This window comes from Mytilus edulis, chromosome 5 (assembly GCF_963676685.1).
Source record: "Mytilus edulis chromosome 5, xbMytEdul2.2, whole genome shotgun sequence".
Taxonomy (NCBI): Eukaryota; Metazoa; Mollusca; class Bivalvia; order Mytilida; family Mytilidae; genus Mytilus; species Mytilus edulis.
This window is the reverse complement of record NC_092348.1, coordinates 8,883,731-8,946,574: the sequence shown is the minus strand read 5'-3', so window position 1 is coordinate 8,946,574 and position 62,844 is coordinate 8,883,731. Positions and strand designations below refer to the sequence as shown.

Sequence of the window (62,844 nt, the reverse complement as noted above, 5' to 3'; positions counted from 1 at the left end):
CTGTAAACGACCTACGTTCAAATGTCAATCTATTACTTGTTTTGATGTTTTCCCAATAGTTTGATATTAGTCATTAACAGCAAATGAATCAGGATCATTTAGAAAGAAACAGGTAGAACTTTAAGTTACTCAGGTGCTAAATGAAGTAATTTATAAAACGCAAACTCAGTATCTATTAATCGATTTCATACAATTCCAACATGAAACGTACATCTGAAATAAGTTTACAGGAAGTTACGTTTTATACAGCTATATTTTTATTTCCTTTCAACTTTAGTTGGCCACCAGCCGAGTTTCGTCATGTTCTGAGTCAAAGAAAATATTCAGTGGGGAAAATGTTTACTAGAATCTTATTTTATGCAAGTTTGGTAAAAATAGTTTAGGAAAGTGTAAATGTACGAGTATTCTACTGGTATTCAGAACGCTGGTTTTGGAACACCTGACCAAAAGGATAGTGTTACCTGTTCTTGTATTATCTCTCCAAGTCATATGACCGGTAAAAACTTTCTTTTGATAAAACTGTATATCGTTCAAAACTTGAACTCAGAAACGGCTGTTCTAATTGGTAATAAATTGTGTTAGTATCAATATTCTTCAATGGGTTTGCTTAAAGGCGCATTAGTCACAATAAAGACAAAATCATAATATACAAAAAAGTAAAATAACAAAAATACCGAACTCCGAGGAAATGTAAAAAGGTGAACTAACCGGATACATTCATTTATTATCTTCTTTTTTACCAGTGATTTTTCCTTACTTACTTCCATGGACACCCTTACTCGAACAAATACATCTTAACTATCCAATGATATCGGTTTCAAATTTCCTATCTGTCGAACAGACCAGAGGATAGTAATCAACAGTTTATATATTGCTCACATGTCTCTCTCTTTTTTTTTTATTCTTAGATGAAATAGTCGTTGACACTAGCCACAAAACCAGGTTCAACCCACCATTTATTTTCTAAAAATTTCCTGTACCAAGTCAGGAAAATGGCAATTATTATCTTATAGTTCGTTCCTGGGTGTTGCATTGTCGTTTCGTTTTTTTGTGGCTTTTTAGTGTTTCTGTTGTTTCGTTGTTTTACTCTTATATTTAATGTGTTTCTCTCAGTTTTAGTTTTTAAACCGGATTTATTTTCTCTCAATCGAATTATGACTTTCGAACAGCGGTATACTACTGTTGCCTTTATTTGCTTTAATTTAAGAAAAGAAGCATTCGCAACTCTGAAAAATTACTTAGATAATATTCATATTTTGCAAAGCCCAATGATATTTTGTATCAAAACAAATATAGATACTGTAAATTATGGGTGCATCTGAAACACCCAGATTGAATATATATCATGGTAATTTTTGTGATTTAACATCATTATTCCAATTTATTTTCTGTTGTTGAATGTTACGTATTCTTACGCTGCGTTTCGTTTGTTTACGTGCCGTATATGCGTTCGATTTATCTCCCTTATCCATTTAAAAAGAACATCGTTTATATGTAATGCAATGGAGATGTTAAAAACCATCGGCGCGTCTGGTTTGTATTTCATTGATTGAATATATCCTTTATCAAACGCTAATCTCGTCGTCAAATGCATGGAATCCTTGCCATTAAACGTTAAGTGGCAAGTATTCCATGCATTTGACGACTAGATAAGCGTTTGATAAAGGAAATAAAAGTGATAGAGATGACACAAGTTTAGTATTCTTCATTTATTATATCGACACATCCTTTATAAATATGGAACCACGAACAAAGGAGGAGTGTTCTGGTAAATACTGTCCTAGAATAAAGCATCCAACGGGAAAGTCTAAAGGTGCACTAGGGACAAGTAGTCCGATTTGCTGTTACGCATGAGCGTCATTTAATACGTGTTCGAGAGCTTTTTGGTTTATATGTCGTGAACACCGCTATTTATTTTTTTAAAAGAAAATTATTTATGGGGTATACATAAATATAAAGGTGCACTAGATCAATAGTAAAGTAAAAGAGTTCTGTGTATTCTTGTTGAACGTATGAGTGCTACAGCACCAACAAAACTGCTAGTTACATAGTTTTTAAAAGGTACATTTACTTAAATTCAAATTAAAAGAATAAATCAGAAAAATAATAACGGAAGAAAACATAAACCGCATGCCTTAAAAACTCCACAAACACAAGAAAAAAAATAGATATTTACTAAACATGTGTCATATATTAACAAATACGCAAAAAGAATTAGAACGGCACTGAAAAAAATCTAAATACATTACAGAAAATCTTTTTTAAAGTTTTAACTGGGGTTTTTTTTGGTGTTTTTTTCTTATCTATTAGTTATCTTCTTGAGTTTACCAGTTAAGCTAGAATATAAATCAATAATTATTATAATCATTTAAAGTGAAGAAGTGATCATTTGGATTTCAGATTTGGGTCAACGAAGTTACCCCGGATCCGAGAATGTTTTTTTTCAAATTTGAAACTAGAGGCATTCACGCCTAGATTTGTTTAAATCATGTTTGCGCAAGATCTTCTACCATTGATCTGATCCTTGATAAGGTTCAAACAGATTTCTATTCACCCTTGTTTGCATATATGAACTACGAAATGATGTTAATTGTCATGTTTAACAATTATATCTCTTATACGATTGCTGTCCTTGGTCTAAATATTTAATATTCTTCGCCATTATTTTTCAATCAATTTGGTTTTCTATTGTGTTGATTGAACCGTAAATTGTATATTATATACTATATATATCAAGTCAATATCATATATCTACGACTCAAAGTGCTCTTAAAAATCCAGCATGTGTTGATTGAACCGTAAATTGTATATTATATACTATATATATCAAGTCAATATCATATATCTACGACTCAAAGTGCTCTTAAAAATCCAGCATGTATAATATATTCAAAGTGTAGAAAAGCACAGCCGATAGTCAAATATTCTTATATAAACTAAAGCTCCCTCTTTTCTCATTACGGCAAGTTACGTGAAGTAAGGGCAATTTTCATTCGTTCGTAAGATGTTGAGAAACCTCTAATTACATATTAATTCATATGGTTAATACAAAACATGTCACACATAACGCAGTTTTGACAAATTGAATGTACTTATATTCTGTTAGAGATTTGCATAAAAACAACTTTGTATATTTCAGAATCATATTTATTCAGTAATATGTTTTGCATTTTTGTGAGATGAAATTAATTTTGTTCAAAGATTGAACTGGAATATGTGCTAAATGGCTACTTATTAATCAAAACGTAACAAAAGAAATGAATATTAGTGCATTTTTGTCTTTTTATGAACGAAGTCTCTATTTGTAGTTTATCTTGTAATTCCACTGTCCTTTCTCACAATTCATACCAAGTAGCACTCACTTGTAAAAAGATACAATGGCGGAGACTTCATAACTATTTTATCAAACTTAAGACCGTCTTTAAAACAAGACATTCGTAAACGTGGTGTCATACTCATAGTACATTTGTGCATAGTTTGCGCCCATCTATTACTAGTAGTTCAAGATTGTTATAATAATATATTTATTCTTAAGTGTTCTTTATAAATCATCGAAGCTATTGTTTTATTACCTTGTTCCCTTATATGGACTGGAGATAAGTTCACTATTGTTATTTCTGCTATTTTGTTCTCCAATCAAAGACTAAGTTTAACCCCATTATCTTGTATCCAAAATGATTGCAATGTGCATAGGCTTGTCCATCTATGATACTGAGCACTCGACAAAAACCGCAGAAAAAATGAACAATTCAAGTACACTTCAATTATGTCCGATATAAACATTGAAAACAAGAATCCTAGTTCATGGAACTGATAACCCAAGGTTTTTATCTTCTGATTCATTTGGCCATACCATGACTTTGTCCAAAACCGACATGTAGTGCATTTTCTATACAAACTATTGGCCACCTTCTGAAATGAAATGAATACTTATCTTTAGTTAAATTGAAATGAATGCATCTTCTAATCACCACAGGGTTTCCACTTGTTAACCTCCTATATGTTCGAAAATGCTACGCAATTATAATTTCCAGCTAGAATTCCACATCAGAAAGTATTGGATATCATTACATTTAATCGTAGTTAAAACAATGACATAATAGACAAAATGTCTTTACTCTAAATTTTACGTTGTATCAGCGTTTTGTTACGTCACAAATATCATGCATTACAAATTCCCACCAATAGACCACTTTCGAGTTCATCCGTCACCGGAAAAAACTCGTCAATTATACGCGCCTTTATCACCGTCATTTGTGCGTTTAGGGGCGTCGTCACTTCCTTCCAATGTTGAGCGAGTGGTTGGAAAACTATAATTCTATATTGTACGAATTATTCGGCAAATTGAATTCTCAAAATTGACAATCAACACTGCTGTCATTAGGGAATTGTCAGTAAGTACCTACAGAGCAACCATTATTTCTAGTTTATCCTGCACAAAGACGCTCACTAAGACGCTTGATGAACGTAATTAGTGCAGGGATACAGGCGAGCCCCTCTATCTGGTAAATGACGCCATAAAGGCGTGCATAATTGACGAGTTTTTGCCTGTGACGGATGAACTCGAAAGTGGTCTATTCAATAAAACAGGTTAATATATGTCGAATGTGTCGAGAATTGGATTAACATTATAAGATATCTGTGTCGCATATGACTATAGACAAGCTACACTTTTCATAATCATAATTTCGTCTTTTTGTCCTCAAGTGTGACATTTTCGAAAACGAGTAATCGACGAGTTTAACTTGCAAGAGGAACATAACAGGTGCCACATGTGCAGCAAGAACTACTTACCTATCAAATGCACTCGCGTCTACTGCCTGATTTTTTATAGGGTTCGTGTAGATTAATCTTTTATTTTCTTTGGAGTGTTTTGTTATTAGCGTTTTTGTCGTTATTAATTTTACTTTGGTATTGCATGTTTTTATTTGAATTAATTACTTTGTTGGTATCCTCTCTCGCTCTCCCTTTGATATTTAAATTGCTCTCAATATTTTTTTAAAAATTATAACAAGTTAGATCACTTTCCTTGACTAGTGTATTTTTTTTATCTGTTATGTCATGTCAATGCTCGTCAACTTCGTACTTTATTTGGCTTTTTTAACATGTTTTGATTCGAGCGTCACTGATGAGTCTTTTGTGGACGACAGGCGCGTCTGGCGCGAAAACAATTTCAATCCTGAAATTTATTTCCGTTGACTCTTTATTATGGACTTTCAATAATTTTGTTGGTTTGATATGCACCTTATTGAACGCATGTAATGCATCCATCGTTTTTGGTCAAGTTGGTCTCTTTTATCAATTTAAGTTATTCTATTCCATTACTGAAATTTTTTTTGAAAAGAGTAAATGATATTATAAATTGGTAAAAAAAATAACTTAAGTTTACGGGAAAATGCACAGTGAATGAAAAAGTCTGGTTTGATTTGCTGTTTTTTTTAAATAGCGCTGCATGTTTTTAAAACAAAATTTCAATTTTATTTCATTTATAACGAATGCATTATATGAATTGGCCTTTAAATATAATTTTTGGCTAAATAAAGTTTTTATATAAATATTATATCTTTACTTTATCTTAAACAGTATGTATGGTTTTCATTTTTGTTTTTTTGGGGGGTTTCTTTTGGCTTTTTTTTTTATATCACAGGATTCTATGCTTTAACTTATCTTTTGTCTGAAAACCCGCAATAAACCTCCCCTGCTGTTTCCTATCTTTTTTCTTTTTGTATCTTAATGCATCTTTCAGTTTAGAAATGTGCAAAATAATGTTGGACAATTACAGTGTCGGATCTACCGATGCTGCGCATGAGCTGCAACATAGACTATATTTCCGATGATAGTGACTGTACTGTAACTAGGCCTTATCAAGATACAATGCAATTACATACATTGAGCGTTTTCAGTTAATTCTACATAAGATTCTCTGTCTTTTTTATTTTCGGAAGTTCAAAGCTCAGTGAATAAACTCATCACAAATACAACCATTATGAATTTTAGGCACAACAACGTTTGTCCCATACTGGATATATCAGATTGCTTGCATTAACTTCTGAACAATGCCACTCATTCCCCAATAGTACCATTTGTTGTCCATTTCGGAATAGTTGATCAGTAGTCAGCACTTCGGTGTTGACATGACTATCAATGATAAATTTCCTGTTACAAAACTTTGATTTTTTCGAAAAACTTAGGATTTTCTTATCCCATGAATAGATTACCATAGCCGTATTTGGCACAACTTTTTGGAATATTTGGTCCTCAATGTTCGTCACCTTTGTACATGTTTGGCCTTTATTTTGATATGAGCATCACTGATGAGTCTTATGTAGACGAAACGTGCGTCTGGCGTATTAAATTATAATCCTGGTACCTTTGATAACTTTTCATGTAAATCTTGTTTGGCTTTTAAGCTATTTTGATCTGAGCGTCACTAATGATTCTTATGTAGACGAAATGCGCGTGTGGCGTAAGAAGTTATAAGCGTGGTATCTTTGATAACTATATACTATCATATTCTGTAGGAGTTAGAATGGGACAAAATAATAATGCCTTGAGTTGGATTGTATCGGATCTTGTAATTGTTATGAATTTCCGTCATTGTCATTATAGTTTCTCTCATTACACAGTCAATTTGGTATCTTTATAGCACACTAACTATTTGGCGACATGACAAATGGACCAACTGGAGACGATTATAAAAGTCAGTCATGTTGAACATTTTGTTTCAAAACAATATTCGTGTTAATAAAAATAAAATAGCAATTTAACAAGCTGCTTTGCAATTCAGTTGTCATACTTTTCTTTTAATTGATATATAGTATGTACTTTATCTTCTGACTGTTTTACAAATACGGAATATATTTGATTCTTTTCTGAAATCTTTAAACTTATCTGTATACGGGAGGAAAACTTAGATAATTCAATGTTTAAAAGGAATGCACAGAAGTTGTGAAAGCAAGGCACAAAGCACATTGAATCATTGTAGAAATACTCGGTGATTTATACTTTGTATCAAATATTCGATAAAAAACACGATATAAATTTTATTTTCGGAATGTATGAGTATGTTGTATATGCTGTGTTACAAGTTATCATTTTCTACCAATTATAATTTGTATTTTAACTTTGTAAAAATGTAATTTGTACAAAATTTGACTAAAATTCACCTAAAACTTGTACAATAATTTAAAGTATGAATTTTGTTATAAAAAAATCTATTGATACATACTATAGAACGTTTCATCAATGAGCACACAATAAACCTTATTTACAAAATACAAATATAGTTTTGTATCATTTGTTTGAGCATGTGAGTGAGTTATGGCATCAGGAATTGCAGAACATATTTTGCTTTTTACATTTACATACAGAAGTGGTGCACCCCCTTTTAATTTTCATGAAACTTTCTTCTGACCTCAAGTTTTTTCAAAAGCTTTTTAACTGATTGACGTAGCGAAAGTTGAAGTTCAGGGACTGTTTCTTCAATTAAAAATGTGTCTTTAAGGGTACAACCATTTTACTTCAAAAAGGGGGTATGCTTGTTTTTTTATCTGAATCAGAAAATAATTTTCGTGCATATTTTTTTTTTATGTTTTTCGACGCTATCAATCAAATTACTCTTTTCAAAATTTAACACTATAAGATACGAGTTAAATCTGGATTCAGAATTTTTTGTTAGACATATGCGTGACCACACTATTTTTCGTCAAATAGGAATATTTTCTTAAGAAAAAAACATAACTTCCATACACCCCTCCTCCTTGAAGTTAAATGGTGGTTGCTTAACAGTTTCAATTTGATTTCTCGCCAAATATCCTGTTAAAATTCCTGCAGATGTTCATGCAGTACCCAAATTCTCCAGATTCAATAATTACACCTAAGATATTTCGCGGATCAGTTAGGGCTTGATCATTTTGAGGTTGGTGTAATTATCTTATCCCCCACAGCAAGTTCTCATAATTTCAATTTCGTTTTCATGGTTAGATATTCGGCTTATATCTGTCAGCCAGACAGCGCACCTTCCTGGAACGTATGATTGGTGATTGGTGTTTCATTGTCAATGTTATCCTGGTTGTCACTCGGAGCCGATTATTTTAAAACTAATATAGTATCTGAATTTTCGGGCAGATTTATATTACAATCAGAATTGTCACTGGAGTCTATATGTGTTATTCTATCAGAATTGTCAGAAGGGCCGATTTCTATTGTTCTATCAGAATTAACTTACATGCATGTGTCATTACGTTTCCTGTCCCCATCTGGGTGTTTTTGTATTTTGTAAATAAAGTTTATTATGGGTTCATGGAAAAAATGTCTACTGTGTATCTATGCTATTTCATAACAAAATCCATACTATAATTATTGTACAAGTTATTAGTGAATTTTAGACAAATTCTGTAGAAATTGTAATTTTTATAAAAGTGCCTGTGTAATTTGTACAATTTTGTTGACAACTTGTACACAACATATATATCCCATTCATATATACAACATATTGATGTCCACACATTGTTGTCCATTCCTTTTATGTGGTTGACCTTTTTTTTTGCTATTTGACTTTCCAATTTGAAATTTCTCGGAGTTCAGTATTTTTGTGATTTTACTTTATATTACAATGCGGTACACTATATTAATAATTCATGTCTGTTAAGTCTGGGTTGATGTTAATGGTATACGTTTAGGCACAGCTACAATGAGTGGAACGGTGTCATTATTTATATTTAATGCGTTTCCCTCAGTTTTAGTTTGTAACCCGGATTTGTTTTATTTCTATCGATTTATGAGTTTCGAACAGCGGTATACTATTGTTGCCTTTATTATTCAAAAAGTAGTATAATCGGAGACATGATTCGTGAGATCCTGAGCACTGTGTTCACGTCATCGTTGTTTAAATATGGCATATGATTACTTCCAAGTCCGTCATGTACAAGTTTAGGTGGCCTGTAAACTATCAGAGATCAAATTCTCCTGATAATGCTTTAATGCTGTAAATAATAATAAGAACCATTACTGGACAGCTAGCATTTTGTAAGCTGTTAAAAAAGATGTCATACATGGGGCACATCATATTTTTTATTAATCTTGGTTATGTCATTTGTATAGTTGTTTATTGTGACAAGTGGTTTTGTCTGATGAAAACTTATTTGGTTTGTAGTTTGTTATTGTGTAAGTTAATAATTATTATTGCTTGTGTAATAGTTTTTTCGTTAATCATCTAGTTGCATTTCCTGTTTGGTCACTTTTATCCTTGATGTACCTGTTTATCTATTTGTTATATCCATGTGGTTGTGTTGCATATAGTATTCAGATATGAATTACAATTTGTTTTTCTTAAACTATTATTTTCGATTCCATGGTGTATGTGTGTACTCTAATTGTATTGATTTCAACGCGATATGGATGTATGCTTATTTTCAATCATAAGATTGCTTCTTGTCATAAATTCAGTACAGTATTTGTTTTTGTGTGCAAGAACACGTCATTTTGACTAAACTCGGTCATTTCTCAGCCTGTAAGTATATTTTTTCGGGCAAATATTGAATTTTGTATACACTCATGCAAACAACAGCAGGAGCCGTTGCATCATTCTCGGCTTGATTGCATGTAACACAGCCATAAATATCCTGGAACCGTTTAATGTTGTGAGGAAAACGATGAAGTCATCAGTTTGCAAAAAAACATGACCTTGACAAATATAAAAATACAGCCGGGCTCGAATGAAAACAGTGATGTCATAAAGCGTCAAGCAGGTAAAAATTGTGAAATCAAGCGTTGTCACTACAGGAATTTGTCACGCTATTCAAGTAATATTTTATCTCGGATGCTATCTAATGCAAATAAAATTGCTTTTCGTAGTAACTTTTGATAGGAATTTTATTAACTTCACAAGAAAAAAGTTATTTGTTGTTCCGTATTCGAACGGTAAATTATAAATTGTAGAAATAATTAAATAATAATTTCGCAAGGAAGGACTAAATGTCAACTGTAAACATGTCTCTGAAGTTAATTGGATATTTACCTATAAATTTATCATCAATAAGTTATCAGTAATGAGGTTTTATCAGGTGAACTCACTGAGAAACAAATAAATAAGGAAAGGTCAACATATATGTAGTCCGATAAATGAATGTGTGTGTCCCTGACGAAATACTGATAACAATCTGAATCATTCATGTCACCAAGTTCAATTGGTATAATGGTCAGGAAATCCTAAAACTGACAAATAAGAAAATATGAAATATTGAGGATATGAGGATACAAAGTTAAAAATAAAGGCAACATTAGTATACCGGTGTTCAAAAGTCTTAAATCGATAGGGGAAAACAAATCCGAGTTACAAATCAAATCCAAGGGAAAGACATCAAATAGCCATAGACGAACTGATCCCAAGTCCAAAAGAAGAAAACAACGAACTATAGCTACAAACAGAACAATATAAACCCCGCTTAAATTCCTTGTGAAATCTGGTAGCCCGAAAAGTATCCATTCTTATTAATCCCTTGTATTCTATTAATGTGCATGTCAATTTGCTATGAGTCCTGACCAATAACATATATCAATACAAAAAGCATAATTCTTCAAATGAATTGAAAACAATTCAGTCTCTTTTATATTTTGACGGATTGAAATTTCCAATCAATTTTGAAATAAATGATAGAGTTAAGTTTTACTCATATCTGGACTTATACCTAGAAATTGACAATGCTGGTCTGATGAGAACAGCCTCGTTATTTTAATTGCTTACTTGTTAGCAGCAACCGTATATCAAGGAAGTTATGAAATACAATGCCATATCAACTATGAAATTTGTATAGTTCATATACAGGCGCTGCTAGATTCTTGCTACTTAAGTAATTGAGAAGCTGAATTCCCTTTCTATGTCGAAAAGGGTTGTTTTCAACCGACCCTGATTTTCATTTCGACATGAATATTTGAGGCAGACTTAATTGTTTCTTTTGAATCCTGGATATAAAGTTAAATTTTGTAGATGCCTCCGACATAGTAATCACTTATTTATGCCCCGTGAAAGTTGCAAAATACATCCTCTAAATATAACATCTTTGTTGCCAATCAAGAAATTAATCAATTGATAGCGTCAGTTTCAAAACAGAGAATGGATACGTTGAATGTGTCAATATTACAACAACCGGACCAAAAGAACAGAAAACAGCCCGAGGCCACCAATGGGTCTTCAACGCACCGTGAACTAAATTTTCAGATGCATTGTCAATACCTTAATCCTTTATCAAGCAGTAACTGTGAACCTACAATCACAATATATTATTTACATAACACCTGTACCAAAGAACTTTGCTAATGGTTCCCAACGGGTACAGTTAGTTCGTGGACAGAATTGAATGAAGAAGAAAAAACGTAAGAAGTCTACACATGTTCGTTGATTATTCTTATTAGAAACCAATTATACATAAAGGTTTGGAGGCTGAATACATGAAACGTTTCGGAATTTAAAAACCAAAACATTCAAAATGGTCTTGGGAAAAATTTGCCTACAGAAGATGTGAACTTAGATTTCATAATTAACAGGATGGAAACACATTAAAGTTTAAATTAATAGAATGAAGATGTCTACGAGAACATGTCTTTAGTGAGCAGTGAGCTAAGCAACAGACACATCATATCTATAGAACGTCACAGCTGTCTTATGGGGAACTTTGATATTACGTTATGTTGTTTTACTATTACTTCATTATATTTTGTCTTTACTTAATATGGTTTTGACATTACGTAATGATGTTTTGATATAACTCAATATTGAATAGTAATTACTTAGTAATATTTCGAAATTCCACGATATGATTTCGTGTTGACTTGATATAGTCCTGTCATTACTCAATATATGTTTGTCATTACTCGATGTAGTTTCACCATTATTTAATGTGGTTGTGTCATTAGTGAATGTGGCTGTAACATTACTTGATGTGAATGTGACTTAACTTTATGTAGTTGTTTCATAACATATAGTGCGTATAATGTGAACAATCACGATTCTAGAGCATTTAATGAGATATGTAAACCAATATGATTTGAGTATAAGCTCAGACATGAAATAATCACGTGAATCATTGACTCTAGTTTGACGTACGTATTTCTACTACTACAATATACTGTTACTTCTATTGTTAGTCCATAAATTACAAGAATAGCGGCATAGAATACATCGTTTAAAATTAGAAAATACAGAAGACAGGACAGAAATAAACCAATTCTAAATTCAAAATTTTAATGTTTGAAATTTGTACAGACTTATTAGAAACATAACAATGGTATCACGATGTTTTACTGGTATTCACGATTGAATTGAATATTGAATTTTGTTGATTTTAAATAAATATCTGTTACAAACGTTGGAAATATTCCACTTCCATAATGAAGCATAAAAACCTACGGAAATAAACAAAATACCACGGAAATTACAAACTTTCCAATAAGACATAATCTTTCATTTCAAAAGGAGATACTAGCGGTAAACTACAACTGAAAGGAAACAAGAAGGACAGCTTCACTTTATTTTACATTTAAATTTGCATCGCTATCAAAGCAATGTAAAAGATGAAATTTCACCCATGACAATAATATAGCCAACAATATAATTATTCGGGTATTTTTTCAACTCTTAGAACTTGAGATTCAAATTTTTACGTTGAAAGCATTCAGACGGAAATTGTGAAGATATTATGATATCATAGGAAAGAACCATAATAGTAATGACCGACAAAACCATAACAAGATGAAAATCACCCGGATAAATCGTTTAATTGTATGATTAACCACATACCTAATAGCTTATGAAGCTTATTACCTTGATAGTCAGGTCGTGCGGAAATATAAGACATATTTGAATACCTTGTGGTTAATACATTCAAACGATAATGCCACCAAAAGACATGTGTTTGTCTATTGGTTGACACTGGTGGATGTACTGAAACATTGGCAGTTAAAAAAATCATCCATTTTAAAATCCAGTCCCCATATATCTTACAACCTTAGAAGTTTCTGATAAACTTAATTATTTTTTGTATACTGTGTATTTATCTAATTGTATGCAGCAACGTTCTAGATCTACAATTTTAATGTTTGAAATTTGTCGCGGGTCTTTAGTTACAATAGACAGTCGGTATTCTATCGGGTGCTAATTTTACACCTCTACTGACCTACTTGTTTATTTTGCATATGTAGTATATATCTCCCAGTCGATGCCACTGCTGGTGGAGATTTATTTCCCCGAGGGTATCACCAGCCCAGTAGTCAGCACTTTCTGTGCTGACATGAATTGTCATTGATATGGTTATATTTATAAAAGAGGGACGAAAGATACCAAAGGGACAGTCAAACTCATAAATCTAAAACAAACTGACAACGCCATGGCTAAAAATGAAAAAGACAAACAGAAAAACAATAGTACACATGACACAACATAGAAAACTAAAGAATAAACAACACGAACCCCACCAAAAACTCGGGGTGATCTCAGGTGCTCCGGAAGGGTAAGCAGATCCTGCTCCACATGTGGCACCCGTCGTGTTGCTTATGTGATTACAAATCCGGTAAATAGTCTAATTCGGTAGGTCACATTCATGAAAGGGAAGGGGATTGTAGTTACGACGTAAGGAACATATCCGATATCATTTGTGAAACGGTTATTCCATAACGGTCAACCAACTCGTGATGAAATCATGGCGTCCGTAAAATTTACGAAGGGATGATTTCAACTTCACCATTTGGAACTCTTGGTTTAATAGCTTCCTTGTGAGCAGTAACCCTATATCAAGAAAATCATGATAGGAAATGCAAACACGGGAATATCGTATCAATTGGGAGATATATACCCCGTATGCTGGTGCTGCTGGAATGTTGCTACTTAGAAATGGAAAGTTCACAATTGGACAGCTGAAATCATCTCTTTTGTCGTAAAGTTTTGTTTTCAACCGACCCTCATTGTCCCTCATTCAATATTTCAATATAAATTAACTGTTGAATTTTTGAAATACTAAGGCTTTTCTACCTCAGGCATAGACTACCTTAGCTGGATTTGGCAAAACTTTTAGGAATTTTGGTCTTCAATGCTCTTCAACTCCGTACTTTATTTGGCCTTTTTTTAACTTTTTTGGATTCGAGCGTCACTGATGAGTCTTTTGTAGACGAAACGCGCGTCTGGCGTATTAAAAAAAATGAGTCCTGGTATATATAATGAATTGATTGATACTATATTCAAGACTTTGCATTCCTTATTAGAAGGTTTCTGCTTACAATGAAGCTTTTAAATCAAGAGTTTCATGTGGAGAAATTGAAACGATCCCTTCAACATTTTGACGAACGCTATCACTCGTTGGTTGACCGATATAGAATATCGTAAAGCAATCCCGTCCTATTTTCCTCCAGTGTGACCTACAAAATGAGACTTATCAAAGATCTGTACATGCATGAGCAACACAACAGGTATTACTACTGAAGAAGAATCTGCTTACCATTTCGGATATCACCAATGGTTTAAAGTTTGGTTCGTGTTGCCTAGTTTTGTATGTTGTACTGTGCGTATTGTTTTCTGTCTTTTTGTCGTTTTTCGGGTTTTTTTATGGCATTGTCAATTTGTTTTTTTTCCTTGTGAGTTTAAATATCCCATGGTATTTTTCGTCTCCCTGCTCTTATTGAAATGATGAATAGTTGAAAAGAATAAAATTAAGATGACACAGCATTGTCAACGCCTTATAACAATAAGTAGTGCTAATATTTATAAACTATCTTTAAATGTGTGCAATTACTATGATAATTCGATTAATAGGTTAAATAAATTGCAGACTAATTTATATCATTTTTTTGCAAAATTAGATATACGACTCCAAATAATAATGATTGCAGTATAATTTTTCTTGTAAATCTTATTAGAAAGTACAAAACTACGACTTGTAAGTATATAATCGATGTGTTACTGATAATAGTTCAATGTCCAATGAAATAAAATCAAGATAAAAACTTGTGACAACAATAGAGATAATATCCATATAAAAAGAAATACGAAAATATGAAAAAGATATAATTTCATAAATACCTTTTAGGGTTATCTCATCCATGAAAATTGATTTATAAAAAGACATAACACCTGGAATTAAAGAGATTAAATCTTTAAATGGGTTGTACAAATAATGAAGGACATTTACTTCTCTAAAAGGAAATTAACGATAATTTACCCTGTAGTTTGCTTTTTAAAGAACCGCGACAGTGTGCGTGTTTAAATCAAATTACATATGTAAAATTAATTTGCGGATGAATTTAAGTGTCAATAGTTTAGACTAAGTAAGATTTATCAGTGAAACAGTTTAATCTGACATGTTATGGGTCTTTGATTTTGTTTGTAAACATTTGAAGGATTGTCTTAAACGTCTATTGACTTGCTTTTACTGAAATTGCAGTACATACATGTATTTTTTCTCAGATTCAGTAAAAGGATTTTAAAATTCGTTTCTAAAAATAATCAAACATATTGTTAAAGAATAGGCGTGTCAATGAACGGAAAGGTTTTTTAGTTTTACTACGTAAACACAATATAATGTCGTAAGTGTGTCAATTTCTCCTAAATGCAGTATTTATGCTTAAAATTATAGTAATTTAAAATACATTTACCTATCTTATAACAATATGATTGCAAAACATATAATTACATGCGTGTAACAAATGTAAAAATATCTCTAATACGTCATGTATATCCATTTATATATATGGATATATTTACTATTTATATATAGCCTTTTTTCCTATGAAATATGTACCACCTAACATAATCGATATGACAGCACCACATGATTGTCAACATGATGGTGAGAAAAAAATCATTCAGGACTAACATAAAGCTTAATTAACAATTATTAAATATTCTTATAAAAGCTTTTATTTAAAAAACATACTATATGTCCTATATGGCCATCACTGGGATTGTGAGACGCTTGTTTCAATTTCCTGACTGAAGTTCGATGACTCTCTTAGGGCAGTACGTAGTTCATCTATCAATAAAACATGATATTGTAAAGTGGTTCATTGATATAGGAGCTAAATTTCAATTAATCAATCATTTATAATATGTATAATTGTAACAAATTTTATATCTAAATATCACATAATTACAATTTCCTTTTACGTGAAGCTTAAAATACTAGCAGTGTCGATTTGGTCACGATGATGTCCAACTGTAACTCCTACCTACATCCCATTATTGTTATATTAAGAAGACGTGAAAACATCTTTCCTTTCCAATAGGATGTTAACACAGAGTTTCTGTGGGAAAGTGTTAACTTTACGTTTTCCTTTAATAAATGATTTTGTAACCGATACAAGTACATTATATAATATTATTCCTACATGCTTTTTATTAAACTTTCCTGTCGCAGAATAACTTGTGAATATAGGTGTAAGTGTCAACATCCACCCATATCTGATATATATGAGGTATAACCCGCGTTTGTTTTCGAAAAATGGCTTTACCAAATCAGGAATATGACAGCTGTTGTCCATTTGTTATGTTGGTTGATATAGTCTTCCGTTTGATTTTGTGAGTTTTTTGTGCACTTCAGTTTCTTGTTGTTTCTTTGTTTTCCTCTTATATTAGATGTGTTTTCCTCTGTTTTAATTTGTAACTCTGATCTATTTATGACTTTTGAACACCGTTATACTACTGTTGCCTTTTTTCATGGACTTCCCCTTTTTGCATGGAGTGCGGTATTTTTGTTGATACTTTTTCTCTGCAAGTGCTTGCCCATATATGCAGTCTTTTGTGTGGTTTTTGGTTGTCGTTAGTCGTAATTGTTTATTTTATTTTGTATTGTTTATTATTGTATTGTTTATCGTGTATTGTTTATTTGTATTCACGGGATTTGTATAGCTTACTTTGCTTTATGCTCGTTGGTAGAAGCTGCACAGTGACATACAGATGTTTATATCGACGCAATTGGTCTTTGAAGGCGATTTTCTTCATTATCAATTATATACTACATCTTATTTTCATTTAGTCACTCTATTACATTATGTTGGCCCTACAAGGAGGCTTGACCTACACCACACCGATTGATGGGACATTACAGTTTATAAATGACAAACTGCAACTGGTGCAAGGTGATTAAGTAAATGCATATTATATGCCCTTGTATGATAATCTAAAGTCAATAATGTCAAAATACTTTGTCTATCCAATGAAACTCAGTATTCTGAATCAAAAGATGTACGTGCAAAATCTCAGTTTTTAACACATCTATTATTATTCGGTGTAAAGCGTAGAACTGAGTACAATTAGAATTTTATTAATAATATTACTAACCAAACGATGGAAATATTCTGTTGACATTAGTTTGTTGCTTTACGTCATCGCTAGAAATACCCAAATACCCCCTAAAAACTTCATAATTGTTCAGCATAGAAAGATCTAACCACACAATCAGTAAAGGCGACAATAATTTAAAAGTGTTCGAATCTGTAAATCGATTCAGGAAAGACTGATTAAGGTAATGTAAAACGAAAAACTGAGGGAGTTTCATGAACTCTAAACTGCGAGACAGTGTGAAACGACACGGCCCGTCACGTGACGGAAAGCAACTCCTGTTATGCACATATTACCCGCCATGTGATACGACACAATCGGTGAATTCACAGAGGGCTGTTATACTTAAATACGGCTTTCAATGACTTTGATATTCAGTTTCGTCATTGTTTTTTTTTTAGGTTAAACTCGCAAAAATTAAGATGATTAACTGTTGACGTCTTTCAGTGTAATATAAAAACAGTAAAATGGATTAAAAATTAGAAATAGGTTATTTGTTATAGGAAACCTGTCATTATAGTATATCATGTGATTACACATATAATTGAATAACACTTTCCACAGTAAATCTACCAACAACCCTGTTTATTTGAATGTATGGAAATAACGTGGATTGACTATTCTGTAAAATACAATTTTCACACCATAACTGTCCACTTATGTTTAAACTTACTTGAAAACTCTCTTGTCTGAAACATCTTGTATTCAATTATATTCAATTGTCTGTCTACTTAAAATGTTACACGCAAATCAAGACATGAAGATGCTGAGATAAATGTAGTGAATTCTATTATTGTTTAAAAATATTTCCGTCAATAACATTCTAGAAAATTAGAGGAAACAGTACATTTATATCCCCGCACAATGCTCATACATAGCATTCGTGAACAAATAATCTGCAAGTTTCTTTCTTTCATTTGTTCCCCTAGTTCTTGCTTAATTTTGACTTATTTCTCTTGGTAAAGTCCCTGGTAAAGTGTATCATTAAACCAGTATGCCTGCATCAATTACATCACTGGCTTTCAGATATTCGGCTTTGAGCGTTCTTTATGAAGGTAATTCTAGGAAAGCAACGCATACAATTTACAACGTGATGTTCTCTTTTTTTCAGCACTGCATGGGTCGATAAATTGGCTGGTGGACTATCAGTCTCCGATGGTTGTATCAGCTCCGTAGTCAATAATTCGGTACTGACATGATAAATAGCAGTCAAGTATTAGCCTTTAGGACATTTTTTGATTCGGACGTCAATGATGAGTCTTTTGTTGACGAAACGCGCGTCTGGTGTAAGTGTAAAATTTTAGTACTGGTATCTATGATGAGTTTATTTACAACCACTAGGGCGATGCCACTACTGGTAGAGATTTATTTCCCCGAGGGTATCACCAGCCCGGTAGTCAGCACTTCTGTGTTGATTTGAGTTATCATAGATATGTTCATAATAATAAATTAACTGTTAACAAAACTTTGAATTTTTGAAATACTAAGGCTTTTCTACATCAGGAATAGATAACCTTGGCTGTATTTGGCAAAACTTTTAGGAATTTTTTGTCCTCTTTGCTCTTGAACTTCGTAATCTATTTGGCCTTTTGAACATTTTTTTATTCGAGCGTCACTGATGAGTCTTTTGTAAACGAAACGCGCGTCTGGCGTAAATGTGGGTTTATCTAAAAGCGTCCGTTAATAAGTGTTGAAATCATATCTTTAAGAAACTACTTGACAATTAAATATAATATTAAATTCCCCTAGGTTGTTAAAAGTATATAGACAAAAGTATGAGATATCTTCCGAAGACAGTTTAAATCAGGACTGGTTGATTTTTTTTCGATGGCCTGTCTATTGTTACATACACATTGCAATTTATGTGAAGGTCTGCTGCGAAAGGTGTAGGCCAAGTTTATTTCGTAATACTGCCAAGGTAATGAATTACTTTTCCAGCAGATTTTGACATTTCTATTGCTTTTGGTTTTGTGCTTCCTTGTTTTTGTTTGTGACTGATTTCTTTATTTCAAATTATTTCGAAAATGGGTCATATCAGATATTGGGAACAGGTGTGGTAAACACGCTTTGCAATGTAAATACAACTTTTTTATGGATTCGTCATGTTATTTGAATACAGGTTTTAATGTCTTTTTGCAATGGGGCTATATGACTAAATATTTTTTGTCATAAAACGTCACATAGATGATACTTAGCGTCTTGAAAACGAATTTTTTAGTTGTATTTGTCTAACACTGGGTTCATTGTTATGATCATAATTTAGACAATTTATTTTAAATTTACCATGTAAAGGCAGTTTTCGGTATTCAAAGAAACATTTACCTGTAATTGATTTTTTATCCAAATATTAGTATCAGGTATGGGGCAATAATGTAGCATTAGTGACATATAAAACTTCATAAGGAAGTGACACAAATAAAAAAAAAAGATAAATGACATTAAACAAGGCGTGGGAGGATCACGTACGCTATTTTTATGTTAGTCAAATACACATACATATTTGACCATGAATAAAACTATTTTATCTTTAAAACGTTTCTCATAATATTTGTTGACATTACATGTTCATTTACGCATCAAAGGATTGTGTTTACGTTTTCTGAAGTAATTAAATATTTTATTGATTTTAACCACGTGCTGGAATTTTACAACAATTTTATGTTTCATTCATGAAACATAGCAATTTAATTGCACCTGTATTACTCCGCCAAAGAAAAATAAATCCATAAGTGTATAAATATACCTGAACGCGCCAATATTAAACGTAAGGAGCTGTTTAACTAACAAAAGTAGAAAAGTTATTAAGGGTTGAAGTTGCTGCAACAGATATCTCAATCGTAGATTTTATCGTTTGAAAAATAAATATTTAAAGATGAAATTTTCGGAGACATTTGGCGAAATGATAGCTCACTTTTTGATAATGATTGAAATTGTTCGAGGGATGACCATCAACCAGAAATGTCAGGTAAGTGTCTCTGTTTATTCTGAAGATATTTTGATCTGTCTTTGGATTTCGATATTGTAGTTATCCTAAACTATAGATTCGTTCAAAAGACACGAGCATAGCATGCATGGTACTTTTCTTACAATAGGTTCCTTTATTTTACTTTTTTGAAGGAAAGTAGTTTTATTGGTTTACAATCGAAACAATAATATTGTTACAAATAACAGGAAATTGACATATGCAACTTATGATAAACAATGCACGCATATAACAGTGACAAAAGTTTTGATGAATAGCAAAATGTAATCCCGCGTATATGATAACTGGCTGTTAGATATATCTGTTCAAGTATTGTTGGACTTTTCTGCATCTAACATTTTTGGGTTTTTTTCCCCAAATTAAGACAGCGAAGCAATGTTATTTCGCCTGCAAATCATTTCTCCTGCTGATGCGAGATAACTGAATTATTGAGAAAGACATTTCGTACAAATGGTGTTCGTTTTATTCGCGTTTATTTTTCATATCCCTATACAGTGCCGACTGTGTTTGATGGTCGATACCGTTTTATCCTTGAGTATATAGTTCAATGATTCTTCATTTCAATACTTTTTTTCAAATCCTCGTCATTCTTAATCTGTATTGTAAATTTGATGAATTTTATGCGACTGTCATATAAGTGAGAGGTTTAGCGCTATAAAACCAGGTTCAATCTACCATTTTCTATATTTGAAAATGCCTGTACCAAACTAGGAAAATGACAGTCAAAATGTCCATTCGATTGATGGGTATTGTCCTTTGATTTTGCCATTTGATTAGGGACTTTCCGTTGGGAATTTTCCTCGGAGTATTTTTGTGATTTTACTTTTGATTACTGAATGATTGCAATGTACCATTATAATCTTTGGAATATTAATTGAACTGTTGGTATTTTCCTTTGTGTAAATTTCTAAATATTGAGAAGCAAATTAACACCCTCTGCTTTTACAATTTTGGTTTTGAGCGTTCTTGGTGAAGGTTTTTCGGAAACCTATTTGTTTAGTGTTAATCTTCCTTTTTTAATAATACTATCCAATGTTTAAGTGGAAATTTTAACTCTTTTGAGTACTTTAGTAAAGAGACAAGTTTTTAGAATGCAAAAGAAACCACTAGAAATCAGAAGAAAGTATAAATAAATAAAAGTTGGTTATGTGCACAAGTACCTTCCGACAACCGGCGCTAAATTCAAAGTCACCGACTTTGTCAAACTCCATTGTATTACGGACGTGTTAAATTAATTTTATTTTTAAACCCTGTATACAGCAGTGCACAGTAAAATATCTATTACTGTCCTCTCTTTATACGAAGCAGCACGACTAAAAACAATAAAACGTTTTTATTTTTTCCTGCACGTATTCATATTCATGCTTATTTCAAACAACTTTTAAATCTGAAGTCGAATTTAAACCCAAATAAATAAATTTAAAAACTAAAATTGAATTTCTAGACACAAAACCGGTGAAATTTCATTTAAATAAAAAGATATGATTTACCCTGTTAAGCGGCCGAGATTACAGTATTTGACGCAGGCTGACCACGGTCGACGTTACGGTAGTTGTCAATAAACTAACGTACAATATTTGATGCTGGCTTACTACCGACTGGCTAACTACCAATTTTACAGTAATTGATGCTGGTGAGCCTTTTTTCATATTGTATATCTAGCAGATGCAAAAATGGTTTGATTGGTAATAAAGTGTAAATGTCAAAGAGACAAAAACGGACAACTGAAGATCAGCATACGGTCATCAATATAAATATTGCGAAGTGTCTGCAATTGCCGACAAGATTTCAACTGAATTCAAAAGAATCAACAATAGGTCTTCACACAAAGTTCCTGAATTCATCATAAATAATTCGAAAGAACCCAATACCAAATTTTCACGTTTAAAAACAAGTTGATGAGGTAGGATTGCTAATGAGACAAGTATTTTTTCTATGGTCGGGTTGTTGTCTCTTTGGCACATTCCCCATTTCCATTCTCAACTTTATTAACAATTGCAGTATAAATAGAAGTACTAATACATTATAATATCGCGTGATATTTTTGAGGGGCATTCCCTTCTGCAAAGAAAGCATCAGCCGAGCGTACACAATGAGACATGTGTGTTTTTTTTTTTTAATTCTACGCCATCGTCACACAAAAATAGTATATATATAGTATTATCTATTTCTAAAGTTTTCATCATTTTATATTGGAAAATGAAATAGGACTATTTAATGACCTGTGCATATATACGGTGCATTCATTGGTGTTATATTTACCTGATTTATGTCATAATTCAATGCTTTGTTTGTTAATTTGAGGATTTGTGGTTGGTGGCATATTTCCTTCTCATTGACTCGGGAGGTCAAGAGTGTGTCATATTGTAGAGACACGAGTCTACTGTGTGTATCCTGACCTCTTGATGTTCTTTGCTTATTTGTTTCGTTGGGTTTCTGTCGTATTGCTGTTTATTACAAATCTCCTTGTATCTTTTCTCTAGTTAAATAACAGCCCTGGTGTTTCACATTTTAACCGCAATATTTGACCTTCAAAATTCCTTTAGCAGTAAGAGCTATCATGCGACATTAGATAACGATGCATGAGTCACAAAAACAGGTAAACGAAATACACATTTTTTGAAAAAATCTATATTACCGCAAATTAATGGTTATTTTTTATATCTTTAATTTAAAAGATTAATTTCCCATATTCTTTAAATCTAACATTGTCAAAAATAGACTATGTCCTATAGATTAGAGTTTTAATGTATTTTTTGACGACACGACGACAAACCAGGGTAATTGGACCAAAGGTTTCGTGAGTTGTAAACTATGTGAAAATATTAAATATGTCTAAGCTGTTATGATTAATATTTCTGTAAACGGATATGCCCATACATTTAAAGTGCAGCCATGTTATCTCTTACTTCTAAATAGGTCTTTAATTTCATTCGATATTTTTTTGTAGAACGAAAACGTTTTAACATTGATTTATTGGAACATAAGAAGGCGAAGTTGATATTTTAAGACATTTATAGGGTTAAATCTCATCATAAAAATATATGTTTGTATACATTAGTATAATGACGACTATTAAAGCATCTTAAAATAGCCTTACATTTATATATATATATAAAATAGAAGATGTGGTATATATGATAGCAATTAAGAAAACTCTCCACAAAAGACCAAAATGACATAAAAATTAACAGGTCCTCTTGTACACCTTAGTGTTTGAGGTTATTAAAGTATAATTGTATTCAAAAAGTCTCCACGTTCTATCATATTTCGAAATAACTTCCCTAAGCAAACCATACAAATGTGTTTCTAAAGTTGTCTTTAAAAAACACTATAAAATTCAATATTTAAAAAACGAGGCTGAATCAGAAATCACATATAATATAATTATTTCTTTGAAATTTAAAATAATATATTAAATTGTGCATGTATCAAACAGACCTAACCCACTTATTTTTCTTTGAAATTTAAAATAATTATTCAGTCACAGGAAAGGCATTTTATCATTCTTAATCCACTGAAACAATGCATTCTATAATTTACTAATTTTGGTATAAGCCATGCCGTATTACAGTCACATGTTTCCAAGTGCACAATCAATGAAGTAAAATAACTTATTGCTGAAAATTGTGCTGCATGGATGAGAAAACATTGAAAAGCAATATCAAAATAAAAATATCATCGATAATTTTGAGTGCATAAAATGTTATTTGTCGCATTCATATTCCCACTCACTATATAATGATAAAATACCTTAACATGATATACACTATCATAGTACTTCTATCTTAGTTATAACATATACAGCCATAACAATGTTTTGTCAAACAGCGCATGTTTGTACTTGATGTTTAGATAAATAAATACAAAAACAAAACAAAACTATTTGAATTGTGTTTTACCATTCAATATTTCCATAAAACATGCATGTACGCGCACCTCGCTTGTAAATCTATTAAATCAAGTTACAAAATGTAACCTTTTTTATGTTTCGCTTACAATGGTAGAGAGCATAATGTTACCGGTCTATATCTGGAAGTAGAAACCTTAGGATTTTGCTAATCATAATATTCAAAATTTTGCAATCAGTACATTATTGAAAAATATACACAAATCTATATTCGCCATAACTGGAAATAATTTTTTCACTAGTACTTTTATATAAAGCATTAGTTAATGTCTGCGAATTTTTTTTTTTATTATATCAATTTACATCACTTTTCACAGAAATAATTAAACATCTCAATGTGGGTGGGTTTTTTCTTTATTTTATCTGCTACAGAAGGCGGACAACTTTGTCTGCTTTTGACAGTTTAGTCGTATTTTTCGATCATTGATTAACTATTGAGAACGGATTTTAGAATACAGAAACGCTTCGAGTGCACAATTTGCAAAGGTTTCTCAAAACAAATCATTTTGTATAGATTATGGAACTTCCGCCCACACAATTATTAATATTTTATAGTTTTAACAGTTTCCTTAAAAGGTTCAGTGTACTTTACTATGACCGTATTAGGTTAAAAAAAGGGTTCCTGAACGATATATCTTCTAATAAGCTTTAAGTAACACTAATCGTTTTCTTTTCTTTCTTTCTTTCTTTCTTTTTTTTGTTTTTTGTTTCAACGGTTTGTATGTATGTATGTTTATTTGTTTCTTCTTCTTCTTCTGTGTTTCTCCTTGTGACGTATCAGTTCCTAAAAATACAGTTTTTTTTAACATCATACGCCTTGAAATATAAGTTAACAATATATAATAAAATAAGTCAATTAGTAACTTCTAAATCAATCAGTTAAAATCAAATGTATTAAGCGTATATTTAATGTTTTTTTTTATATATATTTAACATTCGTAAAACATGCGTTTCGGGAAACGCATGGGTCTTGCCTTACATGTAGAACGCATGTTTCATATGTGATAAAGTGCACATTGATCATGAACAATTCTTTAAACACGCGCTATTCATGTGTTTAATGCATATTATGTAATACATGTGTTGTAAATGACATAAACTAAATTTAGCTAACTTAGAAATAATTTGATAGCTGCATGTATCTGTACCAGCAAAGGATTTGGGAATGCAAACTATTCAATAATGCTGAAAACTCAAAAATGGAACTTAAACTGAAAACTCTAAATAGAACAAGAGCATAAAAACTTGTAATTTTGTGACAAAATGTTTAAGTAATTTTAACGGTAAACTATAATTTGTACTTAAAAGACAAACTTGGCACAGAAATGTGACACCAGCTTAGCGATGACATAAAATAGGTTTAAAAAATCCGAAACACAGCTCCCCTACTGAGATTTTTAACCAGACGTAGAGGGTCTGTTATACATTTGTGAAAGTAGTTCAAGCTGCTCTTCATTGACCAATAACAGCTGTCAGTAGGTACAAACAAAGATAGGACGGTCGTGTTATTTATACTATAAACTGCCGAATCATATCATTTATCTCGTTAAAATATTTCGCACACGTTTTAATATGATCAATATTGTTTTTCATATTTGTATAAGATAAATTTTTGTTGTTTTTACCGTAATGTCATGATAAAAGTTTTGTGAACTTTAAATTCTTTCACTTGATTGAGAACAATACTATAATAGTTTTGTGTTTGTACCCTCCACAACGATTCCCAGTCTCCAGGAGTTAATTTACGTTCAACATTATGTTTTATGTGATCGGTATAATACTACAATAGACTAATAAAATATAAGAAAATAAGTTATAACCCCACATTAATTCTGTGTACTAAGTAAAGATATTTATTTTTGTAAGCATTATACTAAATGTCAGTTAAAAATAGGTCTGCTCATTGCTGAAGGTCGTGTAATTTTTGTCAATTGATGATTAGAAAACTGACTTTTTATTACCAACTCGTAAACGTTTACTTATTTGGCAAACTGGTACCCATCATTCTCTGTTCTTTCCTTTTTATACGGTTTCTTTTCCACCTCCTACGGTTATACTGCGAGTACTATTGGTATCTTCTTAATTTTTTTTTACAACATCCTTGTATCTTTCCCACTCGGGGATCATAACAAAGACAGCTATGATTTTTATTAATAATTCGTAATGGGAATCCTCCTCAAACTACCTGTTTCGTCCTTTTTTCACGTTATTGAAAAAGACTGAATTTAAGTATGACTGTCTACGAGACTATGCTATCCATAAAGATCAAAGGAAAGAGATGTGAACATTTACAGGTCACAATATTTTACCTGCAGAAATCGTGTTTAAAATCTTTCTCTACCTATTAATACAAACTAAATAAAATAGACTATTGAATCTACAATATTTCTTGCATTATTATTTTTCAGTCACCAATCAATATACTAAGCGCTAAAGGAGCCTACATCGAACCTTTACCGAAAAGTAGAGTCCGGATAGACTCACTAAAGAAACCATTTGGGAATGGGTAAGTTGTATTTTATTAAAGTTAATCAGAGAGTATCATGTATGATTGAACATGTGTTGCTAACGGGTATTACATTAAGCCAATTAAAGAAAAATGTAGAAGTTTCTTGACATTAAATTCTTTGTCTGTACTCTGTAGGGTAAAACGTGCACCCTCCTGTACATTGTTGTTTTCGCATCATGACGACATTCTCACTTTGCATCACTGCCTAACTACGACCTCAACTATAAGATGGCAAACTTTTTAAAAAGCTATTACTTTTATGTCGTATATCCCCTACGTCAAAAATGTGACAGTAAACTGATTTCATCATGACCATAATCTTGATGCCTAGGGAATGACCGCTCATGGTCTCATTTATTTTGGTCGTTCATATTGGTGTCAATATTATGGAAGCGTATAGTTAGGGGCGATAGTAAAACAATATTGGAATTGATCTTTTTTTCAAAGTCAATTTTTTGTCTTATCAAATCTTAAAACTTTGACTTGAACTCGAAATTTTAACATTTGCTTGAATTATTGACTTTTTTAAACATTTTGAAATCTATGTACCAAGTTCGCTTTCGTACAATATAAAACCTTACATTTCAATATTTGCTTGTGTATATTAACATCGGTAAAATCTGCATTCTCATATGGGATACCACAATATTGCGAAACTTTCATTTAAAAAAACATTAAAATATAGAAGAACTGTACAATGGCTTTCCTACCAAAACAGGTGAATGGCTAAATCAATTATCAATTTGCGGAGAATTAGAGTAGAAAAATGAAAACAAGTTTTGTCAAATCTAACTCATCTGGCTATGCATTGGGGAAAAAAATCCTTAGTGCATTCAAATTCATCATTTTTGTAATAATAATTTAACTTAAAATGAATTAAAACTGTGAACTTAAAAGCAATTTTCGATGTTTCATTTATGTGTCTACGATCATTAAATTATTATTTATCAAAATCTTCAAAATTTGCACCCAATGTCTTAAGTGGTATTTGAATTAAACTTAGTTTTAGCTATACCATTATTTAATTTGTTTCAATTAAATATCAGTCTAATATACTTATAAGCGCCCCCAATTTATTGAAAAAAATAGAATTGAAATTTCCTCATTCATTTTGTAATTGAAATGCATTAGTCCATGTTATCTTTTGATACATTCACTTTTAAAACACCTAAAACGTATATATGTACTAGCTAAAGGGCGTAAAAAGTAGCTTCAAAAGTATGAAATTTTAATGTAGGTCGAGGAAGATAAAAGCGAACAGAAAATAATAAGCGTGAAATAACATTGGTGCACTCCATTCCATAAACCCAACTCGTGAGAAATATACATTTCTGTTTGTGAGATCGTATGTCCCTTTGAAAATTATTATCAAACTATTGTTGATTTTTTATTGAATGTTATCAATCAATAGTAACAGTTGTATGAGCGTATCCTGTATGCGATTCCAAAAGGCTTCCCATTATTAGAATAATAAAGAATCGAGCAAATTAATTTCACGTTTATTTCCTATTCAGAATTTAATTGTAAATATAAAATCTTTTTTTTCAGGCATGCTTTGAGTTTTGACTTTAAAACGACGTCCTTAAGTGGTGTTTTATTTTACTTGAACAATGCAAATACCAAAGAATTTGTTGGAGTTGAGATAGCATCCGGCTTTCTGACATATCATATAAAATGTCGTCGTCTAGAAGCTGTGTTGACAGTGGCCGCTGCCAAGGTCGACGATGGAAAATGGCATAGTGTAAGTTTATCATTGAAATAAAGAGCGATATTATGATTGCCAATAAGACAATTAGCCACCACGAAGATTAAAGCAATTATAGGTCACTGTACGGCCTTTAACTACGACGAAATCTATAGTCAGCTTTGATAGACCAAGGCATGAAAAATGTGAGAGAAAAAAATGAGAAAACTAACGGCCCGATTTATACAATACACAAATTACGAAAAACTAAATGACAGACTTGAACCACCTACAACCAGCTGAATAACTGGTAATTGCCTTGGGACAAGCAAATAAAGAATGCTATGTGGTTAAACATGATTGAGGTTATTTTCTTTCATATTTAAGGAAAGTTGTCTCGTATATATTAATCATAGGTCTGTCTTCATCGAATTGAAAGTCATTTTCTAACTACGTTCTTAGGTATTTCACAAAATATGGAAATGACCAAAATATCAATACATATCATCAGAATTTCCTTAGTAAAGATGGCTAAAATAGATATTCGAAGTAAGTTACGAAAAAGTTATAACTTTCCTTACAACAAAAATCAAAATATACATCCTGATATATATTTTGACTTTCAGTTCCTTTTAGCTTGATAATGGATTCTAAAGACGTGAATAAATGCATTAAAATGAACATTCATAACCTGAATTATGTACGTTTACTCCCAGTCTGTTTATTTGTGCTGTTATTTTTTTACAGATTGTGTTCAGACGGAAGAGGAAGCGTGGACGTTTGATTGTTGATGGTAAACATTATTTCCAGAACTATAGAATTGCATGTGACACTGAAGGATTTGCCTCCATGACGTTGGGTGGTATTCATCCTAGTGATGCAGATTTCGTCGATAGTTTCGAGGTATGAATAACTTAATATTGTAGCATAATATGATTAGTAACAATTTATACTCATACTCATTGTCTACCTAAATGCAAAACATATATATTTGACAATCTTAAGATCCGTCAAGATACATACTGGATCTTTATCTGTCATTTTATCGCATTGCATATTCTAACTATTTTGTTAAAAGAGAAGGAAAATCACAAAAAAAACAACATCTAGACGTTTAAATTTGGTTTTCAAAACCAATAAACCATGATTACGCCCGTTAAAATCTATGACATCACTACACACACGGGCATAACGAACGAGGTGGGATATATAAAGAACTCTTTGTTTAAAAAAGTAATATGAAACCTAACAAATAATAGTCTATCCTGTTTTGGAAATAATTTTTCGTATCATTAGCTTCAGTTATAACATATATAAAAATAGCCCAAACTGGAGAGGATGTCGCAGTGGCGGATCCAGAACTTTTCATAAGGATGGTAATTTCCGTTCTTCGATTAGAAATCTTTATTAGTTTTGGTCATGGCGGTGTTTGTCTTGTTACGTCATTTTGCCTTCGTATCTTTTTGCACTTTGGCTAATTATAACTTAATAACAAGGACGTTATCGAACAAAATGAATAAAACCACATATTTATTAAACAATTTTATGGCACGTGGCATACTATATTTATATGTACTTTCGTTGCACTGTATGTTAAATGTCACTTTTTGACACGTTTCATCAAATTAACTCTCAATAATGTTCGTTAACATAAATTCAATGCTATTTTAAAATCGTATATACAGTTCTTATATTTGAGTACGTTTAATCAATCAGTTATTTAAATGAAGGACTTCAATAAGTTGGCTAATTGAAAAAAGTAAATTAACTTTGTATGTCAAAGTGTCAAAATAATATTCAATACACATCATAATCAGTTATATTTACAAGTATTGATTTTCATGATCTTGAAAATTGACACTTGCTTTGGTGTTAATTTGGTCATAAACAGTGCTTCAAAATCGAAACCTTGCAATGAAAATGTCAGTATTCAAATTTAAACAATATTAAATCCGCCCATACACATAATAATTGAAATACGACAGCATTCATAAAAGTTCCCCATTTTTTAGTGTTTTAAATTTTACATAGTTTATACTTGCCTGTTGTCAAATAACAAATATTTAATAACAGACACATTTACAAAAATACTAGTTTTGCTGAAACGTTTTATTCAAAGTATATATTTTATCAAAACTTAATTCGGGCACTCTTCAGTTCAAATGCAGGTTTTGTATATCCGTTTTAATGTAAAGTACAATAGGATTCTTTCTCCTTTGTATAACAATTTTCCTATAGTATCCTTATTTTTGTTTTGTCAACATATATCGTCTCAAACCTTCATTGGCTAAAATTTGATTTTAACGTCGAACTTTCCTTGAATTTGCTATTGTGACGTCTTGAAAAAAAGCGACATTGACTGATTGCGTCATATTGAAAGCACGCATCTGTTTGCAAATCATTCGAAAAGTAGGATTTGTGCATTGCACATCTTCTGTAAATCATTGTCCACCTCCAAATCTCGTGCGATGGGATATTTATCCACTATCGACAGTTAGTCCCGCTTCAGGTAAAAGTTTTTGGTCGAGGTAGTTTTCGATGAAGTTAAAGTCCAATCAACTTGAAACTTAGGAAACATGTTCCCTATGATATAATCTTTCTAATTTTAATGCCAAATTAGTGATTTTATCCCATTTTCACGGTCACACTGAACATAAAAAAAATGATAGTTCAGATGGGGCATCAGTGTACTTGGGACATTATTGTTTTTGAATATTTAAAGTTTAACTGTCGAAAGTGAATAAATATCGTAATGCGTTGTGGTGGAATATGTTTCTTTAATGATTTTGGGACGGTGTGTAGACAATTAGAGTCCTGTTCTTTCGAATGACCTGCAAAAAAGATGTATTCTCTCTACGTGACGTCAACAGGCATGGTCGCCTTTTCTCATGACTTCACAATAGGAATTTCAAAGGAAAGCCAGAACATTTTAAATTTAAAAAACGTCATAAATGAATTTTGACCAATGAAAAACCGATATCAAACGAATCACACGCTGATTGAATAAGAATAATCAACAGTTCAGGAAAGGGATACTTCGATTAAGAGAAATATATATGTATCACTTAGTTGGTGTGTAGACTGTGTTGGAAGTCTTATTTTTGATATATCTATAATTAATAACTAACAGTATTGTACATTACAAAGTTTACAATTCAATATCATTTGTTTATTTTTAGGGTAAACCTGGACATTTCGAAGGTTGTATCAAGAATGTAGACAATACAGCTGGTATACTGACTTTGCCTAAATACACTGGTGTTTCCGAATGTGAGTAATCCCGATGTGAACTGAAATGAGATTTGAATGATTATCTCAAATATAATGTGTTCATAGGCAATGATCTCACTAGTAAAACAAATCTACTCTACGTTTTTACTTTGTGTCGTACTTTGCTGCTTTGAGTAAGAGAGAATATGAAGGATGAAATTTCCAATATGGCGTAAATAGAGGACCAAAGACATGCGCATACGCGATTTTACAGTGGTCAACTAGAGGATACAATGTGACATGACAAGTTTTCTGCTGACTGCAACCATTACCTTGTGCACATTATTTGTCATCGTGAACCTCGAGTCGTGAACGTATTCATCCATCTGTTTTCTCATTGATATGATATAATTTGGTGCCGATAATTCATGACATTCTGAACTTGTTGAATACAACTACAGACAATTGCAAAATGCTGCCAAACATTTTATTTTCAATGATATTCATTGTTTGTTTTTCTGCAGCATCTCTATGATACTCAATCATTGCATAATCATTATTTTTAATTCGATTAACATGATCCGCATGTGTAATCTTAAATTTATGTTATTGCTATGTAACAGTCGTTGCCATCTATGTTAAACTTTGATATACAACTGCTTTTTAGAAAATTTGGAAGGGATGATCACCAGTATATTAATTGTATTTTATAGGAACACTTGTAATACTGATGGATAGATAGTATTATTTCTGTTTGTTAATATAATACCGAACAGTATTATATAAACGTATAATAAGCTCTTTCGATTTTGCGCGCATAATACGTGTTTCTTGACCGAATTACGTACAGACACCAGGTTCGACCTAGACCAAAATTCTGAAAATTCATATAAAAAAATAGGGGCAAAAATGAATTTTGGCTTGCTCTAGGTAGTATAAAAAGAAAAATCCAAAACGAAATGTATGTAATCAAATGGCAAAAACAAAACCGCAAACACATCAAACGAATAGATAACATTTGTCATATTCCTGACTTGGTACATTTTGACTCTTGTGATGGGTGAATGTATCTCAACAATGGAACGTAATAGTTTGATAAGTTATAACCTGGGACTGATATGTTATAACCTGGCACTGATTTTTGCCAATGCATAAATTGTCACTAGATGAAATATGTTTGTATAAACACATGTAAACAAAAACTAAAGTTATTAATTGTTATTTTTGTTATTATTTGTGCTTTTGATGTTATTTTGTGTTACTTTGATCAATAAAGATTTGTTGTTGTTGAAATCTATTATGTTCTGTAATTTGTATTAGGAATAAGTGATTCAACCAAATAGTTCTTATGCGACGCATTTGGATTTTTCGCAATTTGAAATGAAAGGACAAATAAAATGAAAAAAAAACACTTTATCAATTACATGCGTCTGACGCGGTTATCTGATATGCATTCACATTTAATTTATTTGAGTACCAGTCACATACATTTTTACAACTGAACATTTGTAGAAATAAGAACTCTATTTAAAACAATCATGACAGTTTAGACACCGTAACAAGTCAGACAAACAATACAAACAATATCTTAAATTGGTGACCAATAAAGAATAGAAAAAAAACACAACTAGTCAGTTTGTGCTGTAAAAATACATTTAATCTAATCCAGTGTTCAAGGTACGTATACATAGTGGAAATCAAGCTCGGAGCCAGAAGGTGATAAATACATTGCAACAATTGGTAAAATCTATTATTGCTTCCATGTCTCTTGAACTGAATTGTAAGGCGACTGTCCATCTTGAATTTTAAAGAAGCAGATAACAATTGATCTAGATCTTGAATTAAATGTGCAAATTTGGAGAGTAGTATGTAATTTATTTGTGAGACTTTAATGGTATTATAGAAATAAAAGCAACAGTAGTATGCCACTGTCCAAAGTCATAAATCGATTGAGAGTAAACAAAAACGAGTCACAAATGAAAACCTAGGGAAACAAATCAACTATAAGATGAATACAAAGGAACAACATAAACACTGAAGTGCAACAAAAACAAACGACAAAGCAACACACACAGAAACGAACTATAAGATAACAACTACCATTTTCCTGACTTTGCACAGGACATTTTAAGAAAAAATTGTGGGTTGAACAATTAAGAATGATTTAGTCTTTACGGAGCAACAAAAGCATCACCGTCTCAAAAATGTCATCAAATATACAAGGTGTTGAATTTTGCAGACAACCGTGTTGTTTTCAAAATTATTAAAATAAAGCAATGGCGCTCGTGTGTCAAACAGCTGGACGGCCAAGTCAATAATGACGTTTAGGATGTGTTTGGACTTTTGATTTTGCATTTTGATTTTGGATTTTCCTTTTTGAATTTTCCTCGGAGTTCAGTATTTTTGTGTTTTGACTTTTTAGTAGTACGATGGAATGATGCAGCTTAAATTTGTCGGACACAGTCGCTCCGATTTCTACATCTATGTCAACGTCAATGTGACAATTTTTGATTTCGCAATATGCCTTTCAAAAAGTTGACACTATTCACATAAAGACCATTTCTCGGAAAATTCGAATGTTGATAAATGGTGTGCTGTATAATAGATCCACAACATTACGATACAGTTAACAGCGTTAAGCGTTAAATAATTGTTGTAGCAGTTCTGACAATGATATGAAAGCAAAGCATGCGGTTTACTTTTTTCCATTGATTCCCCCGTATCTTTTGCGACGCCAATAATGAACACGACGTACATGTAGTCGTAGACAACTCTCTTATATGTGTTTTCTGGCTATAGTTTGTCTAAGAAAACATGTCCAAAGTTTATCAATGGGAGGCGACTCAAAAATAATTTTGAGGAGAAGACTGGTATAAAGTTGTGTAACAACTAAATTAACTTCTAAATACATTACTCCGAAGGTCTTTCAAAAGCTGTATGTTTTACATAAAGGGATGGCTGTTCTCTGATGTGTAATAGAGAAGCATTCTTTAGTTCTAAATATACATTGTAGGATAGCTATTGAAGTTAAAGCTATTTTAATCAATTCGTCTGTCAGAATTATGATATTGTTCACATTATGTAAGTAATTGTTCACCATGTTTACCTTATAAACAGTACATTCAAAAGGGGTTCATATGTCATCGGTTTTAATCATTTTGCAATCATGACTTGATTGACCGGTATTTCCTGTATATGTTGCTAATCATCACATAAATGTTGAACTTACATTGTCCCAGTGCTATGCCCTATTGACGTATATAAGCATTTAATTTAGCAACATGTAAGGTTTCGCATAGGAAAACACAAATACTACTTTCCTTTTTGAGTCGCATGCATTCATGGCGTTTTACAGAAAGGTTGTTGTTGCAAAAATGCATTATTTACCTTTTACTCTTTTTATATCCGCTGAGATACCGTTGTGAACTTTCCATTTCTTTGTAGCAACATTCCAGCAGCGCCTGCATACGGAGTATACATCTCTCAATTGATACGACATTCCCGGGCTTGTATTTTAAATCACGAATTCCTTGATAGAGGGTTGCTGATCACAAAGAAGCTATTAAACCAAAACTTCCAAATGGTGAAGTTGAAATCATCCCGTCGTAAATTTTACAAACGACATCACGAGTTGGTTGACGTGATGGAATAACCGTTTCACAGATGATAGCGGATATGTACCTTATGTCGTAACTACAATCCACTTTCCCTTACACCGCGAATGTGATATACCGAATTAAACTATTTATGGGGTTGTAATAATATTAGCAACACGACGTGTGCCACATGTGGAGCAGGATCTGCTTACTCTTCTGGAGCACCTGAGATCACTCCAAGTTTTTGGTTGAGTTCGTTTTGTTTAGTCTTTAGTTTTCTATGTTGTGTCTGGTGTACTATTGTTTGCCTGTTTGTCTTTTTATGTTTTAGCCATGGCGTTGTCAGTTTATTGTCGATCTATGAGTTTGACTGTCCCTCTGGTATCTTTCGTTCCTCTTTTTTATGGAAAAAAAGACACTAAAAACAATGTTGCCAAATCTAACCAAACGCAACTTTTCCTGAGGGAGTTTTACCTTAATTACTTGATAATTTATAGATTTATTAGCAAACAATTTGAGAGAGGTTTGTACAAACCTGATATTTTCAAATTACCATTTATCAGCAGTTACATACCCTCTCAATTACAATTACATTACAAACTCTTGTATATGCACACTATACAGACTCCGTTAGCAGTATCTTACTTAAAATCACAGATTTATATTCATAAATCTATCGATGGTGTCCTATTCCTGTGAGTGACATTTTGACGGAGCGATTTATGTATAGCAAGAAAGCATTACCCGGTCGACATACTTGGTCTAAATAGAAAAAAAGGGTGTGGAGTATCCATTCATGACACAAAATTTGTTATTACACAACAACAAAACACACACACACACAACAGATAAGAAACAGCGCTTGCTCCTTTTGAAACGTTCATGTAATTCCCACAGATTTTGTTGTTTCCTTGAACTTCAATTACTCAATTGTTTTATGCGGTTTGCACATCAATAAACTAATACTGTCTTAACTCATATGTCAAAAGACACGAAAGGACTATTTTAGATGAGGTGATGTCAAAATTATTTTTCTGTACTATTTCCGATTATCAATTATAATATTTGACGGGACTAGTTGCTTTGAGAATTATTTGAATTAATGCAGAAAATCAAAAATATTAATTTTTATAATAAATTTATATTCATTCTTAAAAAAATATTATAATAATCATTAGCAAAGGTATAAATAATATACAGCATCATATTTACATATAATACAGTTTTATATTTACAAACATAAACTATTCCTGATAACTAAATATTACCTGAAAGAAAAAAATCTATGATTATTATTCCCAAATTAAAGGACAAAATATTGGTGATACCGAGTAATGAAAAAATATACATTCCGGTCAAAATATTTGTATGATTTGTATGATTCCAATTAGTTGTTTTTATTTATTTCATTTAATATATCAATCGCAAATGCAAAAAAAAAGACAGGGACAGTCTACATAATGGTAAAATACACAATCAAAATTAACAGATGTATGAATTCTACGTTTCGAATTTGATTCAATGCGGGTGTTCATTAAAATACATTGTTTTACTAGAAACATTTGCTCCTGTCCTTGTAGATCGTTAAACTCATCTCTTAACCTCTCAAAAAGGACTTGTCTTTTAAAGTAAAATCAACGTTAAAAACAAACATGCAACAAAAGAAGGCCACGTAAGGCAAGGCGTCACAAAGTATATTATTATTTCAGATTCATTTACTCTACAAAAAGAAAAAAACAGTTCAGAAAGAACAGAAAAATTTATACCTGAGCTCATATTTGAACACAAATAGCAAAGTTGATTATTTGCTTTCGGAAACCCTTAAAATGAAGTTTGTAGCACGATATCATTAGGTTTAACAGATCACCGTGTAGAACGCCACTTGCGGGGTGTCGGCTATGTTTGACATGGGGTGGCAATTTTGAAGCGACGAAAAAGTAACAAGGTAAGTTCAAGCATCAAAATTTCTTATTTCTAGAACTCTCAGTACCATATAATGTATTGCACGGAAGGAACCTCAACATAATATATTTCCTGAAAGCAGAAGCAGTCGTTTTCAGTGCTCAGTTTTCTCAAACACCTCGCCCTAGTTTTCCGTGTTGCAGATTTTGAGGCTTTATATGCAAATTTCGGTATAAAAACTACTTTACACAGCCATCCCCCGTATCGTTTATATAGAATTTTATTCCTCTCATTGACTTATACCAAATACCAGTTTCTTAGTTAAAATTAATTGGTTTTACAACTGTTATTCATCAAAATATAAAGTGTCGCTCGGGGTGTCAGATTTTGCGTCGCAAGGGGTAGAGGCTTGTCATAAAAAAAGAATACATTTTCTTATAAATCGATCTCTATCTGATACTTTTTAAATTCAAACACACCTACACAAATATGAACATAAATGTAACAGAAATTTAACCTAGAAAAACACAGGTTACATCAAATTCTTCAAATTTTATTCAATTCCGGTTCATTTAGAGATATGTATATAGTCAGAGTAGACCTTCAAAGTAGATATGAAATGATAGATGTGTAACAGAAAACGGATAATTCTAGCTGGGCGATTACGAACGAAATAACTGTCTTAAATCATTTTTTATTGTAAACCTGTTCCGTTGTATATTTGTGTACAAGTCGTTGTTTTCTCATTGACAATTGTAGTATCATCGTCTTCAGGATTACTTGAAGTTGTGTTGTCATTCGCTGAAAAAGATGCCGGCGAGTGTTTCATTGAAGAGAGTGTTCTAATTCTTTAGGAGTAATGGATTTTTGCGGCGTGCACGAGTGCTTTTTAGATGAACCTGGTGATGAACTATGATGCATTTTGGCTGGTGGAGGCTTCGGGCATATCTTATATTGAGGACTATTTTATGATGTTTTGGTTTATTGAGCCATAGCCTTGACTTTTTTACCATGATAGTGACTGAAAAGGAAAAGAAATCGTTTACCAGCTTGAAAACTAAATATTTTAAGCCATTTTTACTATGAATGAAATCAAAAGCACATGTTTTCGAAAAACTAACGATTTTCTTAACCCAGGCATAGATTACCTTAGATATATTTGGCACAACTTTTTGGAATTTGGATCATCAATGCTCTTCAACTTTGTACTTGTTTGGCTTTATAAATATTTTGATATGAGCGTCACTGATGAGTCTTATGTATACGAAACGCGCGTCTGGCGTACTAAATTATAATCCTGGTACCTTTGATAACTATTATAAGACCAAAAACAGGCAAAATGAAAAACCCTTACTTTGTCATGGTAAAGTAGATGTGAATGAAATCAAAAGCATATATTTTATAAGACCAAAAACAGGCAAAATGAAAAATCCTTGTTTTGTCATAGTAAAGTAGATGTGTTTGAAATAAAATGTATCATATGAAGACTAATATTATTTTTTATGACAAGCCTCTACCCCTTGCGACGCAAAATCTGACACCCCGAGCGACACTTTATATTTTGATGAATAACAGTTTTAAAACCAATTAATTTTAACTAAGAAACTGGTATTTGGTATAAGTCAATGAGAGGAATACAATTCTATATAAATGATACGGTTGATGGCTGTGTAAAGTAGTTTTTTATACCGAAATTTGCATATAAAGCCTCAGAATCTGCAACACGGAAAACTAGGGCGAGTTGTTTGAGAAAACTGAGCACTGAAAACGACTGCTTCTGCTTTCAGGAAATAGATTATGTTGCGGTTCCTTCCGTGCAATACATTATATGGTACTGAGAGTTTTTAGAAATGAGAAATTTTGATGCTTGAACTTACCTTGTTACTTTTTCGTCGCTTCAAAATTGCCACCCCATGTCAAACATAGCCGACACCCCGCATGTGGCGTTCTACACGGTGCAGATGGTTGGAAATTATTTGTGAGATGCAAACAATCGTTATTAGAAAGTTATGTATACAATAAAGCACAAAACGAGCAGGTGATGATGGTCACTATAAATCAAGCAGTAGATGTAACTATCTGATGCAATTAAAATAAGTACACATGCATGACTATACAAGTTTTTTTGTGATATGAATATGTTAATATATGTACAATGAAAATATTTGTTATTATGTCAGCTGCAAATATTAAACAAAGTTAGATTAAATCACTGTCTACATCATCATATCTCTTGTCTTCAATAGTTTAGTTTTCTTTTAACGATTTTAAGTTTCACTACACATTTGTGTATAACAATGTTGCCATAGTAACTATTATGTCTTTGCATAGTTTTTAACTTAGCACTTTTCGTTGGATGCCTCACAAGTGTAGCATTACAAGACTATATATAGTAACTACGAATGCCGTAGTAAATGATCCCACGGCTCTAGGAGCTGCAGATACTCGACAGATTAACTGGTCAAATCTGAAATATAAAACGTTTTAAACAATTTGAAATTGTTCAGATGTCTGTATGAAAAAACTAATCGACAGAACATGTTTGTATCAATTATTTTAGAAGACTAAACAATCATTTCAGATTCTTCAATCCGTTGTGAATGTAGTGTGAATATATTGGGGCTTGTTTCGTGTATATTTGTGCTAACATTGTTCATCTTTCTGTAAATTTGTTTTTATTCATATCTACTGTTGAACAGATTACAGCTGTGTACAACTGTTGCCTTTATTTACCAGGTCTACACAACTGTTCTCGCTTCGTTTGTAGTTCATGCGGTTCCCTCATATTTGCTGGGCTTTTTATCTTGATTTGTGTATTCCTAACTTAGATAAGAGATTTAGTCATCGGTATAGTACTGTTGCCTCTAAGATATTTTTAATTTCTAAAATATATATCAGCAACACCCGTATTGGATCAGTAGTATATGCATAAGTTGATAGTACATGCATTAACAAAACAAAAAATTAGTAGGTAATCACTTTCCGGCGTCCCATGTTAGATTTCTAGATGAAGCTTTGTGTCGAGTTTCGTGAATAATTTGTAAATATACGATTATTGTCACAACACAATACTGTTACAACGCTGTAACTTGTTTGAATTTGTTTTAACACAACTGAAATTGTATGGCTGCATTAGTGAGTTTACGAACCGTCACGTAAAAGGTATTTCACAAATATAGATATATTTCTTTAGGCTTATCGTTCTTTGTTCGGATATACTAGTAGTTCAAACCCTGATACCTGGAAATGTGACAGGTGTAGTTTACCATGCAATAACACTTGAATGTCAAAGTATAAAAATTCGGGTTTTTTCTGACGCTGTCTTAATATAAAGCTTCGGGAATCGGACACGTTGAATGAATATAATCTGTATATCTGATTTTGTGTCATTTGGTTTGATGCGAACGTATGACTTTACTGTCACTAAAACATTACTGTAATTAACAGAACATTTATATGCTACTCGCTTAATAGCTAGGACTGTTTGTCGGCAAGATTCCGAGTATTTAGGCCAAGAAAGCCTTATATGCAGATTAATTTTGGATTGTTTGGGTTATATAGAATTTTGCTCTTCAACATTTTATATTTTGGCTTCTGAAAAATTTGGTATCCGGCGTATCTGACAAGGTTAATTCCAGAAAACGTGGTATGCGCTATCGAATCATGTCGTATGTACAGTGTCTGGAAATACAACACCAGATTTTGTGTTCCTACCTGATCATGATTGCAACTTTTAGCGTTGATCCTAATTATGTCTGTAGATATTTTACAAACTGTTGCTTTTTAAATAGGAGCTACATAGATATAAGAAGATATGTTATAAGTGCCATTAAGATAACTCTCCATCCAACAGTCTGTTTCTAAAACGTAACCAATTTACATTTTGCCTTCTCCTTTTTAAATCAAATTTCCATTTTCCTTTTTGGTGTATAGATATCATCTTACTTGTTCATTTTTCGTATTTAGATCTTTGTTTTTAAACAAGTAATTCAGTGGTTTTCCGTTTTGTTTATTATTGTTTTTTTATAATTAAGGCCATTTATTTTATTGTTTGAGATGTGTTACATTTGTAATTTCAGGGATTTACAAAATCTTCTTATTTTTCTTTTGCACATACCTGCTAAACAGTTTCTTTTGTTTCTTTTCATACTCAAGTTCAATGAGAGAACCTTCAATCCAGAATTTACCGTCTCTAATTTGATACTCGTGTCCTTGTTTGCAATCACATCGGTATGCTCCACGCGAAAACTTGAAGCCTGCTTGTGGTTTACACTGTAAAACAGATTCAGATATATGTGAGATATATTAAAATTATCAATTATATCTTAAAACATTTCCTTCATATATTTGTTGATAACTAGATAGGTTAATTATACAGCTAACAGAAACTAAAACAATCCGTTCATCAAATCTGACTTTGCGTAAACGTTAAGTCGTCCTTTTTGCTTTGAAAATCAATATAGAACGTTAGCTTTAATCTGGATTAACGAGTTGGACTTTTCTAATTCCCATACATTAACATATACATCAAAGGAACACATAAGGTTAGTTTATAAATTGTACGGAAAACAAATAGAAGTATGCACTATTTTGAACTAATGAATAATTGTGGCATTTTAAAAAAAAATTCTCTGTCCATTATGTGTACAATACCCTTATTAGCATATTTGTCTTCACTTCAATAACCGCTAACATTTGAGATCACCAAAGTCAATGCATGATGTTTGTCCATTTTCTATCTGCTTGACAAAAGGGAGTGATATATTCCGGTTAAGCATGCAATTTGATTTGTTACCTACATTGACAGGACTATATCCCTGTTGACATAAAAGAAGACCAATGCGATGATTAATGTTTTATGTTTTATTTTAGGGTACTCCAGTATTAAGATAAAAACAAATCGACTTCACAGATGACATAAATATTTCAAGGCTGTACCCTATATCGACTTCGTCTAACGACTATAGGGAGTTGAAATTCTAACAGGGAATAAGATATGAAGTTTCGCATTGACATATAATGTAGAATAGATGTGAATGAACCTAACGTCATAAAAATCAGAGATTACAGATTTTGCTCTCAGTGATATTTCAAAGCTACCGAATATTTTATATTTCTATTTGTCTTGAATTAATTTCCATACTAAACAATATTAACAAACTCCAATGTAAGTTCAAGTAAAGGCAACAGTAGTATACTGATGTTCAAACTCATAAATCCATGGACAAAAAACATAATCGGGGTAAAAAACTAAAACTGAGGGAAACGCATTAAATATAAGAGGAGAACAACGACACACCACTACAATGTAACACACACAGAAACGGACCAAGCAACAGACAAAATCCCACGAGAATAACAAATATAACATCAAAACCAAATACATGAATTTGGGATAGACAAGTACCGTGACACGTCTTATCGCAATGTGAATTTACACTAAAAAATAAAAGAAAACAAACGACGCAACGTTAAAATGTAACACATACAGAAACGAACTATAATATAACAATGGCCATATTCCTGACTTGGTACATGACATTTTTAAAGAAAAAAATGGCGGGTTGAACCTGGTTTTGTGGCAAGAAGAGACGACCATAGAAACTAACAAAATTAAACGCTAGACTATATCAACCAAGGGAACAAACGGCAACAAAACTGTCATATTCCTGGCCTTGGTACAGGCAAAAGTAGTGTTCGGCACATTACGAACGACTGCTACGCCAATAATGTTTATAAACAACCAAATCACTCCTGTAAAATACGCAACCAATTAACTTCTTATATTTACTACAAAGCGTTAATTAAATTTAGCAAATATATTAAAGAGAAATATTTTACCTTTGTAGACTTTGTATGGCATCTAGCTGTATTTTTGAATGCGTTGGCAACATTGAATGGTTGTGGACACTGGTTTACTTCGAGTTTGTCTAGTGGTACGTCTACTGTTATAACTCCTCTGTAACAAGAAACACGACATGCATTTACAATGTAAACATTGTGTTATTAAGCTTTGAATTGTTTGCCTAAATATTTAAGTAAATAAGTTTATCATTTTTTAAGTAAGTTTTTTTATTTCAAATAGTTTGGTTTGTAGATATAAATTTTATATAATGTACATTACTTAATTGTTTGAATAGGAAAACCATATAAAAATATTTAACACGATGTCATGCAAAATAGACCATAATCTTAATAACACGTTGACAAATATATGATAAGAATCAATTATTGACTGTCTGGTAGATCTAAAATTTCAACATAATAAAGTTCAAGACCGAACATTAAAATGGCAAAAGAACGGTTATAGTCATTGTATATACCGCCCTCTCATTGGGTATATAAATTCTTAGAATATACCATGAAACCACAATAAATTATAACAATGTATATAATATACGTTTAGAAAACACTGTCCGTTGTTTCATTACATATTTCCTTCCCAAATTTGTACACACAAAAAAACCAGTTCTTCACTATTGAACTACACCAAATCTATTGCATCCAACATTTTCAAGCACAGAAGGGAGTAAAAGACATTTACCCTCAAGTATTTAAATTCCAAAGCTATTACCAACTCGCTAAGCTTTTTACAGTAAATGTGACATGCAGAAATACTGTAAGAAGGAACACTCCCGAATTTGGTTAATATTTTAAAGTTCTACTAAAGTACTGCAAAATCTTCAAGACAACCAATTTATTTTTTGCAATTTGCAATAATATCAATACTTTTGGTTTTTCTGTGCATTAAACCATTATTCCCAAATACTAAATTGAAAGATGGGATTCATAGTATCATCAAACATCATCAAACATAACTATTTCTGCAAACAATAAACTCATTGATTTCAAAATCAACCACACCAAAATATAATAATATCAAAATACCCGACGTTTTGATCGACAGCATATTTGTTGAGTTTGGTGGATTGATATTTCAACAGACAGTCGGTATTTCTATTATAACTAATTGTCCAACTATACTGGCCATCGTTGTGATGTACTCATATAATTAACATATAATTGTTTGGATGTAACTTTGGTTTCATACTTACGCGAATTCTATTTTATTTGAGATGTAGTTCTTTTTAAAGAATGGAGCAGAATATGTCATGATCCACTCATCCACCATTCCATCACATCTAAAATATGGATGTGACCATTGTCCATCGTTATAATCTGGTGCCTTGTATCGCATAGGGAAGTATTCAAATCGAATCTGACTGGTCCCAGCAGGATCGTATCTTACCATTGGTCTCATCTTATACGTTTGTAAGTGTTCAAAGTTGGTTTTCCAGTTAGCTTTCATCTTAACATAAAAATCTTCATAAATGTATTTTCTGGGATTGCCAGCAGTATCAAGGGCAAGAGCTCGTCCATCTTGCATGTAAGCAAAGGGACCAAACATTTCTCTTTTGGAACCATCTTGGTTTTCAAAGGTGTATGGTTCGAAATAAAGCCCACAAGAAAGAATTTTATGATCAGCCATAACGTTGGCAATAACCTCTCCAAACATTTGTTCCATGTGCAATCGTCCACCACCCCTTAAATTACCAAAGTTGTCGCTAGCTTGAACATTTTGTAAGAAATTACTCAAAAAGTGGGCTAGTCTAAGTGCTGTTCTTCCTTGGTAATCAAATTGTCTGTCAACGCCATAGGCAACGTCTCCTGGTAGATGTAATAGACTTGGTGCTGAAGTTCTACAGCTCACCTTATTGATACTGGCTTTCTGACGGAAAATCCTGATCATTTTTTCAAACCTCATCTGATCAAATTCGGATCTCTCACCACTATTCACCGTTCTCTTTCTCCTTTTTCGTAACTTATCTTCTAAATGGATTGGCGATAGCTTTTCTTTTTGTTGTCTTTTTTCAAACTTTTTTTGTGCTTTTTCTGAATATTTGTTAACCGTGTCATCGTCCACATTAATGGATTTTAACGATCGACTTTTTATAACATTTGGTTCAGACCCGTTTAAGTAGTTTTCTGATCTTCTTCTTCTGACGTTAATATCTCCTACGCCAAACTCTACGACTACTTGCTCTGTCTTGTCGACAATGGGAAGTACTCCAAGTTCTAAAATTATTTAATATAGTTTATAGTAAGAAATTGACTCAATTTCCTGAAAATGTATGTCATTGATGTGTTCACTTCTTGTAAATTTACTATGTATAAAATGTTGAAATAATTAAACAGTTTTTTTACCACCAAGTGTCATTGGTCTTGGTCTGAATTGGCACAACTTTTAAAGAGCCCACGATGGAACAAACTCAACAAAAGTTAAAATCGTTAAAAGTGAAATAAGTTTATGATAATTTATAACTTTCTCCATAACAGCCCACGATTAGGACGTAATGCAAATCGAAAATATTTTTGAAGGGATATTATTTCTACACTGAGTATTAAGGTGGTTGGAAATTTGTATCGTAAAAAGTTCTGTCCTTTGTCCGAACATAAACAACCAGGATTAATATTACTTTCTATTTTTCAGAAGAATGTAAAGGCAATAATCATATCTATCAAATGCAAGATATTTATTTTCAATTTGCTATCTTTTAAATGTCTAAAATTTTAATCTGTTTTATCTGCAAATAAAGATGTTAGTGTAGTTCATGCGCGTTTCTCGTTTTTTTAATATATGGAGAAGACCGTTGGTTTTCCCGTATGAAAAGATTACACTAGTCATGTTGGTGCCCTTTATACCTTGCTGTTCGGTGTGAGCCAATGCTCAGTGTTGAAGGCCGTACTTCGACCTATAATTTTTTACTTTTATACTTTGTGACTTGGATTGAGAGTTGTCTCATTGGCACTCATACCACATCTTTTTATTTATATTTATATATTTGATATATATATATATATATATATCTGAAATTAAGACCGATGTTGATACAATATATCCACCTAAAATGTTACACGATATCTTAAGCGGATAATAAACAGAAAATTATCGTTCAAGGGGTTTGTGTTGCTTATTCTTTGGTTTTCTATGTTCTGTCATGTGTACTATTGTTTGTCTGTCTGTCTTCTTCATTTTAAGCTATTGCGTTGTCAGTTTATTTTCAATTTATGAGTTTGACTGTCCCTCTGGTATCTTTCGTCCCTCTTTTAAACAAGTTTGATATTAATTTTATCAAACATTATTATTGCCTACCTGTATATACATTGGCATAAAAAGATTTGGGTGAAATATCATAAACTATTTAAAAAAATCTTTTCTTTCAAACAAACATCTGCAAAAATCAAATGTTGTCACCGACTGGTGCAACCACAATTTAAAAAAAAACAAACTCTTAATTATGATTAAAAATATTTTTGAAAAACTTACGTCCATCTTTCACACATTCAAAGTTATTCTTGTATTCTTCATCAGTTGCTCTTTCTACGTCATCACCTTGGAATGGGGGAGATATCCATCTTGGATACCGATATGGATTCTTACAATGACAAACATATCCTCCACGTCTTCGGCCATAACCCATCTTATGTTTACACTGAAATCAGACATTGACAATGACAAACATATCCTCCTCGTCTACGCGCATAGCCAATCTTGTGTTTACACTAAAATCAGACCTTGACAATGACAACATATCCCCAGGTCTACACCGTAGCCTATATTATGTTTTAACTATAAATACACATTTGAAAATCAAAAGATGACTAGTTGAAAGGCGGATTGAAAATGGTTAGTTTGGATGAATATTGTGAAAATAATTGTAAAAAGTTCGAGATTGCATGTTGGTTACGTACGTAAGCGCGGCACTGTTTTAGTTATCTTGTGGTGTTTACCGTTGATGGAATATGTTCGATGTTCTGCAGTTTCCATGTTGTGTCGACTTGTATATAATTTGTTTGTACTGTATTTCTGTCAAGTAGTGTTTAGTAATATTTTTTTTTACTTTTTCATAAAGCGGGAGGTTTGGCATGCCATTAAACCAGGTTCAACCTATCATATTTTCTATAAATAACCTGTACCAAGTAAATATATGGCAGTTGTTATTAAATAGTTCGTTTATGTGTCCATCCTGGCGTTTATTGTTGTTGCACTTCGGTGTTCCTTTGTTTTCCTCTTATAGTTGATGTGTTTCCTCGCGTTTGGTTTGTGGCCCGGATTAGTTTACTCTCAATTAATTTGTTACCTTTGAACACCGGTATACTACTGTCGCCTTTATTTAGACTTTTGGTATTTGGACATGTCTGTTATTTGAGAGTTGTGCTATGCGATCTGCATTAATTTTACTATTGAAAGGTGTGAATACAACAGGTTCGAAAAACCAATGCATTAATTTCTATTTCAACCAAATTTATCCTCTGTTTTTTTCGCAATAGATGCAACATTATTTAATGATGTCGATTTTAATACAACTTGCACGTGTGTCTGGAATCACTTTTACGACTACAGACAAGACTGACAATTTTGGAGGCCAAATACATGAAATCTAGAGGATTAAGGGTTTTATTTGTGTTTCAGGAACTTCTATCTTTAATGCAAATAATTTTGAAAAATATATAGCATCGTCTACAATGCATTTGAAATGGTATGACACACTTTAGATTGACTAACATAATAAGGAATGTAAATGTGAATATCTAATATACATGGGCCTGTTCTAAAAAAGATATCTCATCAATGATTGTCTCATGTCATATCTTGATGGTTTTTATGGGTTTCCTGAAGAATTTTTGGTTGATGGTTGATCTCTGATAGTTTCTATTGAACATGTTGAATGTATTGTCATCTTTTATAGACTCGGAACATTTAAAAGAACTTGACTATATGTGTCTTTTTGTTATTTTTGTCTTTGGGTTCCTGTTTCATTAACACATCTTCAGTTATTCGTATTGCAACAGCTTCATGCATTTCATCCCTTAACGTCTTTGAATATTCGCTTTATGTCAAAGAAATTTAACTTAAAACGACAACCGTTTTAGTAATTTATAGACATACTATATGCTAATTTTCAGAACGTGGATAACATATCATGCCATATGTGAAAAATGCGATCTTAATGTTTTTGATTTTACCAATTAATTTTTTTTCTGATATTGCTGTTGCATCAATGTGCACTATGTATATTTTCGTTAGAATTATCATAATATAATTTGAACATAATTAGATAAAAACACCTCCAAAGTAACAGCATACCAATCAGGCAGAATTTGTTTTTCGGAGATAGATATAACATAACCCAAAGAGAAGAGAAAAATAGACACTAACTTATAGTTCATAAAACACAACTTTAAAACTCAGGGTTCAAATTGGTCTACAACACTTGCCAACCTTGTTAAACCCGTTGATTTTTTGCCAGACCAACATGTTTAAATATGTTGAAGCATTTCTCTAACCTACAACCCTTTCATACTAAGACAGGAAAATTTATCAGTTTCGTTTTTCTTTCAAGATAAGAATTGTTATTCTAATTGGAGAAGAGGCATGTTATTTAGTATTACTATAAAAAAAAAAAAATTAACATACATTTCTTAATTAGTAATAGGTCAATGGTACTTATTTGTCTATTCGTATTACATAATTATGTATTTAGTAACAATCCTATTTTTTAATTGAATACTACCAAAATCAATCCCAACCTTCCTTTTGTGCTCATAGACCTATTTTAAAATATCATAGATTTCTATTTACTAAAACGTAAGTTATTGTGCGAAAACCAAGAAAAATGCTTAGTTGGGCCCTTTTTGGCCCCTAATTCCTAAACTGTTGAGACCAAAACACCCAAAATCAATCCCAACCTTCCTTTTATGGTCATTAACCTTGTGTTTAAATTTCATAGATTTCTATTTACTTTTACTTTAGTTAGAGTGCGAAAACCAAATGTCTTCGGAGGACGACGATGACGCCAACGTGATACCAATATACGACCAAAAAAAATTCAATTTTTGCGGTCGTACAAAAATGATCTCATTTCAAAATTCTAATGGAGTTTGCAACAATAATTATATAACTACTCATTTAAATACATCATAATATATTAAAATGTAAAATGGCATACAGTCATGGTCAGGTGACGATGCCCCCGCTAGCATACAACGTTATAAAGGGACATAAATCAAGAACTGTAAAAGTGAAGCTGCCAAAAATTGAACTTAAAGAGTTTAGAGGTAATAAGCATTATATACACATTTCACTCAATTTAGTTAAGACAAACTTAAGATACTAAATAATTCTTCCATTTTTCCATTTGTAAAAGGGCATAACCTTAGAATGATAATCAAAGTGCTTGTAATCACTGAATGTATATTGTATTTAGTATTAATTTAAGTTGATTCAACTACTATTCTGGACAGAGAAAGATAACTCAAATTTTTAAAGATTTCATAAAGCATTGGTTTTATTGAATACTAGAAAATGTCCTTATCTTTATCGTACACATCCATAAGAAATTAAGGATCAAATCATTTAAACATAAACATAATCCAACCGCTTCTTCAAAGCACAATTACATAATATAAGTTTAAAGAGCTATGATTTGATGTTGATTTTTCAGAGAAATCACTGTTAGAAGATAAAAGTCACAAATTGAACACGGAACGTTTATGAATAGTAAATAAAATTACTTGGACACCCAGAAGAACTGGGCCTGACAAATACAAATAAATAAGGCCATATTCATACGCATTAATTTGTAATGTAAATGTTACAACTAAGCTTTAAAAGGTAGAATTTTACCCCTGTAGAAGGCCCTTTACATCTTGAAATGCCGGACAGAAAACTGGGTCCAGGGTTACCAGGACTGGTACCACAGGCATTAAAGTCAATCTCTTGAAAATCTGTATCAATGACAATAACGCCAACTATTCTGGAAAACAAATATGAATGTTAATTAAAATGCATAACTAATGAGTCCTGACATTTAGGCTTAAATATATCACATTATAAAGATTTTAAGGGTATTAGTGTTTTTTTTAAAGAAATGAAAAATTAGCTGTTTTATTAAGCTTATCTGTTTTTAAAAGGTGTGCTGTTTTATAACCTTGTATGTCAATATATGTAATCGTCCTTGTACTATTTGTATTGTTTATTCTATATGTATTTCCGCCTTATATAAATGTAATGGATTCAAAAGCTCTTCGGGGCTTATGTTATTTGTGAACTTGCACATCGACTTTAGATAAATCTTCTGAATCTAGTTGAACTTTTTATTTTACGATTTTTAAAACAACATTCTTTGATGTGGTTTTATTTATCTTTTGTAACTTTTGGATAGTTTGGTCATTTTTAGGTTGTACCGATATAATTGAAACCATTTTTCAATTTGATTTCTATTGTGCTTTAAATCGTTCTCACTATGCAATTTAAAAAAAATATGCAAAGGTCGTAGTATTCGTCAACAATTATCACTTGCTATAAGTTTTGATATTTATATGATTATTAGAATTGTGTGATAATTAATGTACGTTATTTGGTCTTTGTTATACACTGATCGTTAAGTTTATTCCCATCGTTTGTATGGACTATGGACGATTTAGAGCTTACTAAATAGTCTTGGCAGTCAACGCTGAAAACGTGTTGCGATTTCTAGATGGCTAATTATGGTGAACTATTGTTTTTTAGTTGCTTTCTCATTGACAGTTTACCTATTATAAATTACCATTAACTTCTAGTTTCTATTATCATAAGTTAGAAATTGAAAATAGTCCATTTCTCACTAAACAAAAACTTTTATTCTGTTGTTACAATGAAGTTTAAATACGAACGATAAAAACTAACCTCTGTCTCCTTAAATGTGTCCAGTTAGAATATCTTGGCATAAAATCCACTATTGGAGCCACAGCACTAACTTTCCATTTCTTAGATCCACGACAATCGAAATAGGGCTGTGTGAAGCGAACTGGCAATAACGTATCGTCCGAGTTTTGTTGTTTTGGTAAGTTAGGTCCAAAGAAGTTAAAATTGTCGAAATGATTATTAATAAACTCTCCTGTGACATTTGAATACTTTATTCCTACACCAAATGTAAACTTTTTACTTTTATCCAATGCACTGTCAGTATCAGGTAACCAGAAGTTGTACCACGGGTTCATTTTATAACCATCCGTAGTATAGTTTTTATTTGTACCAGCTCCAATGTCCGTTACATATGCCGCTCGGCGTGTAGGCTCGCGTAAATAATTATCTTGGTCATATGTGTCATCCCAACGCCAACCTTTGACGCCAAATAATGGTATTGTGTTGTTGAAATCAAGAGTAACGAACCAATTTGGATAATAACAATTGTTGTCAAAGACTATAGAACTTCCGTTTATATTGCTTGGGTTGGCGTTCATATCAGCAGTTACGGACATATATAGATAATGAATATTTGGTTGTTGGTAAAATAACTCGGTGTCATTCATCTTCTGTAAAATGTAACTCATGAAATAAGCTCGATTTAAAGCCATATTATGCATGTGAACAAGATTTGTTCTATTTTTATAGATAATTGTACTTTTCAACTGATTTGCCTTTGGTATTTGCGACACTACATCTGGGAGAAGCAACATTTCCCGTTTTGATTTACTTCGACAATTTGATCCTTTTACTGCTTGAAACAAATCATCAATAATGTCAAAATTATCACGTTTCATCCATTCATATTTTCCCGCCAGAACAAAATGGCAAAATAAAACAATGACCCAAGGGGCAGCTCTAATCAATAATGAACATCCCGTTAAACTTCTTCGCGCCATTTTTCACATTTGAAGTTTCAAATAGTACTGCCTGAAAAGAGAAAAGAAAAAACTTATTAACACAGTTTTTCTGTATCTAACTTCCTATATAGACACGCACTCATTTCACTCCTTTTCAGAATAATGTGGTTCCATTTGTTTCACTCCCAGGTTCCTCTATTTATATCTATACAATGAGGTATTAAGTTACTAATCTATTCATGACATATTTGACAAAGCACAAAATATCATAAAAACAACAAGAGAATCACGTTTTATTGTTGGGTTTCTTCTTTTGTTACTGATCTTCCAGTTTTTATTCAAATATGAAATATTTTTTGAGAAACCAATAAATACAAAAATTCATATGATGAAACAATAAGTGTACCAACAAATAAATATAAACAAGTGGCATAGGGCAATTCGGTTTTAGTCATTATGGAATACATACAAATTGCTGTATTTTAATTCCTAACTTTTGACTTTTGAGGCAATTTAGAGAAGCGAAAGACGCTAAAGGGGTATTCAAAATAATCAGTCGGGGGGGGGGGGGGGGAACTGGCAGTGCCATGGCACCAAAAGGGAAAACACAGTTTAAAAGACAAACAACAGTACAAAAAACAACACAAAATAGAAAATCAAAGACAGAGCAACAAGTACCCCCTCAAAGCCGGGGTTGATTTCTAGTGCTCTGGAAGGGTAAGCAAATTCTGCGCCAAAAGGACTTCAACATTATAAGTAGAAAACAAACAAATTATGTGATTGCACAAAACAACTAAAAAGACGAAAGACAACCATTTGTACACAAAATACAACATAGAAAACCCAACACTGAACAACACGAACCCCTGCAAAAACCAGGGGTGATTTCCGGTGCTCCAGAAGGGTAGGCATGTCATGCTCCATTTGTGGTACCCGTCGTGTTGCTTATGTAAGTACAAGTCAAATGATAAGTCTCATTCGTTTGGTTACTTTCGAGGAGGAGAGGAAGGGTTTGAAGTTACGACAATTGGAGCATGTCTGTTATCATCTGTGAAACAGATATTCAATAACGGTCAACAAACTCTTAACGGCGTCAGTAATATTTTTGAAGGGATGATTATATATTCACCTCTTAGAACACTTGCTTTTTAAAAATAGTTTTTTTTTGTCAGAAGTGACCATATATCAAGGAAATCTTTAAAGGAAATGCATGTTTTGTTATATCGTATTAACTGGGAGATATCACATTCTACACATATACATGTAAGCGCTGCTGGACAATTAATAGTAACACATGGAAAGTTCACCATTAACATTGTTTAAAAACCGGTTTATAATTGAAGACCATATGTTGACCTGTAAATGCCCTTTTGTTGGTTGTGTAGGGTTGCTGTCACACTCACGTATAACTCGCACATCATTTTATTCATTGTCGATACATTTTCAGGTAATTCATTTCCCCATTTTCATTACCTAACGTAGTGGGCATCTTCCTAACCGAGAAACTGTTTTGGACATATTTTCTTTGCTACGTTTGGTTCGACTTTCCAAACTTTGGCTCTGGTATTTTCTGGTGCAGAATTATTAAATATTGCATCGAGCGGGAAAATGTAAATTTCATCTTTGTTCTCAGACAAATTGAGTTTCATGAGACAAAAGTTTTTCTTTTATATCCAAATGTGAATGCATTTTTTTAATTTCTGACAAAATATTTAGGCAAATCTTACCTTGAATTATACATGCATTTTGTGTTAATCTTGTTTGATATACTAAACCATATTCCTTATGAAAGTATACCACCTCAATATTGTAATCAATTTCCAATAATATATGATTGGCGTACATGTATTTACTTCTTCGTTTTTAATATATTTTCAATTGAATAAATCATTTTGATACGAATTAGATTCTTCCAGCACAATCACTTGAGAGAGCAATTCGAAAAAGAAAATGTATTCTGTTACATCAACATATTTTCTTCTAATGTTCAGAATTCGATTAGAACAACAACACCAAATGTATGAAAGATTAAAAATAAATATTTTGAAAACTTAATTATAGCTGAAATCAAAATATATATATAAGACTCCCTTGACCAGCAGTTGTGTAAATATAAACTTAAAGCTATTTGTCGAGCAAGATTGATGAGGCCGATTTAAAATGCACTATTTATAATTGTCAAGTTTCAAGTGGTTTTATCCAACTTAAACACGACATATGCAAAACCACTAGTTACATCTGACGTGAATAGATGCACAAGTATTTGCGGTTTTGTTTTTTAAAGGATGTGGAAAAATTCAAAAATATTATTTTCAATTATTTCAAAATTTAAAAAAAAATAACCTAATACTTCCGGTCCGCCATTTTCCTCAGTCAGAAAACTATTTTTGATGTTACGTTTGGGAAAATTTCAAAGAAACAAAACATAAATATACATTTTCTGTATTTTAATATATTGTTTTTACCTCAATGGTTTCTTTGTCTTTCTTTGGTGCTCAGTTTGTACAATTGTGTCTAAAATACAGTAAAAAATCCAACAGTAGATCACATATTGAAATTATTTATCAGTTCATATTAGTCAGACCAATGGTGTTATCTGAAGATAAATGTCGCGTTATCAGTTGTTTTTGTCCGTCGTCGAATCTAGCAACACAACAACGCCTGATAAGCATTGATCGTTTGCAAACAATTTGAATAAAGTTTGACATGTTCTTTGCAATGGGAGGATCAAATCTATATTTGTCCGATGAAAAAAACTCAAAATTAAAAAAAAAACCTTTATTATACACGGGTAGTAGCATCGTCATACCTTGATGGGTTTAGAACGTTGATTTTGTCATACAGATTGGTTCAGTTAGACATGGTTGTGTTATGACAATGACAATGACAATATAAACATTCTGATTTTGCTAAGGGAACTTTTAAATATGAATTCAAGCTGATAAATATCTTTTATTATAGCTAATATGTTAGTAAATTCCAATTTGTATATAATGGTTAATTATTTGACACAGTATAGTGTTAGCGTATGCAAAAATATTGGTTTGGTGTCTGTTACATCACGTATTTCGCTACAATAAACAATTGCCGCATTTTTTCAGAAAAAAAAACCGCTTCTAGATTTTTTGTGTTCTGTTAAATAGTTCCTTTTAAAATTGTTTCACGATGATGACTGCTGTACCCATATTTTGACTATTTTATTTATTATGTCTGTTTAATTCACGCATCATTGTAAATATAACGGAATTTGATGATATAAAAAAGAAGATGTGGTATGATTGTCAACAAAGTGAGAGGTTTAGCGCTATAAAACCAGGTTTAATCCACCATTTTCTACATTTGAAAATGCCTGTACCAAGTCAGGAATATGACAGTTCTTGTCCATTCGTTTTTTATGTGTTTTTTCATTTGATTTTGCCAAGTGATTAGGGACTTTCCGATTTGATTTTCCTCTGAGTTCAGTATTTTTGTGATTTTACTTTTTGCATATAAATTAGGATAACTGACAATTCTGTATCATGGTTTAGTTCATGTTCGACACGGTTCAGTTTTGTGATGAAGGAAAAGTTATGATGAAACTGTAAACATACTTAATAATTTAGAGTTGTCTCATTGGCAATCATACCACATCTTCTTTTTTTTTATAATTAATACAACTATTGAAATATTTTAAAAACAAATTTTCTCTCGGATACTTTTTTTCGAGATTCAGATTCAATATTTTATTATAATCTTACTACTTGCAATTCAATTACCCTGTTCTACTCCTATTTTGCGGCAATTCGAAATTGCATCGTAATATATAATTAGTAGATCTATGCTGTATGATTGCCAATGAGACAAATATCCACGCGAGACTAAATGACGTCTATATGGTCACCGTACGGCCTTTAACAATAATCACTCATAATGCACAGCAAGCTATAAAAGGCCACGACGAAATTAAAATGTAAATGAGTTAAAAAAACACCAAACAAAAAAAACAAACATATTATAAAGTGACTAGTGGCACTCACGTGGCATTACAAGCCCATTTCCCGCCAAATGTTCAATGACTTGTACTTTTCAACCTAATTTCATTTATAGGTTATCTAAAACAAAAATATTATTACCACTTGTTTATGTTGGAATTTTGGCCCGTGCAGAGACGGTTAAATAACTCAAATGTCATAACGAGTCCATTAGTCAACACAGCAGTCATGTTCTGTATATTTACCATTTTCTGCTCCCACGCATAACTTTATTTGGTTTTCATTCCAGTTCAACTTAATATTTTTTTATACTTCCAAATGTTTAGATGCGAGCACCACCGGCGAGTCACAAAAATATTTAATTTTATGTTTTGATTTAGATATTCAGTAAATCATGGTTTTGAGTGGGAATTGTGCACCTTGGTCTTATATTTGTCCTTAATCATATTTATGAGTATAACTTATTCTTGACTTGAGGCGATAAAAAGATTGACAAATTGCAAAGAGAGCTGTTGAAGACTGTATGCTGTCCTCTCGATATTGTTTGGTTAGTCGTTGTTGAGTAACTGGCGTAGAATCCCGGAATCTTCTTTTATTCGTTAAGAGACATAATCTGATACAAAAATGAAATCACTATGCATAGAACACAATTGTAAAAACAATGACTCGCTGTTACGTTATGGAACTTTAAATAGACGTATTTGAGCATTGTACTAGTGATGATGTTTACGATATTTGTACATCTCTGAAGGAGGCCATCATTGACAAACAGAGAACATGGTTTAAGTGAAACATAAGCAATGCTTTTTGTTTGTGTGATTTTTTTTTAAAACCGAAAACCAGTTCAAAAGATCTGCGGTTATTTTCATTCTATATAAATATTCCGGCGACCCTTCCTTACGACTAGTAACTATTCCTGAATGAAACTACAATGCAGAAATGTGATCCATTTGTGCGAAAGCTTTAATGGCATTGCCAATAGTAACAACATTATTGGTACAATTCACCAAATGGGAATGTCGACAAAAATGTCTCTTCAGTGATGATCGAGGTTAAGATATTTGAAAAATCAAAACTGATTAAAACAAATGAAGATATCATAAACCAAAAAGACAAACGTATTACCAAAGCTGTGCAAAGAATCGGAGCCTTGCATGAAGGAGATACATTCATTTCTTTAATTTAAAAATAATTTCAAACCTTTTTATTATAGAAAATTTTAATAACACATTGGTAATGATAACATTAACGGTGCCTGCATTATATGCCATATAAATGGAACTGCTGAATGCGATGGCAGTGGCGGATCCAGAACTTTTCCTAAGGGGGGCCGTTGACTGACTTAAGGGGGGGCCTGCTCCAGTCATGCTTTAATGATTCCCTATATAATCAACCAATTTTTTCCCACGAAAGGAGGGGCCGGGCCCCCCAGGGTCCCCCTGGATCCGCCTATGGATGATAGATTGACCATGGCTGTGGTGTAGTTCCATAATCGCCGTAATAAATTCGCAACCAATTTTGCGGCAATGTATCATTTGTGCCTTTTGCTAGCATGTTCTATTGAAGACAAGGCACACACATTTTTAATTAATGTCTACATAAAGGCCTTATACATAACATTATTAGATAAGAATCAAATTCTGATATCAAATTCACAAATGCAGTTTATTCCGGTTTAAAGTTTTTCTTCATCTGATTTTTGTTTTTTGTTTTGTGTGTGTGTATTCAATAGATACTAAGGAATTTAAACAGGACGAATGACGAATCAGAATTTAAATAAGCAAAACTGTTGATTCAGTTTCATGATTTATTTCTGGTTGCCTCTGTGATAATTTTTTTTTCTGTTTTCTAGTTAAAATGGGGGCAGTCTTGTCTTTTTTTCTGTCAGTCTTACCATATATATGCAGGAATTCCAATCAGATCGGGTTGTTATTCTAGATATGATTACAACCAACCGTTTCCAGTTATTCTTGTTTATAAATATAGCGAGCAAGATTGTGTTTGTTATCGTATAATTTATGACATTATCTATTACCTAATTACTAATATTGTTTATTTTTTCCCGAAATAATGATTGACAGAAGAAAAAAAACTTCAATCCTCTTATTTATCTTATATTTTTGTACTTCCGTAGCTTCAATAAAACTTACTTTGCTATTGTCAGTGAAAATGAAGAATTTCACCCGAATTTCAGTTTAACAAATAATACATTCCTGACAATCGAAAGATGTTGATTCACTGGACAAATCAACTGTGACACTTTCCGGAATTTTTTCACAAAAGATCCGAAATATGTTATAAACGCAAATTTTGGTTTAAAGACCACTAACAGAAACTTAAAATAAACAAATGCAATGTGCACGTAATTTGCATATATGACTGATGGAACTGATCGGGTTGAGGATTAAAATGCACCCTGTAAAATAAACCAATTCAATGTGCACGTGATTTGCATATAATATAATGCACCCTGTTACGGATTCGTGTGTGTTATTTAAATTCTGAAATTTCTCAATAAAAGAATTAAAACGAATTTCAAGTGAAGTCTTATTGTATCAACTATGTTTCAATGTATTTATATTCAAAATTAATATATGTGATGCGAATGGTTATTATAAACGTCAATCGGTATATATTTCGTGTTAACCACGTACTTAACTACTGAAAAGAAAACTCACATTTAAAATGAAATAATTGACAATTTTTATCAATAATGATTTATTCTTACATTTTCATGTTCAAATATAGTCTGATCTGATGATTTGTAGTAAAAATAATCTTTTTTTAGTAAATCAGCGATTTCTTCTTATAAACTTGATCTGTATGACGCAGAAAAAAGGTTATTTTTACTGAAATTCTATAATAAGATTTTCTTATGGCATGTTTTAAAAATAAGTTTATTATTTATCCTTTCATTTCAAAACTTTCAGAGTATGTGTTCTTCGGTTGCATTAAACTCCTTAACTAAGCACATTTTTAGATTTCGTCGCTCCGCTATAACCATTAGTTAAACAAAAACGGTACTTATAATATATATAGCGACTTTCAATATTTAGATCGAGCGATTAGCTCCGACCCCGTGACGGTCTTTTCATTGTAAATCTTTTGTATTTGTTTAAAATTCAAATGTGCTCTGAAAGTTTTTAATATTATTATTTTATACTTTCCAGAATGATAATGATCCTGAAAAAAGATCAGAGACTAGGTGGTGCACTTCAGAACTTTTCCCCTCGTTGTTTTCTATCTAATGATGGTAAGAATGAAAAACGTCTGGTCATTATTGATTTAAATTTATTTTATTTTTTTATTTTTCGTCTTATTTTCATATAAATTCGCTAACATTTGTCATATATCGCAACACTTCATAGCTAGTTTTGTGGGTTTTCTTTTCTCAATGTTGAAGGCCGTTCATGTATCTCTAGTGAAAAGCTGCCTCGTTGCCAATCACACACCCATGGTCTTATTTTAATTTAAACATATTTTATTTCAAAAAATCATGTGCATGACATACACATATAAATACAGTGATACAATATTACAAAGGGATTCGGAAACAAGGTTTCCCTTATATTAATCCGTCTCCCTGTAGAAAAAAGATAAAGGGAAATAACTGCAAAATAAAAAAGTGGATTTTTTTTTTTCGTCAGATCTTTCCTATATATATGTAGAAGAAATACAAGATATTGTCAAGCTTGCACTTCAAAAATGGCAAAATAGTGGTTGCATCATCTCTCTTACTACTCCTCGACTCGACAGTGTAATTTTTAACACAAATGGACAAATCATAAATGCCTTGTTGAAACAAATATATGATGACAATAAAGATGTTCTACTTGTTGATCATGGCAATATGTTGCGAAATGGAAACCCAATTGCAGAGCTACTAAGTCAAGATAAATTTCATCTCTCTGACTCTGGCGTGTCTCAGCTATCGGCAAACTTAAAGCGTGGAATACACACTGCCTTAAACATTCCCATGCCAAATTCAAGAGGTAGATCCAAATCGCGCAACACAAGAGGACGTGGACGTGGACGTGGCAGAGGTCATCATGAATAACTTGCTTTTTAATATTATACATATTACCATATCATTATGTTGACTTCCTTTAACATGTTTAAAGTCATTTACATATAATTTATATATACATGTACAACTTTATATATTTCTTCTTTTTTTTTTGGGCTGATAAATTCATATTCTCATTTGAATAGATTTTTCAAATGAAACAGCCATTATGTGAAGAAGTCACACTATTACATGGTCATATATATGTAACCTCTGCTAGGTATAAAAGTTCGCCTTTTTTATTTTATTTTATTCATTTTTATTTTTAGTTTTCACATTTGAATCATACTTTTGATCTTGAATTAACCCAGGATATCAGGTTATTCAACCCAAATCAGTTTAATAGTTATTCAGTTAAAAGAGGATACATAGAAAAGAAATTATCTGTCATTATATCATAGACTATTTGTATTTAGAAAACCATTGTAAAAACTATCCTCTAAATAAATCTACTTATTTCAAATATTTACATTTCTGAATATTTTCCTTGTTGTCTCTTCCTTTTATTTAGAGACAAATTTTTATTATTTTTTTTTTTATAGATAGAAAATCTATTCTATTATTTATACCAGATTTAATTGTATCAACCAAAATGCCAAAATCAAACCAATCATCTGTAAAATTTGGTTATTGGAATATAGGTGGCTTATTTTCAAAGGGCATGAATAAAGCAGAGGATCCCCTTTTTCTGAAACATATAGAGAATTACGACATTGTTTTTTTAGTCGAAACTCATGTGGGATATAATTCCCAAATACACAATATTGGCAAATTTCATTATCATCCAATATGTAGAAAATTATCAAATAATAACCGTCATTTTGGGGGTATAGCAATTCTACAGAAAAGTCACGTTAAACCTCATGTCAAATTATTGATTAACAGTAATCCAGATTATCAATGGATTAAATTAGAAAAATCCTTTTTTGGATTTAAAAGTGACCTATTTATTTGTGTACTGTACAACCCCCCTGTTACGTCTAAATATACCCAAGAACTCTCTTCTGATGTTTTTGAATGCATAGAAAAAGATATCTTTCAGTATAAAAAAATGGGTGAAATTTTGTTATGTGGAGATTTTAATGCCAGAATAGGCTCTGAAAATGACTTTATAGTAAACGATGATTCAAAATTTACTCCAATTTTTGATACATACCCTACTGACAAAAACATTATGACAAGAAAAAGTCGAGACCAAAAAATTGATCAAAGAGGCAAAGAAGTTTTGGATTTTTGCATTAGTAAACAAATAAGAATTTTAAATGGCAGAGTTCTTGGTGATACATTTGGTAATTTTACTTGCTATACCCCCAATGGTGCAAGTGTGGTTGATTATGTTGCTGTGTCGGAAGAAATTCTTGAAAATGTACTGTATTTTAAAGTATCCAGATTTATTCCCACATTATCTGATTGTCATTGTAAACTTGAGTGGGAATTATCTGCAAAATATTGTGTTCCTGGAGAAAATGATATTCCAATCCAGTTGAAAAATATGACACCTAATTATGTCTGGACTGACTGTTCAGCAATAAAATTTCAAGAAACACTTTCTTCAGATACACTACAAAACTACATACTAGAATTCAACAACAGCACAATTCAATTTACTCAGACATCAGTAGATGACGCATCATCAAAACTTTCAAACATCTTTTTATCAGCAGCAAATCTATCACTTAAACGACCTTTAAAAAAACACACAAACAAACAAAAAAACAAAAAGTGGTTTGACGCAAGTTTACAACAAGCTCGAACTAACTTGCTTAATTATGGAAAAATTTATTCAAGATTTCCATATGATCCAATTATCAAAAATCACTTTTATAAACTGAATCGTGAATACTCCAAACTAAGGAAATATAAATACAAACAATACAAACAATCATTGATTAGTCAGCTGGACTCCTTGCACGAAGAGAATCCAAAACTGTATTGGAACTTAATTAATGAACTACAGGAAAAAAATGAAACTAAAAAAAATGTGGAGTACAACCATCAACTTTGATATCACATTTCCAAAAGTTGTCACAACTGAAAGGTGAATTTCAAAGTAGATATACAGAGCTATGTGAAAAACTGAAACAGTTAGAAAACTCAAAATGTTTCAACGAGTTGGACTCCTTTATCACTGAGTCTGAAATATCCAAAGCCATTTCACACTTAAAATGCAATAAATCATCAGGCTTGGATAACATTAGTAATAATATGATAAAGAATGGACAGACTTTCCTTTTAAAAAGTTTCAACAGATGTTTAATACTTGTCTGTCTTCAGGTATATACCCAACATCTTGGACTGAAGGTTATATTACACCAATTTTTAAAAGCAACGATACAAGTGACCCTAACAATTATAGAGGAATAACAATAACAAGTGCAATTGGAAAGCTTTTTAATAGAATATTAAGTCTAAGACTGGACAAATTTCTTCAGGAACATAATATTATACATGATAGTCAAATTGGATTCACAAGGAAAGCCAGAACTGCAGATCATATGTTTATTTTAAACTGTCTTATTAACAAATACTGTAATTCAAAAGAAGGTAGACTGTTTGCCTGTTTTGTTGATTTTCAGAAGGCTTTTGATACTGTTATACATACAGGGATCAAGATTAAACTACTAGATATTGGGGCTGGGTCTTATTTTTATAACATTATTAAAAGTATGTATGAAATTAGCAAATCATGTGTCAAAATTCAAAATCAAGTAAGTGATTTTTTCCCATTAGATATTGGAGTCAAACAAGGTGACAACCTCAGTCCGAATTTATTCAAGATATTCATAAATGATTTGCCCAGATATTTGTCAGATACTAGAGACCCAGTTAATGTCAATGACAAAGATCTACATTGTTTAATGTATGCTGATGATATTGTTTTATTATCTACATCAGCTGAAGGACTACGAGAAAAGCTGGGAATGCTTGATAAATTTTGCAAAGATTGGGGTCTCAATGTGAATACTAATAAGACAAAGGTGCTGATTTTCAACAAGGCAGGCAGACATGTAAAACAGATATTCACATTTCAGAATATAAAT

General features: G+C 32.0%; 2 protein-coding genes across 2 annotated transcripts; one reads left to right on the top strand and one right to left on the bottom strand.

The window, feature by feature from the left end:
* The first annotated feature begins 19,783 nt into the window (after positions 1 to 19,783).
* LOC139522893 (laminin subunit alpha-4-like) lies at positions 19,784 to 32,912 on the top strand. Its single transcript, XM_071316526.1, has 5 exons — positions 19,784 to 20,288; positions 26,625 to 26,722; positions 28,274 to 28,466; positions 29,157 to 29,312; positions 31,589 to 32,912. The coding sequence occupies exons 1-5, from the start codon at positions 20,196 to 20,198 to the stop codon at positions 31,685 to 31,687; spliced, it is 639 nt and encodes a 212-aa protein (XP_071172627.1). The 5' UTR covers positions 19,784 to 20,195; the 3' UTR covers positions 31,688 to 32,912.
* Positions 32,913 to 39,225: 6,313 nt separating this feature from the next.
* LOC139522892 (uncharacterized) lies at positions 39,226 to 54,369 on the bottom strand. Its single transcript, XM_071316525.1, has 8 exons — positions 54,232 to 54,369; positions 50,847 to 51,836; positions 49,806 to 49,935; positions 46,446 to 46,611; positions 44,173 to 45,193; positions 42,959 to 43,076; positions 41,235 to 41,389; positions 39,226 to 39,584 (listed from the first exon to the last, which is right to left on the bottom strand). The coding sequence occupies exons 2-8, from the start codon at positions 51,803 to 51,805 to the stop codon at positions 39,479 to 39,481; spliced, it is 2,655 nt and encodes an 884-aa protein (XP_071172626.1). The 5' UTR covers positions 51,806 to 51,836; positions 54,232 to 54,369; the 3' UTR covers positions 39,226 to 39,478.
* Between the last annotated feature and the right edge of the window lie 8,475 nt (positions 54,370 to 62,844).

What these genes read in the sequence shown, in the direction of transcription:
- LOC139522893 (XM_071316526.1), top strand. Translation starts at nt 20,196, where the DNA reads ATGAAATTTTCGGAGACATTTGGCGAAATGATAGCTCACTTTTTGATA. An exon ending in AAGAAACCATTTGGGAATGG is followed by an intron (nt 26,723 to 28,273) that starts GTAAGTTGTATT and finishes CTTTTTTTTCAG; the next exon opens with GCATGCTTTGAGTTTTGACT. An exon ending in ATTTCGTCGATAGTTTCGAG is followed by an intron (nt 29,313 to 31,588) that starts GTATGAATAACT and finishes GTTTATTTTTAG; the next exon opens with GGTAAACCTGGACATTTCGA.
- LOC139522892 (XM_071316525.1), bottom strand. Translation starts at nt 51,805, where the DNA reads ATGGCGCGAAGAAGTTTAACGGGATGTTCATTATTGATTAGAGCTGCC. An exon ending in ACACATTTAAGGAGACAGAG is followed by an intron (nt 49,936 to 50,846) that starts GTTAGTTTTTAT and finishes TTTGTTTTCCAG; the next exon opens with AATAGTTGGCGTTATTGTCA. An exon ending in GTAAAGGGCCTTCTACAGGG is followed by an intron (nt 46,612 to 49,805) that starts GTAAAATTCTAC and finishes GTCTGATTTCAG; the next exon opens with TGTAAACATAAGATGGGTTA.